Source organism: Tachyglossus aculeatus, chromosome X1, assembly GCF_015852505.1.
Source record: "Tachyglossus aculeatus isolate mTacAcu1 chromosome X1, mTacAcu1.pri, whole genome shotgun sequence".
NCBI classification, from domain to species: domain Eukaryota; kingdom Metazoa; phylum Chordata; class Mammalia; order Monotremata; family Tachyglossidae; genus Tachyglossus; species Tachyglossus aculeatus.
In genome coordinates this window covers 131611534-131683622 of record NC_052101.1, presented here as the reverse complement: position 1 = coordinate 131683622, position 72089 = coordinate 131611534, and the positions used below count along the sequence as shown (strand labels likewise).

Sequence of the window (72089 nt, the reverse complement as noted above, 5' to 3'; positions counted from 1 at the left end):
CTGACTTCTAGAAAATATGTCCCTGCCTCGTCAATGATAGTTTTAAGCCATTACATCTTCTCTTCCATCATCACTTAATTCACCGCTTGAGATGGTCTCCATTGTTTGGCTGATCCTGATTTGGATTACCGGCATCTTATTTTTTCTGATTCTCTTAACTCAGTTGATTTGTTTCTCCAATAGGACTGGATAGAAACTCTGTTATTAACGAAGCTATTTGAGGAAATAAGGACCAGTGCAGAAATCAGAGCCGATATGAACGGCAGCGAATATTTTTGAAAGCGAAACAATGTAGCCCAAACAGGGAGTCTATGATTTTTAAGATTTATGCAGTGTAAATGCAAAAACCCAATAGGTTTCGTCTCAGTGGAAAGAGCACGGGCTTTGGAGTCAGGGGTCCTGGGTTCGAATTTTAGGTTTGCCAATTGTCAGCTGTGTGACATTGGGCAAGTCACTTCTCTTCTCTGGGCCTCAGTTCCCTCATCTGTAAAATGGGGATTAAGACTGTAAGCCCCCCGTGGGACAACCTGATCTCCTTGTAACCTCCCCAGTGTTTAGAAAAGTGCTTTGCACATAGTAAGCACTTAATAAATGCCATCATTATTATTATTATATATTCACCCCACTGCCATAGCTGTTTCCAAATGGTATATGTGAAAGATCATTCATTCTTTCATTCGATCGTATTTATCGAGCACTTACTGTGTGCAGAGCACTGTACTAAGCGCTTGGAAAGTACAGTTCAGCAACAGAGACAATTCCTACCCAGCAACGGGCTCAACATATCTGAAAATATGTTTTATTTCATAAAAATGCATGAGATCCGAGAAAGCAAAGCGACAGACAGCCTTGTGAATTCAACTGTGTGCAGAGATGTTCAGGTGATGCTGTATTGACTAGGACAGGTTGACGAGACGTCCCGGCTTAGCCGGGAGAGTCGTACAGTGCTCTGCACACAGTAAGCGCTCAATAGATACGATTGTATGAATGAATGAGAGTCCAGGATTTTCACTGGCCTGGCCCAGATCATTTTTTTAAAAAAATAACATCACGTTTCCGACCTATGCTTCCATATCCAAGCTAAAACTCCCTCCGTTTGCACTAAGGTGAGGTCCCAGAGGATTCTGTGGGACCTAATTACGTGACCATCCAACTTCCCAGGCCCCTGCAGAGCAGAGACTTTCCCCAACTAAGCCCTTATTTCCCCTACTCCCTCTCCCATCTGTGTCACCCTTGCATTCGGATTTGACCCCAATGTCAGCCTCACAGCACTTATGTCCACAGCTGTAATGTCTCCATTTATTATAATGCCTGTCTCCCCCTCTAGATTGTAATAATAATTAGAGTAATGGCATTTATTAAGCGCTTACTATGTGCAAAGCACTGTTCTAAGCGCCGGGGAGGTTACAAGGTGATCAGGTTGTCCCACGGGGGGCTCTGCACACACAATAAGTGCTCAGTAAATACCATCGATTGACTGACTGATTGATTCTGGGACATGAACATTGTGCCAGTTTTGCATCATAAATAATATGAATCATAATAATTATGGCATTTATTAAGCGCTTACTATGTGCAAAGCACTGTTCTAAGCGCCGGGGAGGTTACAAGGTGATCAGGTTGTCCCATGGGGGGCTCTGCACACACAATAAGTGTTCAATAAATAACACCGATTGACTGATCGATTGACTGATTGATTCTGGGACATGAACATTGTGCCAGTTTGCATCATAAATAATATGAATCATAATAATAATGGCATTTATTAAGCGCTTACTATGTGCAAAGCACTGTTCTAAGGGCTGGGGAGGTTACAAGGTGATCAGGTTGTCCCACGGGGGGGCTCGCAGTCTTCATCCCCATTTTACAGATGAGGTAACTGAGGCACAGAGAAGCGAAGTGACTTGCCCAAAGTCACACAGCTGACAGCTGGCGGAGCCGGGATTTGAACCCATGAACTCTGACTCCAAAGCCCGGGCTCTTTCCACTGAGCCACGCTGCTTCTTGTGGGCAGGGAATGTGTCTACCAACTCTATTGTACTCTCCAAGCACTTCATACAGTGCTCTGCACACACAATAAGTGCTCAATAAATACCATCGATTGATCGATCGACTGACTGATTGATTCTGGGACATAAACATTGTGCCAGTTTGCATCATAAATAATGTGAATAATAATAATGGCATTTATTAAGCACTTACTATGTGCAAAGCACTGTTCTAAGGGCTGGGGAGGTTACAAGGTGATCAGGTTGTCCCATGGGGGGCTCACAGTCTTAATCCCCATTTTCCAGATGAGGGAACTGAGGCCCAGAGAAGTGAAGCGACTTGCCCAAAGTCACACAGCTGACAATTGGCTGTCAGGGTTTGAACCCATGACCTCTGACTCCAAAGCCCGGGCTCTTTCCACTGAGCCACGCTGCTTCTCTGCTTCTCTGCAGCTTCTTCTATGAAGAGTCTCACCATGAAGGCGATAGGTTACAATGGCAGGGTAGTTCCAATCCGATCCCCCTGCCTCTATTCCAGTGTTTAATACAGTGCTTGGGACATATCAAGCAATATCATCACTAGTACACTAGTGAACAGTTCACTTCTTCACTGGGCAAAGCATGAATCTACCTACGCCAATCATCCAAATGATTGAGACCTTAAATATCTTCATATTTCAGGAACATCATCATCCTCCCATTCCTTGCTCTTGCGTGCCAAAATCCGTCCACTGAAATATCTGGAGCAATAGCCGAACTCATGTCTGAACAAAGGAAATCAAAGGCTATTTGAAGCCCAAAATATCCTGGTGATTGTTGGACTTTTTTTTTGAATTAAGAAAAAACAAGTGTGCCCTTTCTCCTTTCTCCTCACCACCTAGGGTTTCCACCTTGCTGCCTCACCCGGCTTGTCCTCTTTGCCCGTAACTGAATTTTCAAAGCAGGGAAAGGCTACTATACATCCCCCTGACCCTTGGGACTGACCATGCAGAGCAATCGATCAGTCGATCAGTCCATGGTATTTATGGAGCGCTTACTGTGTGCGGAGCACTGGACTAAGCACATGGGTGTGTGGCCTTGGGTAAGTCGCTTCACTTCTCTGGGACTATCTATAATTCTATTTATTTATATTAATGCCTGTTTACTTGTTTTGATGTGTATATATATATATATATATCTAATTCTATTTATTTATATTGATGCTATTGATGCCTGTTTACTTGTTTTGATGTGTGTATATATATATATATATATATATATATCTAATTCTATTTATTTATATTGATGCCTGTTTACGTGAAGTCTGGCTCCCCCCTTCTAGACTGTGAGCCCATTGTGGGCAGGGACTGTCTCTCTTTGTTGCTGAATTGTACTTTCCAAGTGTTTAGTACAGTGCTCTGCACACAGTAGGTGCTCGGTAAATATGCTTGAACGAGTGAATGAATGAATGGGCCTCATTTACCTCATCTGTAAAATGGGGATTAAGACTGTGAGCCCCATGCAGGACAGGGATTTGGGTAGGGACCGTCTCTATATGTTGCCAACTTGTACTTCCCAAGCGCTTACTGCAGTGCTCTGCACACAGTAAGCGCTCAATAAATACGATTGAATGAGTGAATGAATGAATTGTGTCCAACCTGATTAGTTTGTATCCACCTCAGTGTTTAGTACAGTGCCTGGCACATAGTAAGCACTTAACAAATGCCATGATTATTATCATTATTACAACAGCATTAGGAGACACATTCCCTGCTTGTAATAACTTTACAGTCTAGAGGGGGTGACAGACATTAATATAAATAAATAAGTAGTTTATAATAGATAATTTGAAGATATGTACATAAGGGCTGTGGGATTGGGGGTGGGGAGAATATTGAGAGCAGTGTTGGGCTGTCTCTCCTGCTGACCGTTGCCATTTATAGAGCACTTGCTGTGTACTTAATAATAATAATAATAGTAATGACGATAATGATTGCGGTGTGTATCAAGTATTTACTCTGTGCCAAGCATCGTACTAAGTGCTGAGATAAATACAGGATAATCAGGGCGAACACGGTTCCTGTCTTTCTTGGGGCTCTCAGTTTCCACCTTCCCCACAGACGGTCTGCTGCTGAAAAAACCTTTGCCTGCCCACTCCGCTGCTTGGAATTTCACTTCCCAAGTTCTGCTAACTCAATTTTACCCTCCCCAGTGTTTAGGACAGTGCTCTGCACAGAGTAGGTGCTCAAGAAATATGATTGAATGAATGAATATACACTACAGACGGTTTGTTGTACACAATTTGTTTTGCAAAATACAATATAGTACAGTGCTAAGCGCTTAGTACAGTGCTCTGCACACAGTAAGCACTCAATAAATATGATTGAATGAACCAATATACACTACAGACGGATTGTTTTACACAATTTGGGTTGTGCCCTAATGTGTGCATTATGGCATAGCGGCTGTTGTTGTCCTTTAACTGGCTGCTTCTGGGGAAATGAGGGATGGACATTTGTGTTTTCTGTGATATGGAAATGAAGTTGGGCCCATGGAAATTGAGCTGCGTTGGAGCTAAATGTTTCCGCATTTCCAAATATTTAGTCCCGGGGATCTAGCTAGCACACTTAGTGCTTTCTCGTCATGCTCGGTTTGCTCTGCGTTTGTATTTACCAACCGGCTACAGCAGTAGTGGCAAAATTTGGGAAGGGCTGGAATTGTCCAGATTGATCGCAACTGAAAAACCAATGTGCGTGGTTCTTAACTGTGGAATCAAGAGGCTGCCCAAAGTGCATCTTTAGCAAACCTGGCACACTTTCCTACACCTTCAAGGAAACTGAGGCTCATATAGTCGGCGATGTCTTCACTGAATGAGATTGGTGGAGGGGGAGGTGAGGGGCGGCGGGGCGGTGGGGGAGACTGGAACGAGAAAACAGATTCATCTCCTGGCTCCCAATCAATTCCTCTCACCCCTCCGCCCCTCCGCTTGTCTTCTCTAAAGAAATAACACTTTAGCAAAGTACATCGGGAGGCTTTTATCTCTGCCAGTGTTTTAGCATCTACTGTGCACATTCTGAGATGGTAACCTCCCTTTTTGAAAGAGCTATAGCAAACCCGAGGCATCGATACCTTGTCCTCACCAGACCCCATTATGACTGAGTTTAGGGAGGGAAAGTAAGAATTTATCGACTCGGGGGTGGACTGAAAATCGGGCTCAGTGTTGGCTCTTAGATGGCGAGCCCCCCGACGGACAGGCATTCGTGTCTAATTCCCACCTGTGGATTTTCTCCCGGTTCTTACTACAGTGTTCTGCACGTAGTAAGTGCATATTAAATCAATCAATCAATCAATATTAAATACTATGACTACATGGCTTAGTGGGAAGAGCACCAGCTTGGGAGTCAGAGGTCATGGGTTCTAATCCCGGCTCCGCAACCTGTCTGCTGTGTGACCTTGGGCAAGTCATTTTATGTCTCTGTGCCTCAGTTCCCTCATCTGTACAATGGGGATTAAGACTGTGAGCCCCACGTGGGACAATCTGATTACCTTGTATCTACCCCAGTGCTCAGAACAGTGCTTGGTACATAGTAAGCGCTTAACAAATACCATTATTATTATTATTATTATTACTGCTCTGATTGGGGGGAAAAGGCTCAAAGGTGGTATGTGTCTGGTGTGGATTTTGTTCACGTAAAGCCGAGTCAAGGAAAACGCACAAACAAATGCAATGGAACAAAAACAACCCAGAAGGAGAACGGCACAGGGAAGACGGGGTTTGTTTTTCCCGAAGCACCACTCATTCCCACCGCGGGAATGATGGGAACCTCACCACCTATGTGGGCTAGGCAACCTAATTTGTCACTAGGTAGAGTCCAGTCTTGTTCCTCTTCCAATAATTTGAAGCAAAATTTAGCAGGTCAAAATCTCCATTTCTTTGATGATCCAACTTTTATCACTGACTATAAAGGTTTCATATTTGATGTCCCAAAGTTATTAGCTCCAATTAGAGGGGCAGCAAAGTACGTTCCACACTGGCTGAGCATGTCTTGACTGGAATAATAATAATAATATTAATGTTGGTATTTGTTAAACACGTAATATGTGCCAAGCACCGTTCTAAGCGCTGGGGTAGATGCAAGGTAATCAGGTTGTCGCATGTGGGGCTCCACAGTCTTCATCCCCATTATACAGATGAGGTAACTGAGGCACAGAGAAATCAAGTGACTTGCCCAAGGTGACGGAGCTGACAAGTGGCAGAGCCGGGATTAGAACCCACGACCTCTGGCTCCCAAGCCCGGGCTTTTCCCACTAAGCCACGCTGCTTTCAATCGATCTTTTAGACTGTAAGCTCGTTGCGGGAAGGGAGCATGTCTACCAACTCTCTTATGCTGTACTCTCCCAAATGCTTAATACAGTGCTCGGCACCCTGTAAGCACTCAATAAATATGCTTGGGAGACGACGAAATGATAGAGTTGGTAGACGCGATCCCTGCCCTCGAGGAGCTAACGTGGTGTGACCTATTGGAAAGAGCGTGGGATTGGGAATAAAAAGACCTGGGACTCAAATCCCAGCTCTGCCAACTGGACTAGAGTGTGACCTGAGGCAAATCACTGAACCTCAGTTTCCTCATCTTCAAGTGGCGACGATAATATCTGTTCCCCCTCCCTCTTAGGCCTCGAGCCCCAAATGGGACCGGGGTTCTGGCCCATCCGATCAATCTGTATCGATGCCAGCGCTTAGATTGTATCTACCACTGGTGGACACCTAGTGAATGCTGAATAGTGTTAAAAAATGAATCATTTACAGGAACAAATGGACTCTTTCTAGACAATGTGATGGTATCAACCACTGGCAAAGCGACACTGCAGTAGCTCAGATGAATATCAGTCCGTTTGCTGAAGGAGAAAACAGATGTTACAGTATTAGCCCATCGTGCGCTTTATCCACCAGGTGAGGCATTTTGCCAAGCTCCCCAAAGTTGCGCCCTAAAAATAGGCAGGATGACAAAGATGAGAAATAGCGGCTGCTTTCAAACAAAGTGGAAGGGAAATGAAACTCTGAAAGGGGTGAGCAATCTTACAGACACAAAGTGTGGCTTCTATCAACCAGTGGTATATGTCGAGCGCTTATTGTTCATTCACTGTGTGCACAGCACTGTGTTAAGTGCTTGGGTGTATACAATATAACGATAGACAGACGTGTTCCCTGCCCACAACTTGCTTACAGTCTAGAGGGACTGTACTGTGTGCAGAGCACTGTAGTAAGCGCTTGGGAGAGTACAATACAACAGAGTCGGTAGACACATTCTCTGCCCACAAGGAGCTTACAGTTTAGAGGGGAAGACAGGCGTTAAATTATGTATCTGGACATGGGTGCTGGGTTGTGATGAATAAAGAGTCCAAATCCAAGTGCAAGCTCAGGGGGCGGGGGGGGTGGCGATCACTTAAATATGAGCCACTGATGAAATTCCTCAAATATCGGTACACCAGGTTCAGATAGCCCAGTTTCTCATCCAAAATTATGCATTACTGACAATATAGATATATATTTTCCAGAAATTTAATGCCATGGGGGCTGTGGAAGGTGGAGGCACATTCTGTTTTACAGCCTGCCAAAGGACAGATTGGGTCTTTGGCTCTTTCGAGCTCTGTGTCAATCACTGCATCTTTGGACAGTGCGTTGCCTAGGAAATGACAGACCTCTGTGATAGCTGTCAGACTGGAATTGCTCACGGAAATATTAGGCTGCGTTTGGGCTGCACGATACGGGTTGGAACCCGACTTCAGTCGGCAGAACTCCAGATCTGTCCCCAGTGCCTGGAAGAGCCAAGTCAGTAATGTGTGATGAGTTCAATCTGACTGGCTCCATCAGTTTCCTCACGGAAAAAACAAAGAAGTCAGGGCAGTTAATAATAATAATAATAATAATAATAATAATAATGGCATTTATTAAGCGCTTACTATGTGCAAAGCACTGCTGTAAGCGCTGGGGAGATTACAAGGTGATCAGGTTGTCCCACGTGGGGCTCACAGTCTCAATCCCCATTTTACAGATGAGGTAACTGAGGCACAGAGAAGTTAAGTGACTTGCCCAAAGTCACACAGCTCACAATTGGCAGAGCGGGGGTTTGAAGCCATGACCTCTGACTCCAAAGCCCGTGCTCTTCTCCACTGAGCCAGATTGTGCTGTCTGCTAAGCACTTACTATGTACCAAGCACTGTACTAAGCACTGGGGCAGATACACGATAAGCTGGTCAGATATACTTCCCACCCAACATGGGGTTCGCAGTCTAAGTAGGAGAGTCTGACTCGTACTTCCCAAGCGCTTAGTACAGTGCTCTGCACACAGTAAGCACTCAATAAATACAATTGATTGATTGATGGATTGAGAGAGAACAGGGCTGGAATTCCCATTTTACAGATGAGGAAAGTGGTAGAGCTGGAATAGAACCCGGGTCCTCTGCTTCCAAGGCCATGCTCTATGCACTAGACCACTCTGGGTGGTGTGGGGTGATCCTGGAAGGCTTCCCGTAGGGACCGTCTCTATATGTTGCCAACTTGTACTTCCCAAGCGCTTAGTACAGTGCTCTGCACACAGTAAGCGCTCAGTAAATAGGATTGATTGATTGATTGATTGATTGATTCCCGTAGAAAGTGACTTTGCAAGGGCCATAAGGACGACTGAGTGAGGAGACCCTGAGGCTTCTGTTGAGGGAGCCTGGGCAGACGCAGGATCTGATTGGGATCACCAATGGAAGGGGGCAGTCAATCGATCAAGCGGTCGTATTTATTGAGGGCTTACTCTGTGCGGAGCACTGTACTAAGCGCTTTGGAGAGAAAGATATAACTATAAACGGACACATTCCATGCCCACAATGAGTCTAGAGGGGAAGACAGACATTAATAGAAATAAAGAAATTACGGATGTGGACATAGCTAAGGCAAGTCACTTAACTTCTCTGTGCTTCAGTTACCTCATCTGTAAAATGGGGATTAAAACTGTGAGCCCCCCGTGGGACAACCTGATCACCCTGTAACCTCCCCAGTGCTTAGAACAGTGCTTTGCACATAGTAAGCGCTTAACAAATACCATTATTATTATTAAGTTCCTTCATTCATTCAATTGTCTTTATTGAGCACTTACTGTGTGCAGAGCACTGTACTAAGCGCTTGGGAAGTACAAATTGACAACATACAGAGACGGTCCCTACCCAACAATGGGCTCACAGTCTAGAAGGGGGAGACAGACAACAAAACAAAACAAGTAGACAGGTGTCAACATAAGTGTTGTGGGACGGAGGGAGAGTTGAAAAAAGGGAGCAAATCCCAGTGCTAAACTTGCACTTTGGGTCAGTCTGAAACTTAATAATAATAATAATGGTATTTTTTTAAGTTTTTGTTATGTGCCAGGCACTGTATTAAGTACTGGGCTAGATATAAGATAATGAGGTTGGGCACAGTTCCTGTCCTACATGGGACTCACAGTCAAAATCCTTGGAAAGCAATCCCGGTGGAGTTAGAGAAAAAAGGGATTTATAGAGCCCACGTCAAAAACTGATCTGAAAACAGACAAATAACAGCACAAAAAAACCCCGTCATTTCATGGTACGTTCAACACATTGGAACTAATAATTTCAGACTGAATTGTAAGCAAGGAGGAAAGTATGCATGAAACAAAATTACATATTCAGAAATGACTTACAGATCAGATCGGGGAACTGCAAAAGTTGCTCTTTTCTTCCTTTCTTCCTAAACTGATGAAATTGATGAGCCTGGGGATACTTAAAATGAAGCATTACCTTTGGGGGACTGCAGATGCAAATTCTTCATAAAGATCTAGGCGCTAGCAAAAACTCAGGCTCGAAAAACGGGCCCAACCATGCGTTTTTTAGGACATTTATTAAGTACTTACTCTCAGGCCAGCCCCGGCGTAGGTAAAAGATAATCGGATAATCGGATAAGACCCACTCCCTGTTGCTGCACGGGACTCACAGTCTAAGGGGGAAGGAGGGATGGTGGTAGAAATCTTATCACTATTTTATAGATGAGAAAACTGAGGCCCAGAGAGGTGAAGTGACTTGCCCAGGGCCACACAGCAGGCAAGTGGCAGATCAGGGACTAGTCCCCGAGTCTCCTGCCTCCTAATCCCATGTGCTTTCCACTGAGCCACACTGCCTCCACTCTTCTCAGCCCCTAAAGCCACCTTGACCCAAAACAGTTCTGCCTTTTGTTCCGACAAACTCCGTCAGACTCAACACCCTGATTTTTGAAACCCTCCACTGATGCTGCATCAGCTGCCTCCTTTCTCTCACGCGCGTGATGCCACTTATAAATCCACAGTTAATTCCGTGCCCCTAGGAGAGATAATATTCATGCAGAGCACTGTGATAAGCACCGGGAAAGAGTCTTGTCTTATGCCGTCGAGACATCTCCGACCCAAATCGACGCCATCGTTCTGGTAACGAATCCATAGGGTTTTCTTGGTAAAAATACCAAGGTTGTGGGCTTGTCTGTTGTCTCTCTCACACCGCTGCTGCCCAGCACTGGTGAGTTTTGACTTGTAGCAGATTGTGTGCCACTCGCTAGCCCCTGGCCATGCTAGGAACGGAATGGGTAGGCCTCTGCTTGACTCTCCCTCCTGTAGTCGAGACTGGTAGAGGACTGGAAACTCTCCAGGTGCGATCCTGAGATGGGTGGAAAAGAGTACACTGGTGAAAATTAGACATGGTCCCCGGCCCTCTAAGAAGGGGCTCACCAGATTTTTCTTCTGCTCGGTCCCTCTGAGGAGAAGAAAATCAATATTTGCGGGAATATAGTGACACAGTGTTCCTGGCGGCAGGCAAATAGAACAAATGCTAAGTGGCGTTTTCCATAGCAACTTTCAGCTTGAAGAAATATCCATCTGAATCCTGGAGAGACTCGGAGGCTCACGTCCTCTCCAAATCTGCGGGAACTCTTCAGGCAGCTCCAGTTTCGATTATTCATGATAACACCTTGTTTTTTGTGGCGTCTTGTTTATTTTTCCAGAGTGCTTTCGCATCATTTCTGTCCCTCTGCCCGCACCACGTCCCGATGAGGTCGGAAGAGGTGGATATTTTTCACATCATTTTACAGAGGAGGAAACTGAGACCCAAAGAGGTGAAGTGACTTGGCCAGGGTCACTCAGCAGGCCAGATACAGAGCTGAGTCCCACGACTGCCAATCCAATCAATCAATCAATCAATCGTATTTATTGAGCGCTTACTATGTGCAGAGCACTGTACTAAGTACTTGGGAAGTACAAATTGGCAACACATAGAGACAGTCCCTACCCAACAGTGGGCTCACAGTCTAAAAGGGGGAGACAGAGAACAGAACCAAACATATCAACAAAATAAAATAAATAGGATAGAAATGTACAAGTAAAATAAATAAATAAATAAATAGAGTAATAAATATGTAAATAATAACAAATAAATAATAAATAAATAAATAAATGAAAATCCAGGGCTCTTTCCATTAGGCCGTGCTGCTTCTGGATACTCCAGGATATTTCTCCAGGCAGGAAGCTCAACTAAGCCTCTCCAGAAGGAAAACTAGCGGTATGGTCTAGTGGGAAGAGCTCTGTTCTGGGAGTTAGAGGACCTGCATACTAATCCCAGTTCAGCCACTGTTCTGTTTTGTGACCTTGGGCAAGTCACTTAGCTTCTCTGTGCCTCAGTTTCCTCATCTGTAAAATGGGGATTCAGTACATATTCTCCCTCCTATTTGGATGGTGAGCTCTTGTGGGACAGGGACTGCGTCTAACCTGATTGCTTTGTAGAAGCAGCGTGGCTCAGTGGAAAGAGCCCGGGCTTTGGAGTCAGAGTTCACGGGTTCAAATCCCGGCTTGGCCAATTGTCAGCTGTGTGACTCTGGGCAAGTCACTTCACTTCTCTGTGCTTCAGTTACCTCATCTGTAAAATGTGAGCCCCCGTGGGACAACCTGATCACCTTGTAACCTCCCTAGTGCTTAGAACAGTGCTTTGCACATAGTAAGCGCTTAATAAATGTCATCATCATTATTACCTACCTCAGCACTTAGAACAGTGCTTGACGTCTAGTAAGCACTTAACGAATACCGTTGTCATTGGTGATTACCATTAAAACAGTGACAGACCTACTCCTTTGTACTGTGTGCTCCTAAGCACTTAGTACAGTGCTCTGCACTCAATAAATGCCAACTCACTGAGAAGTAGAGTGGCCCAGTGAGAAGCATCACTTAGTGGCTAGAGCACGGACCTGGGAATCAGAAGGACCTGGGTTCCAGTCTTGGCTCTGCCACATATTTGCTATCTGACCCTGGAAAAAGTCACTTCACTTCTCTGGGCCTCAGTTACCTCATCTGTAAAATGGGGAGGAAGACTGTGAACCCCATGTGGGACAGGGACTGTGTCCAACCTGATTTATCTTGAGACTACCCAGTGCTTAGAACTGTGCCTGGCACATAGTAAACACCGAACAAATGCCATAAAAAAATACCATTAATTGATCATTTCTTAAGTTCCTTGAAATGCAGAGAAGGTGTAGAAAAAAGATTTTCCAATTTGCATTCCTAATAATGACCGTGTTCCTTACTTCAAAATAAAACCTGCTGAAATCAGCTATGGTCTCATCGACTGAGGACAGTAACTCTAAACTTTAAGCTCACCGTGGCCAGGGAACCTGTCTACCAACTTTGTTTAATTGTTCTCTCTCCAGAGTTTATTACAGTTCTTTGCACGCAGTCAGCGCTCCATAAATAAATTGATTGACCGCCTTTTAGTGCCCAACTGATGGAAAATTGAGTCAAAAATCAATTCCCGTAGTGTCTTTTGAAGATAAGGCTTTATGGGGACCGTATTGGATGAATAAAGTCAGCTCGCATTCTTTTTAAACAGCCCTTTCATATTTCATTTCTGTCTCCTGTCACCGTATTTTCTCCCTTTACCTAAGCCCTACGCTGCAGTACAACATTTTCAGGCCACTGGACACTAAATGCAGGGTGATACCTCGTGTCACATTCACTTTCACAGCTGTTGCCTGGGGAACGCGATGTGGACTTGCTCGAGAAGGCTTCGCCCAGCCCACCATCCTGACCGATCCCATTTTGCCGTGACAGTTGTGTCGGCCGATGAGGGACAGTGTTGCCTCCCCTCTTCTCCCTGGAGCAGGCTCGCGGTGGTTGGCCCAGAATTTTAGATAGGAGCTGGCGGTTTGGGGGACTCCCCCGAGATAACTCCCACAAAATTAGCCCCTTGGAGAATTTTTCTACCACGGATTATTTCTGATTGATAGCCACGGCGATAAACCCTTACAGAGAAGCAGTGTGGCCTAGGGGATAGAGCCCGGGCCTGGGAGTAAGAAGGACCTGTGTTCCGATCCTGGCTTCCCCACATGTCCGCTGAATGACCTTAGGCAAGTCACTTCACTGCTGTATGCCTCAATTACCTCACCTATAAAATGACTGTGACCCTCATATGGGACATGGACCGTGTCAAATCTAATTATCTTGTATCTATCCCAGTGCTTAGTACAATACCTACACATAGTAATCACTTAACAAGTTTCATAAAAAAGGAAAAAAAAACTCAGAAGTATCCGTCAGTCTAGGATGACTCAGGTGCCTTCCCATGGGGAGACTTGGGTTGTCTAGATGCCTTTCCAGGAATCTCTGTATAGAAGCTTCCTCGCTGGCTGGAATTATTAAATATCTGATTCTGCTATTGGTTGACTAAATAATCAATGCCTCTAGCCCAAGAGTTGCCTTGTGAAAAGGACACCTATGAAGATCATTCTTCTAGGAGTTATAGCAGAGTACTTTGCCTAGTAGTTGATGAACAGCAAATGAAGTCTTAGTGATCATAATTAGGATATTTATTAAACACCTACATACCATGTGCCAAGCTCTGGGGCAGATGCTGATTTTCACTTCCCAAGCGCTTAGTAATAATAATAATAGCATTTGTTAAGCGCTTACTACGTGCAAAGCTCTGTTCTAAGTGCTGGGGAGGATACACAGTGATCAGTTTGTCCCACGTGGGACTCACAGTCTTCATCCCCATTTTACAGATGAGGTCACTGAGGCACAGAGAAGTTACGTGACTTGCCCGAAGTCACACAGCCGATAAGTGGTGGAGCCGGGATTTGAACCCATGACCTCTGACTCCCAAGCCCGTGCTCTTTCCATTGAGCCATGCTGCTTCTCTAGCACACAGTAAGCACTCAATAAATACAATTGAATGAAAGATTGGACACAATCCCTGTCCCATGTGGGACTCACTGTCTAAGAGGAAGGGAGAACAGGGAACTTATTTCCATTTTAGAGATAATAATAATAATAATAATAATGGCATTTATTAAGTGCTTACTATGTGCAAAGCCTATGCCTCAATTACCTCATCTATAAAATGGGGATTAAGACTGTGACCCTCATGTGGGACAGGGACCGTGTCAAGTCTAATTATCTATCCCAGTGTTTATCTAAGTGCTGGGAAGGTTACAAGGTGATCAGGTTGTCCCATGGGGGGCTCACAGTCTTAATCCCCATTTTACAGATGAGGTCAATGAGGCCCAGAGAAGTGAAGTGACTTGCCCAAAGTCACACAGCTGACAGTTGGCGGAGCCGGGATTTGGACCCCTGACCTCTGACTCCAAAGCCCGGGCTCTTTCCACTGAGCCATGCTGCTTCTCTTAGTGAAACTGAGTCCCAGAGAGGTGAATTGACTTGTCCAAGGTCACCCAGCAGGCTAGTGGAGGACTAGGTTCATTTTTATATTTTTTCTCTCATGTTATTTGTTATGTGCTTGCTACGCATTGTACAAAGTGCTGGGGTAGATAGAAGGGAATCAGATTAGACCCAGTCCACGTCCCATAAGGGGCTCACAGTCGTAATCACCATTTTACAGATAGAGGGAACTGAGGCAGAGTGAAGTTAAGTGACTATCCCCAAGGTCACACAGCAGACAAGTGGCAGAGTCAAGATTAGAACCCAGGTCCTTCTGACGCCAAGGCCCGTCCTCTGTCCAGTGGATAACACCGCTTCCCATTTAGAATCTGGGTCTCCTGACTCCCAGCTTCTTGGTCTTTTCCGCCACGCCACGTTGCTCAGGGGCAGAACAGCTAAAGAGGCTTGGCAAGATTTTGGATGCTGCCTGAAGTCGATAAAAAATGAGTTTTTCAACAATGCCCCGTTCTCATTTGTACCTGCGGTTTCTTTCGGTTTCTCTGAGAAGCAGCGTGGCTCAGTGAAAGGAGCCCGGGCTTTGGAGTCAGAGGTCATGGGTTCAAATCCCGGCTCTGCCAACTGGCAGCCGTGGGACTTTTGGGCAAGAAGTCACTTCATTTCTCTGGGCCTCAGTTCCCTCATCTGTAAAATGGGGATTAAGACTGGGAGCCCCACGTGGGACAACCTGATGACCTCGTATCTCCCCCAGTGCTTAGAACGGTGTTTGGCACATCGTAAGTGCTTAACAAATGCCGCACTGCTTCTCTTGTTAGATGAGATAGATGAGATCAAGCTATGGTGAGAAGGTTAGCTTTAGAGGAATGAAGTGTGTGGGTAGATAGAATACAGGCCTGAGAGTCAGAAGGACCTGGGTTCTAATCCTGGTTCCGCCACTTGTCTGCTGGGTGACCTTGGGCAAATCAGTTAACTTCTCTGGGCCTCAGCTGTCTCATCTGTAAAATAGGGATCGAGACTGGGAGTCCTATATGGGACAGGGACTGTGTCCAACCTGATTATCTTGTATCTACGCAGTGCTTAGTACAGTGCCTGGCACATATTAAGTGCTTAACAAATACCACGATTATTATCATTGTTAAGTGAGAAGCGTGGCTCAGTGGAAAGAGCCCGGGCTTTGGAGTCAGAGGTCATGGGTTCAAATCCCGGCTCAGCCAATTGTCAGCTGGGTGACATTGGGCAAGTCACTTAACTTCTCTGTGCCTCAGTTACCTCATCTGTAAAATGGGGATCAAGACTGTGAGCCCCCTGTGGGACAACCTGATCACTTTGTAACCTCCCCAGCGCTTAGAACAGTGCTTTGCATGTAGTAAGCACTTAATAAATGCCATCGTTATTATTATTATTATTATTATTAAATGCAGAGCACTGTTCTGTGCATCTGTCATGTGCAGAGAACTGTCCTGAGCATCTGCTATCCTCAGTGTCTGCCATGTGCAGAGCACTGTACTGGACACCTACTTGGTGTGCAGCACAGTGTACCTTGCACCCAATAGAAGAAGACACGGTCGCTACCCTTAAGGAACGTACAATCAAACAGAAAAGCCAGACAGACATAAATGATTTACAAATAGAAGGAGCTGTAGGAAGACAAGAATACCTGCTGTGTCACCTTGGGCAAGTCACTTAACTTCTCTGTGCCTCAATCCCCTTATTTGTAAAAGGGGGATTCAATATCTGTTTTCCCTCCTACTTAGTTTGTGAGCCTCTCGTGTGACCTGATTATCTTCTGTCTACCCCAGTGCTTAGTACAGTGCTTGGCACACAGTAAGCGCTTAACAAATACCACAATTATTATGATAATTATTACCATTTTTTTCTGCTCCCAGGAAAGCCTCGACAGTAAGCACTTAACAAGTACCACAGTTATTATCATCATCATCATCAATCGTATTTATTGAGCGCTTACTATGTGCAGAGCACTGTACTAAGCGCTTGGGAAGTACAAATTGGCAACATATAGAGACAGTCCCTACCCAACAGTGGGCTCACAGTCTAAAAGGGGGAGACAGAGAACAAAACCAAACATACTAACAAAATAAAATAAATAGAATAGATATGTAGATAGATAGAATAGAATAGATAGAATAGAATAGATATATAGAATATAGAATAGATATAGAATATAGAATATTCTATATATAGATATATAGAATAGATATATTATGATAATTGTTACCATTTTTTTCTGCTCCCAGGAAAGCCTTGATAACTATTGTCCTCCATAGAAATACCTTTGAATGTGGACAAGAATTTCACCTGATGGAATCAGAGAAATATTCACTCTGGTTCATTCATTCATTTAATCGTATTCATTGAGCGCTTACTGTGTGCAGAGCACTGTACTAAGCGCTTGGCAACATATAAAGACGGTCCCTACCCAACAATGGGCTCACAGTCTAGAAGGGGGAGACAGACAACAAAACAAACCATGCAGACAGGTGTCAAAATCGTCAGAACAAATAGAATTAAAACTATATGCACATCATTAACAAAATAAATAGAATAGTAAATATGTACAAGTAAAATAGAGTAATAAATCTGTACAAATATATACAAGTGCTGTGGGGAGGGGAAGGAGGTAGGAGTGGGGATGGGGAGGAGGAAAGGAAAAAGGGGGTTAGGGTTACGTTATGGCTAATTACAATCCACCTTTACAGGTGGTAATCACAAAGGAAATCTCATTTTCTCTACAGCAATCCTGCTCTTCGAGATGCTTAGCATTTGGTTCTGAAACAAGGCTGAGAAGGGTTTGGGAACTTAGCCAAGTTAATGGGGTCATTTTTGTTATGAGAAAACAAGAGAATGGCTATAAATATGACTGACAACTCTGAGCTGACAGGACCAGAAAAGACTCAGTCCATCGATGGTAGTTACTGAGCGTCTACGGAATACAGAACACTTACTCTGTGCAGAGCTCTGTACTGAGCACACTGGAAGAGTACAATGGAGTTTTTACAATCTGGCAGGAGTATGATTTGAAAGCCACCTTTGTTGAATTTTTTTTCTTTCATTGAATAACAGACATACAAATTGCATATTCAGCGTTGCCTGCTGTATGACTTTGGGCAAGTCACTTAACTTCTCCATGCCTCAATTTCCTCCACTGTAAAATGGGGTTCGATACCTGTTTTCCCTCCCCCTTAGACTTTGAGCCCCGAGTGGGACTGAGACGGTCTAATCTGATGATTTTATATCCAACCCAGGACTTAGTACAGTGCTTGGCACCTAGGAAGTTCCTAACAAATAGTACTGTTATCATTATCGTTTCAGTTATTGTTATCATTATTATCCTCTGAATACACTGCATATGGTAAATGTCCCCAGCTAAACTCTCGGTTGTTTGATTCATCAGATATCAGATATGATGTCAATACAACCAGTGGAACTATAATCTGATTTAACAACGTAGATCAGACAGCCGATGAAATTAGTTTTCGGAATCGTACGGAATTCATCAAAACGAACAGCGTTCCCTGTCAACTAACACTTAACCATGAAAGATATATTTGGGGACTGAGATCACGTTGGGCTAGAAGAATGCTCCTCCATCACCTCGACGTTCCAAAATCCCTATTCTTTGGCAACTGGATAGAAATGTGCCATTGCCAAAGTAATTAGTCCAAAAAAGCCACAACAGCTGCTTTGCAGCTGAATAAGATCAGTTTTCGGGGGGTTGTTTTCAATCACCATTTCGATTCAAAAGTGAGCTTGAGCTTCCTGGAACAGCAAGTCAACGAAATGTTATTTTTCATTGTTCAAACGTGTTTATCCTGGACTTTCATTTCAGTGGCATTTATTCCTATGCCACATGAGCGCCTATCCCCTCCGCTTGTGGGAAATATCACTCCACGTACAATGGCAGGAAAGAGCCACCCACAAGGAAGTCCCGGAATGTGGTCAGCTCAGCAGCACTGGATTTCCCCTTTTAGACTGTGAGCCCACTGTTGGGTAGGGACTGTCTCTATATGTTGCCAATTTGTACTTCCCAAGCGCTTAGTACAGTGCTCTGCACATAGTAAGCGCTCAATAAATACGATTGATGATGATGATGATGAGGCAACGCTCACAGCCACACGGCTCCACTAGGCGGGACGTGGGAGGAGAATGATGATGGCAGGATACCTAAGCAGCGGCATTGGGAATTTTTTATTTCAAATGGTATTCCTTAAGCTCTTACCACATGCCAAGCACTGTATTAAGCGCCGGGGTAGATACAAGATAAGTAGGTTGGACCGAGTCCCCGTCCCACACGGGGCTCACAATCTAAGTAGGAGGGAGAATAGGTATTGGATCCCCATTTTACCTGTGACGTAACCAAGGCTCATAGAAGTGATTTGCCCAGGATCACACCCCAGAAATGTGGCAGCGCTAGGATTGGAATTCTTTGATTTCCAGGCCCGTGCTCTTTCCCCTAGACCACAAGGACCTATCTTTATGCACCTATATGCCCTCCTTCCTTGTAAAATTGAGAATGTGAGAACTGGTCCCTCTCAGGGTTGCCCCGGGAGAGTTCCCAGTCCTCTACCAGTCTCGACTACAGGAGGGAGAGTCAGGCAGAGGCTTATCCAATCTATTCCTAGCTTGGACGGTGGCTAGCGAGTGGAAGGCAATCCGCTACAAGTCAAACCTCCCCTGTGCTGGGAAGCAGCGGAACGGGAGAGAATCGAGGGTGAAGACTCAGGTTTACTGCGCGGAAGGAGGCAAGGGTAAACCGCTTCCGTATTTTTACCAAGAAAATTCCGTGGGAACGCTACCTCAGCGACTGCAGAGGGAGGTGGGGCGTTTCTGGGAGAGATGTGTCCATAGCGTCGCTATGGGTCGAAGACGACTCGACGGCATAAGACAAGGAGGAGCTGGTGGTTCTTCTGAGCTCCTAGGATTTCTGGGTCTTGAAGTCTCAGAAACACAGAATTTAGTGTGGGCTGACAAATGGGCATCGGTTGTGTCACACACCCGCTTGCATCAATATGAATTATTATCATTACTATTGCTATTACTATTATTATTATATTCACTAAGGGCTTAGTATTTGCCAAGCACGGTGCTAAGCACTGGGGTAAAGGCAAGATAATATCAGACACAGTCCGGTCCCCCAAGGGGAAAACAGTCTAAGAGAAAGAACAGGCATTTTTAACCCCATTTTACAGTTGAGGAAGCGAAGGCCCAGAAAAGTGATTTGCCCCAAGTCACACAGCAGGCAAGTCAGAGAAGCAGCGTGGTTCAGTGGAAAGAGCACAGGCTTGGGAGCCAGAGGTCGATCAATCAATCAATCAATCAATCGTATTTATTGAGCGCTTACTATGTGCAGAGCATTGTACTAAGCGCTTGGGAAGTACAAATTGGCAACATATAGAGACGGTTCCTACCCAACAGTGGGCTCACAGTCTAGAAGGGGGAGACAGAGCAAAACCAAACATATTAACAAAATAAAATAAATAATATAGATATGTACAAGTAGAATAAATAAATAGAGTAATAAATATGTACAAACATATATACAGGTCATGTGTTCTAATCCCGGCTCTGCCACATGTCTGCTGTGTGGCCTTGGGCAAGTCACTTAACTTCTCTGAGCCTCAGTTCCCTCATCTGTAAAATGGGGATGAAGACTGTGAGCCCCACATGGGACAACCTGATCACCTTGTATCCCCCCCCCCCAGTGCTTAGAACAGTGCTTGGCACATACTAAACGCTTAACAAATGACATCATGATTATTATTATTAATATTACTATTATAAGTCACCTCTCTCCCTCTCCTCTGTATCAATGTCTCCATCCCTCTCTGTCTTTGTCTCCGTCTTCGTCCCTGCCCACCCCTGTCACTCAGAGAAATACAGATAGAAGAGGCGATGAACAAATTGAATTTCAACTGGTTTTCCGTGTTTGAACACAATTCTTATTGTTCTATGTCTCTGTCCTCTCCAACTTAGTTTGGGAACCCTGTGTGGAACCCGCTTAGAACAGTGCTTGGCACATACTAAGCACTTAACAAATATTCTTATTATTATTATTACTATTATAAGTCACCTCTCTCCCTCTCCTCTGTATCAATGTCTCCGTCCCTCTCTGTCTCTGTCTCTGTCTTCATCCCCCCATCCCCGTCATTCAGAGAAATACAGATAGAAGAGGCGATGAACAAATTGAATTTCAACTGGTTTTCCTTGTTTGAACACAATTTTTATTGTTCTATGGCTCTGTCCTCTCCAATTTAGTTTGGAAACCCTGTGTGGAACAGAGATCATATCCTAACTGATTTTCTGGCATCTATCCTAGCACGGCTTACTTCTCTGTGCCTCAGCTTCCTCATCTGCAGACTGTGAGCCCATTGTTGGGTAGGGACCGTCTCTATATGTTGCCAACTTGTACTTCCCAAGCGCTTAGTACAGTGCTCTGCACACAGTAAGTGCTCAATAAAGACGATTGAATGAATGAATCTGTAAAGTGGGGATTGAAACGGTAAGCCCCAGGTGGGACAGGGACTGTGTCCAACCTAATTTGTTTGCATCCTCCCCAGCGCTTAATACAGTGCCTGGTACACAGTAAGCGCTTAACAAATACCATAATTACTATTATGATTATTGTACCACTGAATAAGTGTTAGATAAGGGGGCTAGCCAAATGCAACCATGGTCTCGGAAGGGAGGGGGAAGTGGTGGGAAGAGGATATTGAGGAAACAGTTTGAAAAATGAGAACGATTAATACGAAAAGAGGACTCCAGTACCCTGTCTAAGAGGTATGCCAGTGACACCTGAAGGTCTTCATACCTATAATAATAATAATGATGGCATTTATTAAGCGCTTACTATGTGCAAAGCACTGTTCTAAGTGCTGGGGAGGTTACAAGGTGATCAGGTTGTCCCACAGGGGGCTCACAGTCTTAATCCCCATTTTCCAGATGAGGTAACTGAGGCCCAGAGAAGCGAAGCGACTTGCCCAAAGTCACACAGCTGACAACTGGTGGAGCCGGGATTTGAAGCCATGACCTCTGACTCCAAAGCCCGGGCTCTTTTCACTGAGCCACACTGCTTCTCTGGGGGAATTTCCCCATTCCCTATGGGGAAATACCGTCGACCTTCTTTTGGGAGGACATATGAGCTAATTTGTATTGATGTCTGTTTATTGGTCCTGATGTCTGTCTCCCCCTGCCCCCTCGAGAATGTGAGGTCATTATAGGCTGGGATTGTCACTCCTTATTGTTTTATTGTACTCAATCACTTAGTACAGTGCTCTGCCCCACAGTAAGCCCTTAATAAATATGATTGGATGAATGAATGAATAATCCTCTTACTGATCAACTTATCGATCTTACTGATCAAGTAAGGATGGCAATGAGTCACTTGGTGTCACTTTACAACCTTCTAGGGGAGCCTTTTGACTCCCAGGGACCCCTCCATGATTCCAGCCTAATAATAATAATAATAATAATAATAATAATAATAATAGCATATATTAAGCACTTACTATGTGCCAAGCACTGTTCTAAGCACTGGGGAGTTTGCAAGGTGATCAGGTTGTCCCACATGGGGCTCACAGGCTCAGCATTTAACAGAGCCCTTGGCCCTCCTTACCGTCAGCTTTAGGGCACTCAGTCAGCTCTTCCCCTCCTACCCAAAGTGACTTTGGGCAAGTCATTTCCCTTCTCTGTGCCTCAGTTCCCTCATCTGTAAAATGGGGATGAAGACTGTGAGCCCCCCGTGGGACAACCTGATCACCTTGTAGTAATAATAATAATAATAATGATGGCATTTATTAAGCGCTTACTGTGTTTAAAGCACTGTTCTAAGCGCTGGGGAGTTTACAAGATGATCAGGTTGACCCACATGGGACTCACAGTCTTCATCCCCATTTTACAGATGAGGGAACTGAGGCCCAGAGAAGTGAAGTGACTTGCCCAAAGTCACACAGCTGACAAGTGGCGGAGCCGGGGTTCATGACCTCTGACTCCAAAGCCCGGGCTCTTTCCACTGAGCCACGCTGCTTCCCCAGCCCTCAGAACAGTGCTTTGCACATAGTAAGCGCTTAGTAAATGTCATCATTATTATTATTACCTCACGGATCTACAGCCCAGCCAGCACACTCCGCTCCGCTACCACCAGCCTGCTCACTGTACAATCTCATCTATCTCAGTGCAGACCCCTCACCCACGACCCCCATCCTCCCCTTCACGTCCAACAAATGATCACTCTACCCACCTTCAAAGCCTATTGAAGCCACATCTCCCCAAAGGATGTTCCCCGATGAAGTCCTCATTTCCTTGTAACCTCCCTAGCGCTTAGAACAGTGCTTTGCCCATAGTACATGCTTAATAAATGCCATCATCATTATTATTATTATTATTTCCCCTACTCCTTCTCCCTTCTGTGTCACCCTCGCACTTGGATCTGTACCTGTTAAGGACTTGATATTCACCCCACCCTCAGCCCCACAGCACTTATGTCCAGAGAAGCAGCGTGGCTCAGTGGAAAGAGCATGGGCTTGGGAGTCAGAGGTCATGGGTTCAAATCCCTGCTCTGCCACTTGTCAGCTGGGTGACCTTGGGCAAGTCACTTCACTTCTCTGGGCCTCAGTTACCTCATCTGGAAAATGGGGATGAAGACTGTGAGCCCCCCGTGGGACAACCTGATCACCTTGTAACCTCCCCAGCGCTTGGGACAGTGCTTTGCACAAGTAAGCGCTTAATAAATACTATTGTTATTATTGTTATTATCATTATGGGTTCTAATCCCGGCTCCGCCACTTATCGGCTGTGTGACTTTGGGCAAGTCACTTAACTTCTCTGTGCCTCAGTTACCTCTATCTGGAAAATGGGGATTAAGATCGTGAGCCCCATGTGGGACAACCTGATCACCTTGTATCCCCCCCAGTGCTATAGTAAGCGACTAACAAATACCATCATCATCATCATCTGTAAATTATTGTCTGTCTTCCCCTTTTGACCAAAATCCCCTCATGTGCAGGGAACGAATCTACTACTAACTCTGTTGAATTGTACTCTCTCGAGTGCTTATAAGGCTCTGAACACAGTACAGCGTTCAATAAATGCCTATTGATTAATTGATTTTTAAATTTTTCATGGCATTTGATTGATTGTAAGCTCTTAACAAATACTGCTGTTATTATGCTCCGGGCTCCAGGGAATGGCCACTCAAAAGCCAAGTGCACTAGCCCTGGCTTGCCACAATCGCTATGACCATGCCCCAGGCAGACCGAGTAAGCCCCGAGCAAGAGAAAGCAGTCTGACCTTGTGGCAAAAGTTCGGGCCCGGGATTCAGAAGGATCTGGGTTCTCATCCGAGCTCCTCCTCTTGTCTGCTGTGTGACCTTGGACAAGTCACTTGACTTCTCTGTGCCTCAGTTACCACCTCTGTAATACGGGGATTAAGACTGTGAACACGTAATACATGCTCAACCAATACCCTAAAACAAAAAACAAAAAATGCCCGAAGGTTCCTTAAGGAGAAGCAGGAAGACTCTGCTATTAAGACCAATAAGATTCCGTTTCATGGCCGCTAGAGCTCTTACCTTTTCCCTCCCCCTCCTTTTATAAATTGCTGTGTTTAATTTCAGAGAAAACCGAGCCTCTCAATAGCATCCCCTCTTGAACTCCCGCCACCTCTCCAGTCAATCAGTGACCGGAGGAATCTCCACCCTCTCCACCTCTGAAATAGCCCTGGGAACCTGTTTATGACTTCAGCTCTGGAGACGAAACCTCGGGCTTTCGCCGTCTCCTAGAGAAGATGGGCACTCTTAAAATGCTTCTCCTTAAAAGCCTCTCTGCTCCCTTGGGATTTGTCCGTCCCCCCCGCCATCCCCAGCCCCCACCATAGATGCGGATAATTCCTCCGATCTGATTTTAAAACAGAGGCCGGCTCAGTGTTGAGGGATGAGATTCCAAGCTAGAATATAATATGCTTGAATTAATTTGCATAATGCAAGCCTATCGGTTACAAAGCTGTGTTTGTTGAGGGAGCCGTCCCCGCAAACGAAGGAGTCTTTCGGGTGACCTCGCAGATGTGAAATGAAATTTGGAGTTACGGCGTGGATTTTGGCCGCGCCCGTATCACGAGAGCAGACGTCCGATTCCAAATCAGCTACCAGAAATAAAACAACCGTGTGTTGGGTTGATGGCCCAATTCTCTGGAAACACAAAGGAACAGATTTCAATTTGCTCCAGTCAGGATTTTTTTTTACTTTCTGCCTAATAACAATTCTCCACAGGAGCCCAAATTTACTTAAACACCTTTATGCGTCATTTTCTTTAACTGAGACCAAAGGCGGCCCAGAGCGAATGCTTCACGCCAGAGGAACGGGGGGTTAAAAATGGGATGGAGGGAGCTGGCAGCACCACTGCAGCTTTGCTTTTGTGCTTCCAGCCTGAACTCCACTGTCCACATTCAAGAACAGGTTCATTCCCTGCCATAGGTTTTTCTTTATCACAAAACCAAGTCCAGATTTATCATTCAGCATTTACTAGCAACACCTGAAGGCTTTGAAATGACAGCTTATTGTTTTAACTGTGTTAAGGGAAGCGCTGTTCAAGATCTGTCCGGGGGCTCTTTATTAGAAGAAATTACGGCATTAGTTTTTCGCTAATTCTAACGCCAGCCGAGATCTCATTTAGCAGCCATTAATTCGATGCCGTGTTCCTGCAAAACTTTGCTTCCATCAATCATCCTGCCATTTCGAAACCCAATCCAAAAATATATCCCCTGAGGATGGGTTTCTCTCCCCACAAGCAGAAGTTCAGAAATCCCGAGTCGGGGAGAATTTGACAAATATTTAGTCGAATATGACTTGGCTTGTTTTTCATAGGGGCGTGATGCACTCAAACTTCAGGTAGGCACACGAGCGGGATTTCTGAGGCTTTCTTTTGGCACCTGGAAGGTAAAAGAGCCAGAAACCTCCACTTGACACTGCCCCGCTTTATCCTCTTTCTCAGTTTTTGCCGGTGGTGGCATTTCTCGGGCTCCCGGTGCCCACCTCCGCTCGGAGAAAACCAGACGCCGTGATGTGAGGAGCTCTGGCGAATTTCAGGCAGCGAGCCTTCAGACGAGGGTCAAACTGACTCCCGTTTAGCTCCGTTTCACAACACCAACAGCGATTTCCTGGGCAGGCAATTAAAATGATTTCAAATCATGTTCTGAATGTGAAAGAGTTGAAAGATATATTTTCCAAGTCAATTTCTGGTGGGTCGGTCTCATGAATAATAACCGCACTAATGGCTTTGCATGATGTACCGTAGTCATTCTTTGCGTACCGAAGATGAAATTCTGGAAAACCCGGTGAATAAGTTTTCGAAGTGGCGCAACCACCTTGCTCTGCAGCAAAAAAGAGCAAGTAGACATTTCAACCTTTCTTAAAACTGAGTGCGGATTAACGTGGAGAATTCCTATAGCTTTTGAACTCATTGTTATTAAAAGAGGCTCAAAACAGTTGTATCGGGGAGGGTGGGGGGAGCAGCACTTTGGGCGTTAAAAATAATCATGTTAAGCGGCAAAATGGCAGCCAACAGAAGTAGGTGCCGAAAAAATCAACTTTAATTAAAACCTTTTGGGGAATAACTTCACAGTTTTTCAGCAAGCGAACCCAGCGTGTGGGATTACGTCAATCTGGTGTTTTTCTTTGAATAGCGTATGCTCGTTTCCTGCTGGAGGGCAAGGTGCAGGGGATCTGGGGGTGAGAAACGAAAGAATGGGCTCATGACTTTGTCTCCATAAGGACGGTACCGAAAACCTTCCCGGAATTCCTCCCTAATGAGGTCTCGATATGGAACGAACATTAAAGGTGTCAACCCGATACTCCGTCTGGGACGGCGATATATGGCAACGAAGCCAGGGTTGGGGGCATCTGGAGAATTTAAAACATACATGAGGTCACCGGAAACCATTATGCTATATTACTTTGTAAGTCTTGCCGATTTATAGCTTTGCAGTAACATATGGTGAATAGAGTAGCTGTTCTTTGGGGGGGTTTGTGTGTGTTTGGGTGTGTGTTGGGGGAAGAGCTTGCTGCTCTTTTCCCAGACGTCCCCCAAGGAAAATTCCCAGGGCAGTCGGGGAACAGTATTCCAGGGCTGTCAGGGAAAAGGACGAGAGCCCCAGATTGAACAGTCGACATGAAAGAGACTCGAGGCCTCGCACGAGTTTTATTTTTGCCCGCGCTGCTGGAGGGTGATTATTATTTATTCAATACTGAATTCAGAGTCGTCCCCCAGAACAGATCCACCCATATGATTGCTGTTCTGTCTTGAAGTGAACAATGCAATTTGCCCTAGTGTTCAACTGACCCATTTTTTCATTGAGAAATTGTGCAATTAGCCGACTGTTTTCATGGCAAGAAGGAGCCAGGAACTGACATGTCTCCTCTCTTCTTTCAGAAGCTGAATTGGGATGCTGTCCAGCCCGGAGGCCTGACTGAATGAATGCTGAGCTTCTGCGTGAAGACCATTTCTTTCGAAACTTCCAAGTAGCGGAGGGATTGGACGGCTGTCGGGGGGGTGGGCGGGGGGCGGGGGTGGGGGAGGGTCCTCTGGGTGGGAGGGGTGAACTTCAGAGACTCCTGTGCCTCTCAATTAACCAAAAATGAAGGAGAACTATTGTTTACACGCCGCTCTGGCCTGCCTGGGCCTGCTGTGTGCCAGCCAGGCTCTGGCCACCGAGAAACTGAACCGTTTCCAGCTCCCGCTCCACGCTCACCACGAAACGGGCAAAGAGGGGCAGGTCCTGCACCGCTCAAAGAGAGGCTGGGTCTGGAATCAGTTTTTCGTCATCGAAGAGTACACTGGGCCCGATCCCGTGCTCGTTGGCAGGGTAAGAGGTGGCCTGGAGCTCCAGTTGGGAGGATGGGGGACGGGGGACGAGGAGGAAGAGGAAGACAAGGGGAGCGGGGAGAGGGAGGTTGGCTTTGTCCCGCTGGGTTGCTCTGAAGAAATTTTCCCTCCTCTCAGGTGGATGGAGAGGTTGCCCCTCCTTCTTAAAGCACAGCCCCAGAAACTTTGGAAACCGTCTGGGATTAAATAATCATTCAATTCATTAATCAACCAATGATTAATGGCAATCAACCACTGCCAATCCATTGATCAATCGGGGCATTTACTGAGTGCTTACTACATGCAGTGCACTGAACGCTTGGGAAAGTACAACCCGAGAGGGTAGACGTGAGCCCTGCCCTCAAAGAGCTCACTCTCCGCAGAGCCCTGTACTGAGCGCTCAGGAGAGGACAACAGAGTTGGTAGACATGATCCCTCCCCACAAGGAGTTTACAACCTACTGTGTGCAGACCACTGCATCTAAGTATTCATGAAGGCTGTCGGTGGCCAGGTTAGTCCCGTGACAACGGTCTTTTGGCTGACCGGAGTGTCAGTCGTGCCCGAGAGAACCCCTTTGCCCGACGCTTAGCGGTTCTCGCACTCTTCAGTTCCATCTAGGGTGGAGGATGCTCGGTTCACGTTCACTCTCAAGTCCCACAGCGTTCTCCCCCTTGGTACCAGATTTTTAGCAACGTGAGCCCCTGGCCAACTGAGAGACACTCGCAGGATTCTGACACTTCTCCCCCTCTCAAACTTGACTTAAGACACCGATGTCTAATCCTCATTTAACTTCTTCGGGGTTACGGATGACACCATTCTCTGGAACGGCTCCGCAGGGAAACTGCTCTCATTTCTTGTCCGGATCAAAACACCTAAATTGACCCGGAGCTGAAAACCCTTAAAATAAATCAATCCGTCCATGGTAGTTACTGAGCCGGGTGCAAAGCACTGTACTAAACGCTCGGGAGAGTTCAATACAACATAATTAGCAGACACATCCGCTGTCAACCAGGATAAAAATAACCGCCTCAGAAATGCTGCTCGAGTTCTCAATCAAGGAATCATTAGTGTGCATCCCGCTAGACTCTAAGCTCATTATGGGCAGGGAACATGTCTGCTGTTTCTGTTGTAGTGTACTCTCCCAAGTGCTTAGAGCAGTGCTTGATAAATACCATGGATTGATTGATTGATGAGATCCTACTGTGTGCAGAGCACTGACCTAAGCACTTGGGAGAGTATATTAGAACTAGAAGATGTGATCCCTGCCTTCAAAGAGCTTGGAATCTAGCAAGGGAGACAGGCACTAAAATGAATTCCAGGGAGGGGGAAGAAGAAGAAAGGGACTTAAGGTAGTGCAGAAGTAATAAAATAGGGTATATACTTGGATGCGTAAGTGGTGCAGAGAGTCTGCTGTGTGACCTTGGGCAAATCACTTAACTTCTCTGTGCCCCAGTTCCCTCATCTGTGAAAAGGGGACTAAGACCGTGAGCCCCATATTCATTCAATCGTATTTATTGAGCGCTTACTGTGTGCATATGGGACATGGACCGTGCCCGTCGTGATTAGCTTGCACATAGTATAGCCCCTAGCACTGTAAATAAGTGCTTAACAAATGCTATTATAAAAAAATGAATCAGGGAAGGTATCGTGGAAGAGATGGGATTTCAGAAGGGGCTCAGAGACGGGCAGAGCTACAGTCTGGCAGTTCTGTGGGAGGGATTCTACGAGCAGAAGGACAGAAGAAGTGAGAAGGTGGCGGTGAGTAGGTTCGCTTGAGAGGACGAGTCACTTAGTGGTATTTATTGAGCGCTTACTATGTGCAGAGCACTGTACTAAGCGCTTGGGAGAGTACAATATAACAGGGTTGGTAGACACGTTCCCTGCCCATAACAGGCTTACAGTCTAGAGGGGGAGACAATCAATGAATCAATCAGTCGTATTTATTGAGTGCTTATTATGTGCAGGGCACTTTACTAAGTGCTTGGGAGAGTGCAATATGACAGAATTAGTGAAGATTGCAAGCCGGGATGTAGCCGGAGAAGGTTGTGGATAAGTAGAAGTAAGTAAGTAGGGCTTACTAGGTTTACATGCCGGGCTTAATTTCCAAGTAATGCCTACCTAGTCTAAAGTCGCAGGGGGAGAGCTTGGAAAGAGGTTAAAAGACAGAAACCGACAGAGAAGTGACTCCTATGAGAAATGAAAAAGGAATAATAATAATAATGGTATTTGTTAAGCACTCACCATGTGCCGAGCACTGTTCTAAACACTGAGGTAGATACTGGGTAATCAGGTTGTCCTATGTGGGGCTCACAGTCTTCATCCCCATTTTCCAAATGAGGTAACTGAGGCCCAGAGACGTGAAGCGGCTTGTCCGAGGCCACACAGCAGACATTTTCCGGAGCCGAGATTAGAACCCAAGACCTCTGACTCCCAAGCCCGTGCTCTTTTCACTGAGCCACGCATGAGATTACGTGGCCGAGAAAAGAGAGGCTTGAGGGAGCGGGGCCGTGGAAGAGTAAGAATACATTCTGAATGACTTTAGTCTGTTTTCTCTGTGAGGTGGGGTAATAATAATAATAATGGTATTTGTTAAATGTTTACTATGTGCCAAGCACTGCTCTAAGCACTGGGCAAATGGTAGAGTGGGGATTTAGGGTAGACATTGGGAAGAGCTTTCCACCAGAGAGCTGTGAGAGACTGTCTTGGTGTCATCTGCCCTGGAGATTCTTATTCAATCAACCAGTCGATGGTATCGATTTTTTTAAATGGTATTTGTTAGGTGCTTACTAGGTGCCAGGCACTGAACTAAGCATCAGGATAGATACAAGCTAATCAGGTTGGACACAGTCCGTGTCCCACAAAGGGCTCACGGCCTTAATCCTTATTTTGCAGATCAGGGAACTGAGGCCCAGAGAAGTGAAGTGACTTGCCCAAGGTCACACAGCAGACATGTGGCGGAGTCGGGATTAGAACCCAGGCCCTTTTGTCTCCCAGTCCCCCGGACTATCCACTAGGCCACACTGCTTGTCACGCTGCTTGACTGAGCGCCTTACTATGTGCAGAGTACGTCTTCAGTGCTTACTGTGTGCGGAGCACTGAGAAAGGGACACTGACTTTTCCCCCACGGAGCTCACCCTCGACATGTCTCCCAACTCTGATGCATCATATTCTCCCAAGCGCTTAGTACAGTGCTCCGCACACAGAAAGCACTGAAGACATACCACTGATCGATCGATTGATTAGTCCAACAGGGACAGTTGCTATTCTAGGATAATTTTCAGGCGACCATGCCACAAAGCAGAGAAATGGACACTTCCATGTTGGCTACGATTCTATGATCTCCGTGTTCCAGGGCTTATATTTGACCAAGGGGAATAAAACTCTTTTCGCCCGAGCAATTAAATCAGCTCAGTGGAAGGAGCGAAAATTCATATTTTAGCATAATATGTGAACAGAAAATTTCAGGCTTTAAAGAGATGGTAATTGGCACAATCCCTCTGTCTGGCTCTCTTGATAACATTTAATGATTTACAGAGCTACTTTTTGTGTGCAGCTTAACACTAAATTATATCTGATTAATGTGAATAGTATAAATCCCCTTTTGTGAGATTCTAAAAAGGATTTACATTTCACCGTTCAGCCGCTTCAGGGCTGTCGGGGAAAATGGGGGTGGAAATCAACCTAAAGTCATTTTTTCCCAAACGAATCGTTTTGAGTAGTCAAGAAAACTCATCTCTCTTTAATCTGCAGGAAGTTAGCAAACCGTAAAGCTATTGGGCCATTCTGAGTCATTTCCTGTCTGACAGTGACTGTTAAAATAACAGTTCTAGTGGAATTTCAGAAGGTTGTGTCATTTTTCAGCCAGCTAAAACTATCCTCAAGGAGCCCCCCACACCATAATGATAATAATAATAATAATATCAATAATGATAATTATGGTATTGGTTAAGTCGTTATTATGTGCCAAGCACTGTTCTGAGCACTAGCGTAGAGAAATAATCAGGTCTTACATGGGGCTCGCAGTCTAAGTAGGAGGGAGAACAGGTATTGAATCCCCATTTTTCAGATGAAGGAACTGATGGCACAGAGACGTGAAGTGACTTTCCCAAGGTCACCCAGTTAACGAGTGGCAAAGCTGGTATTAGAACCCAGGTCCTCTGACTCTGACTGTTTCCACTAGGTCACGCCGCTTTTCTGGCGGTGTGTGTTTTGGATTACCGAATCTCTTAAACATAAGAAATACGTTTCACAGCCATTTCACAGGAACAAATGGCTTGTTATGAGTAACCGGCATTGAATGGAAATAGTTTTCTTTAGCTGGAAAACGCACGGACTAACGACAGGCCGTTCTTTGTCATTTCTTCTTCCGAAAGGCATCCACTTGGGTGGAAATTGCTTTCGTTTCACTGAAACCCTGTCATTCTAATTTGATTCCTTTGAGAAAATGGAGACAATACAATTTTTTATAGGATCCAGGGTAATGCATTCCATTTCCATTGACAATTTTTGCCTGCTTCGCACTTTGTCGTCAGGGATCTCAAACCTCTCACTCTGCCCGTGGAATGGGAGGAGTCGCTCGACCCGCGCCGAGCAGAGGGTCAGATTTCATCATTGCTCCCTATTCAAGCGCTAGGATTTGCGAGCTTAGTGTTATCCACTGAAGCTCCCTGGGCTCTGCCTGGGCTCAAGCTCTTAGTACAGTGCTCTGCACACAGTAAGCGCTCAATAAATACGATTGACGATGATGACCCACACATTCACTCCGCATTTCAGCCAGAACTTAACAGTAGAACTAGGGAACTTTCTTCTGGCAACGTCCATCTGTCCAGAAGAAACGGTGTGGGACACTGATTTCAATAGCAGCAGGCAGATGTGTTCAATCGATCGATCAGTGGTGTTTACTGAGCAGTTACCGCCTGCAGAAACGCTGTGCTAAGCGCTTGGGTTAGTATAGCATAACAGAGTTGGTAGACACGTTCTCTGCCCCCAGGGAGCTTACGGTCTAGATGGAGAGGCGAACATGAGGACAAATAATGGCCCCGTACGTGCGTGCTGGGGGGCTGAGAGTAGGGGCGGCAGTTTAGAGGTGATGCAGAAGGGAGAGGGATTAGGGGAAAAGAGGGCTTTGTCGGGAAAACCTCGTGGAGGAAATGTGCTCTTAATAAAGATTTGAAGGTGGGAAGAGTGATCGTCTTGCGGACGTGAAGGGGGAGGGAATTCTAGGTCAGAGGCAGGACGGGGGCGAGGGATCGGCGGTGAGATGTTGCCAACTTGTACTTCCCACGCGCTTAGTACAGTGCTCTGCACACAGTAAGCGCTCAATAAATACGACTGAATGAATGAATGAATGAGAAAGACGAGATCGAGGTATAGTGGATATTTCTGTTGTCCGCTCACATCACCACCTCCGGGCTGCTTCATTCTCTGGTTCAGAGCGTCCTCTCTGATTTTTGAATAAGTCCATCTTCCCCCCCCCACCCCTCAGCCCAAGCTAGCGGGTGGAGAGAAGATGCTCACACACCGATTTACTGTAACCGGGCTGTCAGCGTCTACAGGTTACCAAGAACTTGTCCCACCAACCCGAGTCTAGGAGTGGGCTGGGAAGCAAAGCTCCCATGACCGTTGGTTTTTTTTTTTCTCTTCCTAGCTCCACTCTGATATCGATTCTGGGGATGGAAACATTAAATACATTCTCTCAGGGGAAGGAGCGGGGACCATTTTTGTCATTGACGACAAATCAGGAAACATCCACGCAACGAAGACACTGGACAGAGAAGAGAGGGCCCAGTACACGCTGATGGCCCAAGCCGTAGACAGAGACACCAACCGACCCCTGGAGCCTCCTTCTGAGTTCATCGTTAAGGTGCAGGATATAAATGACAACCCTCCTGAGTTCCTTCATGAAAACTACCACGCTAACGTGCCGGAGAGATCCAACGTGGGTACGTACTTGGCAAAGATGCTTCCTCGACGTTGGTTTCAGCACCGTTGAACGTTCCCCACCTGGACGGGCCTTTTTCCCAGAGAGCGGAGATGGCGGTGGCTATACCGAGGGCGCTTACCGTCGCACCGTCAGTCACCCAGTATAATGGTTTGATTTGTTCCCTTGTCCCAGAATGTGTTGAAATTTCCCCATGTCCGTCTCTGAGAAAAGATCGACTGCTGAGAGAAGCAGCATGGCGGAGCAGATCATCATCAATCGTATTTATTGAGCGCTTATCTGCTATCTGTGAGCAGATAGAGCACAGGCCTGGGTGTCAGAGGATCGTGGGGTCTTATGTCGCCTCCTCCACTTCGGCTGCGTGGCCTTGGGCAAGTCACTTCACTCCTCTGTGCCTCAGTTACCTCATCTGTAAAATGGCGATTGAGACTGCGAGCCCCAGGTGGGACTGGGACTATGTCCAACCTGATTTGTTTGATTCCACCCCAGTACAGTGCCTGGCACATAGTGAGCGCTTAACAAATACCATGGCTATTATTATTATCAACATATCACGGTCAGGAGTCTAATGTCCCTGGTCAGGATTTGTTGGCTAAGTGTGCTGTCCCAGGGGCGAGGGGGAATTAGAAAAGGGAGATAATAGTAATAACTGTTGTCTTCAATAACTGTGGTATTTGTTGAGCGCTTACTTTGAGCCAAGCACTGTACTAAGAGCTGGGGTAGACACAGAGAAGCAGCGTGGCTAGAGAAGCAGTGTGGCTCAGTGGAAAGAGCCCAGGCTTTGGAGTCAGAGGTCATGGGTTCAAATCCCAGCTCTGCCAATCGTCAGCTGTGTGACTTTGGGCAAGTCACTTCACTTCTCCCTGCCTCAGTTACCTCATCTGTAAAATGGGGATGAAGACTGTGAGCCCCCTGTGGGACAACCTGATCACCTTGTAACCTCCCCAGCGCTTAGAACAGTGCTTGGCACATAGTAAGCGCTTAATAAATGCCATCATTACTATTATTATTATTATTACAAGGTAATCAGGTCCCACATGGGGCTCACAGTCTAAGCAGGAGGGAGAAAATATATTGAATCTCCATTTTGCCGATGAAGGAACTGAGGCAGAGACGTGATGTGACTTGCCTAGGGGCACACAGCAGACAAGTGGCAGACCAGGGATTCGAACCCAGGTCCTCCAACTCCCAGGCCCACGTTCTCTCTTACGTGTTTGGGTTGAGCACTATCTTAACGGCTGGGACGGTCCCGGTTCCGCTTGGGGCTGATGGGTCCTTCTTTTGAGGGGATCCCTGTCCCCAGTTGGGCAGGGTGATGGAAACTTTGCCATCGGTTTTGGTAAAGTGGAAGTTCCTTCCTGCCGGTTCCTCCTACCCTGAGAAAATAAAGCAGGCGGGGAGCCAGGAGGACCTGGGTTCTAATCCCAGCTCTGCCCCTTGTCCGCTGTGTGACCTTGGGCAAGTCACCTAGCTTCTCTGGGCCCCAGTTACCTCGTCTGGAAAATGGAGATTGAGACTGTGAGTCCTATGCGAGATCGGGACGGTGTCCAATCTGATTAACTTGTATCTACTCCAGTGCTTAATACGGTGCCTGACACATAGTAAGCGTTTAACAAATACCATTAAAAAAATTCCCAAGAAGGGTTCCAACACCAAAATATTCATTAATTCACTCAATCGTATTTATTGAGTGTGTACTGTGTGCACTAAGCTCTTGGGCGACTACCGTATGACAATAACCAGACACATTCCCTACCCACAATCTCCCCCTCTCAAACTGAGAAATCACCATTCATTCATTCATTCAATCGTATTTATTGAGCGCTTACTGTATGCAGAGCACTGTATTAAGCGCTTGGGAAGTACGAGTCGGCAACCTATAGAGCTGGTCCCTACCCAACAACGGGCTCACAGTCAAGAAGCAGCAGAGAAGCAGCGTGGCTCAGTGGAAAGAGCCCGGGCTTTGGAGTCAGAGGTCATGGGTTCAAATCCCGGCTCTGCCAATTGTCAGCTGTGTAACTTTGGGCAAGTCACTTCACTTCTCTGTGCCTCAGTTCCCTCATCTGTACAATGGGGATGAAGACTGTGAGCCCCCTGTGGGACAACCTGATCTCCTTGTAACCTCCCCAGTGCTTAGAACAGTGCTTTGCACATAGTAAGCGCTTAATAGATGCCATTATTATTATTATTATAAGAAGGGGGAGACAGACAACAAAAGCAGAGAAGCTGTGTGGCTCAGTGGAAAGAGCACGGGCTTTGGAGTCAGAGGTTCAAATCCCGGGTCCACCACTTGTCAGCTGTGTGACCTTGGGCAAGTCACTTCACTTCTCTGGGCCTCAGTTCCCTCATCTGGAAAATGGGGATGAAGACTGTGAGCCCCCCCGGGGGACAACCTGATCACCTTGTAACCTCCCCAGCGCTTCGAACAGTGCTTGGCACTTAGTAAGCACTTAATAAATGCCGTCATTATTATCATTTTCATTATGTGCATCACAATTCCCAAACCGTTGTGTCCCTGAAGTAGAAACGTGAGCGGCTGACTCAACATCTGGCCCAGGGAAGAGAGGTAGAATGGCTCCAAGCGGGAGCCAGCGTGGGCTGGTCTAGATGGCGGCTACTGTGGGAGCACGTCGCCTTGCTTAAAAGCGATTTCTCAGCTCATCCCCCGGGAGCAAGGCTAGGGAGGCATCTTGTCGGGGAGGGCATGAGCGATGGACACCAGAAGCCCTGGGAAAAGTTCACACCGTCCCGCTCCTCCCCGGAACAGCTTTCTCTCCCGGCAAAATTCAGTCAATCCATCGACAGCAATACCACTGTAAATGGCAGACCGCATCCTGTCCTTTCGTCGAAAAGTATTTCGTCATTTATTTTCATTTATTCATTCGTTTAAAAGAATTTGGGTTAATCATTTGATTTATTACGTGCTCTGTGAAGGTGGCAGTCACTGAATATTGTCACAAGAACACTAGTAATCGGAATTTAACCAACCAAAGTGGAACACAAATGTAACACAGCCCTCTATTATGGTATTTCCTGCCTGCATTAGGGAAAACGTATTTCTTGCCCTCTCAGCTGGCCCCAAAAGAAAACCCATTGTCATGATTTGGTTTCAATTACGAAATGAAAACGGACCCGGGAAACGAATTTCGGAAGCTCTAAAGTCCTTTGTCGTTTGGATGATGGATTCTTTTGAACTTTGAAAACGACGTGATTGAAATGTCTCTTTGTCTTGCAGGAACCTCAGTGATTCAGGTGACAGCGTCAGATGCTGATGACCCCACTTATGGAAACAGCGCTAAGCTGGTATACAGCATTCTTGAAGGCCAGCCGTATTTCTCCGTGGAAGCCCAAACAGGTAAAATAGCAGCCGTAGTGCTCACTGTGGTATGTACTGAGCACCCACGGGCTGCGAGGCGCTGTACTAAGCGCTTGGGAAAGAAGCAAAGGAAGCTTCATGAGAAGCAGCGTGGCCGTGCGGAGAGAACCCGGGCTTGAGAGTCAGAAGGACCTGTGTTCTAATCCCGGCTCTGCCACTTGTCTGCAGTGTGACCTTGGTCAAGTCACTTCACTTCTCCAGGCCTCCGGTCTGTCATCTGTAAAATGGGGACTGAGGCTGTGTCAAGCCCTACGTACGGCAGGGACTGTGTCAGAGAAGCAGCGTGGCTCAGTGGAAAGAGCCCGGGCTTTGGAGTCCGAGGTCGTGGGTTCAAATCCCAGCTCCGCCAATTGTCAGCTGTGTGACTTTGGGCAAGTCACTTCACTTCTCTGGGCCGCAGTTACCTCATCTGCAAAATGGGGATTAAGACTGTGAGCCCCCCATGGGACAACCTGAGCACCTTGTAAACTCCCCAGTGCTTAGAACAGTGCTTTGCACATAGCAAGCACTTAATAAATGTCATCATTATTATTATTATTATTATTAATGGGCTAGATTACCTTGTATCTACCCCAGCGCATACTACAATGCCTGGCACATAGTAAGCGCTTAATACCATTAAAAAAACAAACCAAAAAAACCATTTCTGGCCCTAAAGAGATTTCCACTTTGCAGATTCCACCAGAAGCCTAGCTCTGACCACAGTAATCATGCAGTGGCTTTGCACAGAAGGCGCATCACTTAGAACAGTGCTTTGCACATAGTAAGCGCTTAACAAATGCCATCATTGTTATCATTATTATCACATCTCAAGCCACATCTTGCCCTTTAGTAGCCACGTCCACATCAGCACACAGACTTCTGTGCCTACGAAAAGCAACTCTTCGCGATAAAATCCCTGCCTTCTTCTTGCAGCCAGTCATATACTTGGAGCAAATCGCTTCATGCACCTTCACGGGTGTGTCAAACTGAAATATTCTCTTGAGAAAAATGTCCGCGTGTCCCACCAGAATGTCCCTGGATACTTGCGTGGCAGGAGTAATCGACACAAAGCGCTCCCCAAGATGTGAATGAAAAAAAAAAAAGGTGGGCAAGTTCCCCACCTGGTTTAAACAAAGGTGGTTTTCCCTGCCTTTAGGTATCATCAGAACTGCGCTTCCGAACATGGACAGAGAAGCCAAGGAAGAGTATCACGTCATTATTCAAGCCAAGGACATGGGAGGACATATGGGAGGACTCTCAGGCACAACCAAAGTGACAATTACCCTTACCGATGTCAACGATAACCCACCAAAGTTCCCACAGAGTAAGTGGACATTTCGTTTTTTTCCGTCTCTCTGGTGCCGCGGGTTGGTTCGACCAGTTTGACGCCGGTTAGAGTACTTCCTGCAGGGTGGACTTTCAGAAACACAACTGTCAAAGAGAGGGGGGAGACCCAGCTGGAAGAACGAGAGAACACCTTTCAAAAGACTCCCTCCACCACAGCAAGGCATCGAGCTGTTACGTGGCGAAAAACGCCAGATCTTTAAGGATGTCCGTGACATCTCTGCCTCCACATAGTCATGACAACGTGACGTTTGGCTCCCGAAGCTGCATAAGCCTAGTCTCCAAATGCTTGGCTTCTATGGGTCAGATGACAATCCAGGTAAAAAGGCCAACCCTCCACCAGGCCCATGCCCCAGATTGATGTCTGATTAAGAGTAGCACAGTTCCAAGTGCGATGCACTATACTGGTTGGAGTAATTGTATTTATTGAGCGCCCACTGAGTGAAATGCACTGTGCTAAGTGCTTGGGAGAGTATCACAAAAATAAAAAGTAATATTTGTTAAACTTTTACTATGTATCGAGCACTGTTCTAAGTGCTGGGATAGATACAAACGCTTAGAACAGTGCTTTGCACACAGTAAGCACTTAATAGATGCCATTATTATTATTAGTAGTAGTAGTAGTAGTAGTAGTAGTAGTAGTAGTAGTAGTAGTAGAGAAGCAGCGTGGTTCAGTGGAAAGAGCATGGGCTTTGGAGTCAGAGGTCACGGGTTCAAATCCCAGCCCCACCACTTGTCAGCTGTGTGACTTTGGGCAAGTCACTTCATTTCTCTGGGCCTCGGTGACCTCATCTGTAAAATGGGTATTAAACTGTGAGCCCCCAGTGGGACAACCTGATCACCTTGTAACCTCCCCAGTGCTTAGAACAGTGCTTTGCACATAGTAAGCGCTTAATAAATGCTATCATTATTATTATTATTATTATACGAGGTAGTCAGGTTGTCCCACGTGGGGCTCACAGTCTTAATCCCCATTTTACAGATGAGATAACTGAGGCCCAGAGAAGTCAAGTGACTTCCCCAAAGTCACACAGCTGATCAGTGGCGGAGCCGGGATTAGAACCCATGACCTCGGACTCCCAAGCCCGGGCTCCTTCCACTGAACCGCGCTGCTTCTCTACACCACACACACCTGGCACTCCAGGAGTTTTCACTCTAGCGCGGGAAGCAGAAGGACACTGATGATTTACCAGTAGGGGATCAGACTAGATAGTAATAATAATAATGGTATTTGTTAAGTGTTTACTATCAATCAGTCGTATTTATTGAGCGCTTACTGTGTGCAGAGCACTGTACTAAGCGCTTGGGAAGTACAAGTCAAGTACTACGTGTCAAAGACTGTTCTAAGCACTGAGGCAGATACAGGATAATCGAGTCAGACCTAATCCCTGTCCCACACAGGGCTCACGGTCTAAGTAGGAGGGAAAACAGGTATTGAATCCCCATTTTTGCATTTGAGGGAAGTTAAGAGAAGTTAAGTGACTTTGGGCATTTGATATTCGCGTCACCTTCAACCCCACAGCACAAATATACATATCTATAAGTCAGATATCTTAAACGATGTATATCAATGTATATCTCCCCCACTAAACTGTGAGATCGCTGCTTGCAGGGACCGTTTCTACCAACTCTGTTGTATGTTGCAAAGCGCTCAATAAATACCAATGACAATGACGGTGACTTGTCCAAGGTCATCCAGCAGACTGGATTAAACCCAGCTCCTCTAATTCCCAGGCCCAGGTTCTTTCTACCAGGCCTTGCTGCTCTTCCAAGCACTGAATAGCTAAAGACATGGAGATGTGCACAAGTGCTGAGGATAGCAACATATGAATCCATAAACATCAGCAGCAAATGTCGGGTTGATAACGACTGAGTGGGAAATTGTATGAGATTTTGTTTTCTGAGTCCACCCACTAAGGGTCCTTGTCCTAGCAGAACAGTGCTTTGCACATAGTAAGTGTTTAAGAAATGCCATCATTATTATTATTAGTGTCAATGATGGTGCATGCCAAAACCTGCTCAGGTGATTTGTATTCGAAAAGGACTTCAAATTGGCCACCGTGCATTCCAACTCAGATGTGAAGCACTTTCCTCCCTAGGGAATCAATCAATCAATCAATCAATCAATCAATCAATCGTATTTATTGAGCGCTTACTGTGTGCAGAGCCCTGTACTAAGTGCTTGGGAAGTACAAGTTGGCAACATATAGAGACAGTCCCTACCCCACAGTGGGCTCACAGTCTGAAAGGAAATCACATCTAATCCTGGCTCTGCCACTTTATATATGTATATATGTTTGTACATATTTTTTTACTCTATTTATTTATTTATTTTATTTGTACATATCTATTCTATTTATTTTATTTTGTTAGTATGTTTGGTTTTGTTCTCTGTCTCCCCCTTTTAGACTGTGAGCCCACTGTTGGGTAGGGACTGTCTCTATATGTTGCCAATTTGTACTTCCCAAGCGCTTAGTACAGTGCTCTGCACATAGTAAGCGCTCAATAAATACGATTGATGATGATGATGATGATGATGACTTTGGGCAAGTCACTTCACTTCTCTGGGCCTCAGTGACCTCATCTGTAAAATGGGGATTGAGACTGTGAGCCCCAGGTGGGACAGGGACTGTGTCCAACCCGATTTGCTTGTCTTCACCCCAGTGCTTAGTAGAGTGCCTGGCACATAGTAAGCGCTTAACAAATACCATAACTATTACTGTTAGTTATTATTATTATTTGACAATGAAGAGACACTCAATATATCGATCTATCAATGGTATTTATTGAGCGCTTACTGGGTGCAGAGCACTGTACTAAGCCCTTAGGAAAGAACAACCTAATAGAGTTGTTGGTTTCAAAGCTCTCCATCACCTTGCCCCTTCTTACCTCACCTCCCTTCTCTCCTTCTCCATCCCAGCCCGCACCCTCCGCTCCTCTGGTGCTAAACGTCTCACTGTGCCCTTGTTCTCTCCTGTCCCGCTGTCGACCCCTGGCCCACATCTTACCTCTGGCCTGGAACGTCCTCCCTCCTCAAATCCTCCAAACAATCACTCTTCCCCTCTTCCAAGCCCTACTGAAGGCTCACCTCCTCCAAGGAGCCTTCCCAGATTAAGCCCCACTTTTCTTCAGCTCCCCCTCGCTTCTGCATCACCTCGACTAGCTTCTCTTGCTCTTTCTCCCCGCCCCAATATATTTATATATATATATATATTTATATTGATGCCTCCTTGTTTCGATGTGTATTTTTCTGTAATTCCATTTATTTCATTTATTTATTTATTACTTATTTTGATGTCTGTTTCCCCCCTTCCAGACGGTAAGCCCGGTGTGGACAGGGATTGTCTCTCATTATTGCTGAATTGTACTTTCCAAGCACTTAGTACAGTGCTCTGCACACAGTAAGCACTCAATAAATATGATTGAATGAACTGAATGAATAGATGCAATCCCAAAAGGGGTTTACCGTCTACGGGGAAGACAGACATTAAAACGAATTAGAGATTGGGAAATAGTAGAGTATAAAGATAGTTACATAGGTGCTGTGGGGCTGGAGGACAAATCAAAGTTCATTCAACTTCTTTAAATTAGGACAGGTTTTTTTTTAATGAAGATTTACAGATTGATTTTAAACTCTTGCTGTGGGGCTGGAGGACAAATCAAAGCTCATTCAACTTAGTTAAATTAAGACAGGATTTTTTTTAATGAAGATTTAAAAATTGATTTGAAACCCTTGTCCAGGACGTATTTTGTCATATCTTTTTTTTTTTTTTTTTTGCTTGAAGTTGCTTTCTCATTCAGGGAGCTCTTGTGATTCCAAAGAAACCGATCAATCGATCAATCACATTTCTTTATTAAGTGCTCACTGTGCGCAGAGCACGAAATTAATAAGTATGTGTGAGAGTTCAGTATAACAGAGTTGGTGGAGAGGTTCTCTGCCCACAACGAGCTTGCAGTCTAGAGGGGGAGACAGGCAATGAAATAAAGTACGGATATGTACGTAACGGCTGTGGGCCTGAGGATGGGATGAATAATGGAAACAAATCCAAGTGCCGGGGTGACACAGAAAGGAGAGGGAGTAGGGGAAATGAAGGCTTTTGTGTCCATAGAACAGAAGCTGATTGTGTGTGTTGTCATTATTTAACATTTGTAACCTTGTAAGGAATTATGCAGGAGCATTGTCATTACTGACCATTTAACGTTAAGCAATTGTTATTTGCATAACTGATTCTAGGGGCGAATCATAAAAGTGACTAGCAAGCAATTAACAAGGACAAACATATCCTAAGCAATTAATTCTGTCATAAATTGTGTCTCCGTGAGTTCATGGAAAATTAGGCAAGAATGTCTAATTATCTAGAAATTCAAGGACTGTGCAAGATATACAAAGGGAAACAAAAGTGATAAAATGCATTCTTGGTCTCAGGTTCCAATTGAAGAATTGTATTTTTTTTGTTGTTGTTAGCTTTAATGAGCATGCTCCTGTTTTTAAATGGTATTTGTTAAGTGCTTGCTGTATACCAAGCAGTGAGATAGATAGAAGATACAATCACTTTGGACAGAGTCCATGTCCCATGTGGGGCTCATAGTCTTAATCCCCATTTCACAGATGAGGAAACTGAGGCACCAGGAAGTGATGTGACTTGCCCAAGTTCACATAGCAGACAAAGTGGTAGAGCCGGAATTAGAACCCAGGTCCTGTGACTCCCAAGCCGGAGTTTTTTCCACTAGGCCGTGCTGCTAGAGAAGCAGTGTGGCTCAATGGAAAGAGAACGGGCTTTGGAGTCAGAGGTAATGGGTTCGAATGCCGGCTCCGCTACATGTCTACTGTGTGACCTTGGGCAAGTCACTTAACTTCTCAGAGCCTCAGTTACCTCCACTGTAAAATGGGGATGATGACTGTGAGCCCCGCGCGGGACAACCTGATTACCTTGTATCCCCCCAGTGCTTAGAACAGTGCTTTGCACATAGTAAGCGCTTAACAAATGCCATTATTATCATTATTAGTATTATTATTCTCAATGAGTAGACTCAGAAATACAGTCTGGGTGTTTTCTGCACGTTTTCAAACAATCGGTCAATTCACCAAGGGTATTTACTGAGAGCGGAGCCCTGTACTACAGAGAAGCAGCATGGCTTGGCTGCAACAGCAAGGGCTTTGGAGTCAGAGGATGTGGGTCCTAATCTTGGCTCTGCCATTTGTCAGCTGTGTGACCCTGGACAAGTCACTTCACTTCTCTGAGCCTCAGTTACCACATCTGTAAAATGGGGATCGAGACCTTGAGCCCCAGGTGGGACAACCTGATGGTACTCCAGCACTTAGAGCAGTGGTCAGCACGTAGTAAATGCTTAACAAATACCGTAATTATGATTATTATGAGCTTGGAAGAGTACTAGCAGAAGCAAGACCAACATCCCCTCGCCTCACGACCTACCAGAGGCAACGGACACAAAACAATCTACAAATAGTGGGAGCAGGAGGATGAACAACATAGTAGGATGAAACGGCCAAGTCAATAATCGATTGTACAAGCTGGATAAAGAAGTAATGCTATGAACTGTTAATTGTTAATAAATAGTTTCTGTCTCGATTAATCAATCAATCGTATTGATTGATCGATCAATCCCATAGTCGAGACTGCGCCCCACTGGAAACTGGAGTACTGGAAACTCTCCAGGCGTGACCCTGAGAGGGTCTAGAGGGGGAGACGGCCATTAATATAGGTAGGTTAAATTAGGGATAGGGATATTAGGGCTCTGGGGCAGAGGGAACGGTGAATAAAGAATGCGAATCCTAGTTCAAGGGTGAAGGGAGTGGGAGAAGAGGAAATGAGAGCTCAGTCGGGGAAGCCCTTTTGGAGGAGATGCATTTTTAATAAGGCTTTGAAGGTGGGGGTAGTTATCATCTGTAGAATATAATAATAATAATGATGGCATTTATTAAGCGCTTGCTATGTGCAAAGCACTGTTCTAAGCGCTGGGGAGGTTACAAGGTGTTCAGGTTGCCCCACGGGGGGCTCACAGTCTTCATCCCCATTTTACAGATGAGGGAACTGAGGCCCAGAGAAGTCAAGTGACTTGCCCAAAGCCACACAGCTGACAATTGGCGGAGCCGGGATCTGAACCCGTGACCTCTGACTCCAAAGCCCGGGCTCTTTCCACTGAGCCACGCTGCTTCTCACAATACGAGGAGGGAGGGAGCTCCAGGCCAGAGGCAGGACGTGGGCGAGGGGTTGGTGGCAAGATAGAGGAGGTTGAGGTACCGTGAGGAGGTTGGCATCAGAGGACCAAACTGCAAATGCTCTCGTGCTACCTCGCCGCCTCTTCATCTTCATCACCACCTCTTTCTCCATCACTTCCTCTGAATGTTTAAGCTCTGATAGAATTTTACCGCGTCCTGTGACCTCTAAAAGCTTTGATCTCTTCTCCTTTCAGGTGTCTACCAGATGTCAGTGTCGGAAGCATCTGTTCCAGGGGAGGAAGTGGGAAGACTAAAGGCCAAAGACCCAGACATTGGAGAAAATGGCTTAATAACGTACAACATCATTGACGGAGACGGCGTAGACATGTTTGAAATCACAACCGATTACGAGACTCAGGAAGGGGTGGTGAAACTTAAAAAGGTGATTCCTTCCCCCCTATCGGCTTTTTCCAGGATCTCTGGCCCCGAAAGGAGAGTTTAATTTCCGAAAACTGCGGCGCGCAGGCTACTGAACTAGGCACTCGGTGGAGTGCGTAGAACAAGAGACACAACCCCTGTCCTCAAGGAGCTTACAATCTACAGGGGAGAGAGACCTAAATTACTTAGGAATAGTGGGAAAAGGAGAAGCAGGGTGGGCTAGTGGAAAGAGCCTGGGGCTGGGGGTCACAGAACCTGAGTTCTAATTCCGGCTCTACCCCATTTCTGCTGTCTCCCAAGGGCTTAGTACAGTGTTTTGCGCAGAGTCATCCAGTCAGTCGTATCTATTGAGCGCTAACTGTGTGCAGAGCACTGTACTAAGCCCTTGGGAGAGTGTAGTACGACAGAGTTGGCAGACACGGTCCTGGCCCACAGAGAGCTTATATGGGATATACGGAGGCCCAGCTTCCTCCATGCTCTGCTCCTGGAGGAGTTGGAGAGTCGGTTATGATCATGAGGCAGCGTGGCCTTGTGGAAAGAGTGGGAATCGAGAGACCCAGGGTTGTTAATAATAGTAATAATGGCATTTTGTTAAGCGCTTACTATGTACGAAGCACTGTTCTAAGCGTTGGGGAGGTTATAAGGTGATCAGGTTGTCCCACCACGGGGGGGCTCACAGTCTTAATCCCCATTCTACAGATGAGGTAACTGAGGCACAGAGAAGTCAAGTGACTTGCCCAAAGTCACACAGCTGACAATTGGAGGAGCCGGGATTTGAACCCATGACCTCTGACTCCAAAGCCCGGGTTCTTTCCACTGAGCCACTCTGCTTCTCCAACTCCAGTTCCAACTCCACCATCGGACAGCTTGGGTGACCTTGGGCCAGTCACTTAACCTCCCTGGGCCCCAGTTTTGAAGCTGGCTAAAGTAACTCAAGGTACTACTACCATTTGACCAAGCCATTTCTGTTGTACCTCTGTATATCCCAGATTCATTCATTCATTCCTTCAGTCGTATTTATTGAGCGCTTACTGTGTGCAGAGCACTTGGGAAGTACAAGTTGACAACATAAGCTCCTTGTGGGCCAGGACCATTTCTACCAACTCTGTTGTACTGTGCTCTCCCAAGGGCTTAGCACAGTGCTCTGCACCCAGTAAGCGCTCAATAAATCCCACTGATTGACTGACTGAGAAATCACCCCCTTGCAGCCTGCGAAGCAGATTGGCCAGTAAACTGGCACTGAGCGACAGCATATCTATCGTCTGCTCACTCGAGCCACGGGACTAGTAAGAGTGAAGACAGGACTGCCGCAGAAGACAGGATTGAGTAAGCGCTCAAAAAGTACGATTGAAGGAATGAATGCCACACTGGAAAACCAATAAAGGGGTGAGGACAGGGCGGGGATTTAGCAGGAGGAACTTAGCGGAGAGAGGTGGAGGATAAGGGAGGCAAACGATCCAGTCGTTGATTTTTTTTCCCTATCTTCGCCAACCAGATTTAGGTGAAAGGCAAACCGGAAGGCGGGCGGCAAAGACAGAGAGAAGGAATTTCGATACAAAGGAGCAAGGGAATTGAGGGAACAAGAAAAGGGGAGGGGGAGATGCTGGCAAGTGAAACCCCCAGATATTTAAGAAATGAGCATGCCGGGTCTCTAAGATCTTGAAACATTTCAATTGCTCCCTGGAAATCACACATTGCAAACAAGCTAGACGCATATGCTACGTCTTCACAGTCTCTCCCATGTTTATTCAAGGCTAAGGGAAAAGCTTCTGTTTAAGTGAGGAACCGTCCAAAAGTTGTTTATTTTGGACAAGAAAATGCTGTTGAACTCGTTCAGAATCTCTAAATTCAAACTCTAAAGGGGGCAGTAGAGGAAAAAAAAAAGATGCCTTTATCAATTTGTTGAGTTAGACAAGTGAAGAGCGGAGGGAAGCTCCAATTCCATAGGTCAGGCTCAGCAGTGACCTGACTCACTCCCACTAGCCAGCAATCAATCAATCAATCAATCGATGGTATCTATTTAGCACTTACTGCGTGCAGAGCATCGTACTGATCGCTTCAAAAAGTACAATTAAATAGATTTGATAGACGTGAGGAGCTTACAGTCTACTGGGGGAGACGGACTTTAAGATAAATTCCAGAGAGGGAAATGGGCAGAGTATGGGCGTATGTTCATAAGGGCTGAGGGTGAGGTGAGTATCAGGTGCTCAGTGTTACCTAGTGGATGGAGCAAGGGCTTGGGAGTCAGAAGGACCTGGGTTCTAATCCTGGCACCGCCGCCTGTCTGCTGTGTGACCCTGGGCAGGTTACTTCACTTCTCTGTGCCTCAGTTACCTCATCTGTAAAGTGGATGTTAAGACTGTGAGCCCCATGTGGGATGGCGACTCTGTCCATCCAATTTGCTTGTATCTGCCTCAATGCATAGTACAATGCCTGGTACATAGTAAGCGTTTAACAAATACAACAGTCATGATTGTTAGCATCACTGTGGGTCTCTGGATTCAAGGAAGCTTTATCAAGCCAATTCCAGGAGCTTGGGGATGCACTTCATGACTTAGAATGGTGTTCCAAGAGCTGTGGCTAACAATCCCTACACAAATTTTTCCAATGGAACACACACACAGAAGAGCAACAGTGTTTGCTGTCATCTATTAACCCCCTCTAATGGCTTTACCTGATCTGACTGTAGACATGACTTCTCAAGTTTAATGCCTTGCGATCGTAATAAACATTACGGAGCCAATTAATATTAGGTCATTTCTGCAACCGCCGAGAAATCGCCGACCAGCTGGCTTATGACAAATAGCTGCACCTTGACTGTGCTGAGAAGGTTTTCACTGCTCCGTTGTGAAGAACCAGTTGAGAGGCATTCAGAGAGGAGAGCGTTTCTCTTTTTCCCCTCCTCTGAATGACTCTCTGGGGACAATAACTGTCAGGTGGAAACACCTGAATAATTTAAATGTTGCTGAGTCTCTTCTTAATATTTCAGTTCTTAAATGATGATGATGATGGCATTTGTTAAGTACTTACTATGTGCAAAGCACTGCTCTAAGCGCTGGGGAGTTTACAAGGTGATCAGGTTGTCCCACGGGGGGCTCGCAGTCATCATCCCCATTTGACAGATGAGGTCACTGAGGCACAGAGAAGTGAAGTGACTTGCCCAAAGTCAATCCAGGATCAATCTTATTAGTGACTGACGACTGATTTAACGGGAGACCGCTTAGACGTTTTCTGTTTCTTCCCTCCGTGGACAGAAAGATTCCTTCCACTGATCCATATCGTAGTGTAGAGCGAGGGCTTTTGACCACTTTGGGAACTGAACCGGTGGTCTTGAGGTTTCAGCTGAAATCCCTCCTCCACCCCCCGCCATCCCTGGCCTCCTTCCATTTTCCCAAGTTTCCCTGCCCAATCAGTCTTCCTCCTCCTGCCCCTCTCCTCTCTCACCCACACGGAAATGCTGGTCGAGTGGAGACGGGCCCCAGCAGAGGAAAACAAGTCCCATCTGTCTCCCTTCTCGCCCACTCCCGAGTTCCCTCATGATTCGTCCAAATGGCTGTATCCCCTTTCAGTGCAATAGGTAAGAAATGGTAAAAGATCATAAGGTCTTACAGTTCGTCTCACGTTACTGCTCAGAAAGACTGAAAAATGAGCTTTTCAATTTTCCTTCAACCATCATATTTCTATACCATGCCCGCTTAGCGAGGAAGCCAGAAGATCACTGAAAAAACTTGGGCTTTGGTGCTAATAAAAACAGTTATCATGGAATTCATTTCAAAATCACATTGTGATACCATACAGCCAGCCCCTATGTAGCAATCAATGGTATTTACTGAGTGCTTGCTGTGTGCAGAACACTATACTTGGGAGACTATAATACTACAGAGTTGGTAGACACATTTCCCGCCCACAAGGAGTTTACAGTCAAGAGAGGATACGTGTACAAGCGCTTTGGGACTGAGGATGGGGTGAATACCAAGAGCGCAAAGACTAGAGATCCAGATGCACAGACTACCTTGATAAACACACCTGCTTGGCAAACAATCAGAGGTATTTATTGAGTCTTTAATGTGTGCACTCAATTGTGCAGTACTGTGTATTGGGCTCTCCCAAACACAAAGCGCTTGGGAGAGCACAATACAACAGAGTAGGTGCGTTCCCTGCCCACGACGAGTTTATCGTCTAATAATAGCAATGATTGTGGCATCTGTTAAGTACTTACTATGTGCCAAGCACTGTACTAAGCGTTGGGGTAATCAGATTGGACAGTCCCTATCCCACATGGGGTTCACGGTCTAAAGGGGGAAGCAAAAAGATCCCCAGCTTAATAAACTTATCCTTTGGCGCTAATACGGAGCATCATTGTTGAGGTACCATATAGATGCTTAGAACAGTGTTTTGCACATAGTAAGCGCTTAACAAATACCATCATTATTATATAGACTTTAAAGAACAGTTTTCTTGCGATAGAACTGTGGAATCGCAGATTATCACAACATTCTTTCTCTCCTATTTGATAATAATAATGGTGGCATTTATTAAAGCATTTACTATGTGCCCGGCACTGTTTTAAGTGCTGGGGTAGATACAAGGAAATCAGGTTGGTCACAGTCCCTGTTCCATGTGGGTTCACTGTCTTAATCCCCATTTTACAGATGAGGTAACTGAGGCCCAGAGAAGGGAAGTAACTTGCCCAAGGTCCCACAGCAGACAAGTGGCAAAACTGAGATAAGAACCCAGGTCCTTCTGACCCCTAGGCCCAAGCTCTATCCACTAGGCGATGCAGTTTCTCCTATTTAGGAGAGGCATCTTGGAGTTTTGGGGGTGTTTTTTTGGTTTTTAGAGAAGCAGCGTGGCTCAGTGGAAAGAGCCCGGGCTTTGGAGTCAAAGGTCATGGGTTCAAATCCAAGCTCCGCCATTTGTCAGCTGTGTGAACTTGGGCAAGTCACTTAACTTCTCTGGGCCTCAGTTACCTCATCTGGAAAATGGGGGTTAAGACTGTGAACCCCCCCGTGGGACAACCTGATCACCTTGTAACCTCCCCAGTGCTTTGCCATCATTATCATTATTTCACTGGGCCTCACTTTCCTCATCTCTAAAGTGGGAATTAAATACCAGTTCTCCCTCCTATTTGGAATGTGAGCCCCAAACGGGACAGGGACTGTGACCTGATTATCTTTTTTCTACCCCGTTGCTTAGCACATAGTACATGCTCAAAAAATAAAAAAAAAAAACACAACAATCATTATTGCGACTCTGTGGAGAGGAATTTAGACTTCCGTTGGCATCACGGAATTGATGACCAGTCTTCTCCCTGTCACCCAGCCTGTAGATTTTGAAGCCAAAAAAGCTTACAGTCTGAAGGTGGAGGCAGCCAACGTGCACATTGACCCCAAGTTCATAAGCAACGGGCCGTTCAAGGACACGGTAACTGTGAAGATTGCAGTGGAAGATGCCGACGAACCGCCCGTGTTTCTAGCGCCCAGCTACGTTCACGAGGTCCAGGAGAACGCGCCTGCTGGGACTGTGGTGGGAAGAGTTCATGCCAAAGACCCCGATGCTGCCAACAGTCCAATAAGGTACTGGCTCCTCATTAGCCCGCGGGGCTAATGCCCAGAATCGTGTTCCCGTAAGTGACGGGGAGGAATAGCTGACCGTGAGGTAGTGGCTCCGAGCGGACCACAAGCCGAACGTAACAAACCCTGACCCCTTGAGAGAACGAACAAGATCCTGAAACGCGCAAACAGAGGTAGAGCGTGTGGGTCGTACAGCACCGAGGCTTTACGGCCGTGGTTAACTTGGCTCACGGGCAGCGTTTCGCTTGGATTTGTGTCGTGGGCCCATTCGAAACGAATGACTTCTGTTGGTGCGTCTTTGGTTGGTCCAACAAGTTCCAGGGCTGACCCGTGGGACCGGGAGCTGCTAGCAGCTCTGTGCCACTCTCCATCCATCCATCAATCAAGCAGTGGTATTTATCGAGCGCTTACTGTGTGCCAGGCACTGTACTTAGCGCTTGGGAGAGTCCCATCCAGAGTCCGTAGGCAGGTTCCCTGCCCGCGATGCGCTTAGAGTCTTGCTTACTCTCGTCATTCTATAGCCTGACTGGACTCTAGGGACTTTTCCTGCGGCTTCTCCCGAGATTTTTCCCGGGGTGGCAGTAAGGCGGGGGCGCGGGAAGCAGAACTGGGGGCTCCAGAAAGGCCAAAACCAGATGGTCGGTCAAGTGAAAGTCCCCGTCGAAGGGTCCAGGGAAAGGGCTCTCGGCGGGCAAAGTAGCATTTGACTTGTCTGATCAGGGTAGATAAGCATGAGCAGAAGGTAAGTTTGCCTCACCCTTCGGCTGGTTAGAGGTTTTCTCATACTTGACCCCTGCAAAGCGACTTTAAACACAATATGGAGCAAATGCTGGGGTGCCTAATGGGGTGCTTACTGTGCACACGGTAAGCGCTCAATAAATATGATCGAATGAATGGTCTAACTGGTTAACTGCATCATCTTCAGATACTCAATCGATCGTCATACTGACCTCGACCGATTTTTTAACATTAATCCGGAAGATGGTCTTATTAAAACCACAAAACCCTTGGATAGGGAAGAGACCGCCTGGCTGAACATCTCCGTCTTTGCCACTGAAATTCGTAAGTGTCCGCTGAGGGGTTCCTATCTCCTTCGCGCTTAGAGACGGCGGGGCGTTAAAATGAAAAAAAAATAAAATTCCCCAAGAAAATATGAGATTGTTAGGCCCAGTGAGGTAGGGTGGCCTAGTGGTAAGGAGATGGGTCTGGGAATCGAAGGAGCTTGGCTCTGCCACTTGCTTGCTGTGTGTTCCTGGGCAAGTCACTTAACTACTCTGTGCCCCAGTTTCCTCATCTGTCAAATGGGGATTCAGTACCTGTTCTCTGTCCCCCTTAGACTGTGAGGCCCATGTGGGACAGGGGTTGTGTCCACCCTGATAATCTTGTATCTACCCCGGCACTTAGTACAGTGCTAGGCACATAGTAAGTGCTTAACAAAAACCACTATAACAATTATCATTATTATTATTATCATTAATCAACTTAAGCTGGTTAGCTTGGGGAATGCGTTGGGAGATGCTGGTTCTGGCTGAATGAGGGCCCAACACGCCTCGAGCACCGCGGTTCATCGGCCGGAACAACTGAAATCTCGGACTGCTGGAATCGAACACAGGTTTAGTCGAACATGAATCTTTTTCATCAGTCTGGCAAAGACAGAGAGAGCCAATTTCAGATATTTGGCATTTTCTTTGCCGGAGAAGGACAGCTTCTCCCCGCAGCTTGAAAGCGGCAGTGTTCTCGGAAGAGAGAATCAGCTGGTTTGGGTTTTAAAACGCAGTTTCGAAAGCTGTTGTCCTCCCCTCCCCTCCCCCCAGGCATCCGCTCAGGTAATTCCAAGGGTTTTAGGTGGAAGCCCAACTTGATGAGGCAAATTTACTCAGTTGCTAGATTTCTGAATGGGGCGGGAGGTAGGGGGAGGAAGCCAAGGGACGGGGGAGGAAGAGGGAAGGAATTAACCCGAGAGGGAGCTGCGTTCGGCTCAGTAACGGACCCGGAACAAACCGCACCGTGTCATTTTCCTTGATTTTTTTTTTTCTCCGTAGACAACCGCCACCAGGAAGCCAAAGTTCCCGTTGCAATCAGGGTCATTGACGTCAATGACAATGCTCCCAACTTTGCAACGACTTACGAAGCGTTTATTTGTGAAAGTGATCAGACCAAACCATTGTCCAACCAGGTATTTTCCCTTTCCATTCAAATGGCGTGGACGAGGAAGAGTCGTGGCGAGAATTTAGATTTTCCTGTTGATTTTCTCTGGTTTTAGAATTGGAGCCTGACTTTTGTGAGACGCTTTTAACTCATAACCCGTGTTTCTCGTAATAAAACTTTTCGGGGGCAAGCCTCAAAGTATAAGGCTAGAATACAATAAGGGATATTCCATCGTAAGCATGATTTGTTTACAGGTCACCTTTCTTTTGCAGCCGTTTATTACAATTAGTGCTGATGACAAGGATGACACTGCCAATGGACCAAGATTTATCTTCAGCTTACCCCCTGAAATTATTCATAATCCAAATTTTACACTCAGAGACAACAGAGGTTTGTACCAAGGTTCATGCATATTACTGTTCAATGAAGTAGAAGTTGCAAACTAATGAATACTATATATAGCTCTCGCTGTCCTTCGTTTTCGAAGATGACGCCGCTGACGGTGAGGTCCTCTCTTCCGCATTTTGTGCATGTGAAGATAGTTCCTTGCTGCACTGATGCGTCGGCCCCAGACGGGGCCCGTCTCTGTTCTCGAGACCGTCTCTTGGTATCGCGATCGATCGCGAAGCCTCCACTCCAGGAGGGCAACCCCTCCCCCCGACCGCCGTCCGCCAGGCCGGTCTGTCCGCGGTGGTGGTCTCCCAGGAGTACCCCCCCCTGAGTCACCCTGTTTGAGACTGCGCTTCGCTGTGTCGTTTATTCTGCCCTCCCTTGCTTGCGTGTGCCCCCCTTTCAGTTCACCATTTAGCAGCTGCTGCCATCCATTCTCCTCCCGTGTCCAGCCCAGCGAAGCTGTGTTGCTGTGGGCATTGCCTCAGTGCCGGTGGAGCTGACCGCGTCCCAGGACCTCGCTGTGGGTAATCTTGAACTGCCGTTTGCGGTTGAGTCCGGTTCGTAGGTGACGCTCAGGACGCTTCTCAAGAAGTCGGGTGTCTCTTCTGTAGTAGACGGACAGACGGAAAGTGGGACACCACCACAGCCCCGTGGTGGTGCTTGATGCCCTGTTGTCGGCAAACTCTGTCTGTCAACCGCCCAAAAGCCATGCCGGTCTTTTTTAAGTTCTGTTTCCCCCATATCTCTCTTTCTCCACGCATCGATGGACAGGGTACCGCCTAGCTCGCAGAACTCGGTGACAGCATTAAATTCCGTGTTGCCAATGAAGATCTTTGGTTGCGCGTCACGCGTCCCGGGTGTCGGCCGGTACAAGACCTCAGTTTTCTTCAGGCTTATTGTCAGCCCCTAGAGCTGTGTCACCTCTCCACAATGACTCCCGCGCGTATGTGCCTCAAGAGCACAGTCGTCGGCACCCGGCAGTTCCCGGGCGACTGTGGCAAACACTTTCCGTGCTGCTCAGGCCGTCGAGTTGGAAGCGTTTCCCAGTGAATCGGAAGCACAATCCGACCCTGGCTTCCCGATTCCTCGCTGCCTCCTCAGGTGTGATGGCAGGGAATAGGTTAAGTAGGACTGGACCTCCCGCCTGCTCATTCCAGAAGTGGTGGGGGCGAGGATCAGGCAGGGCACCTTCAACCTCGCTTCGCCCGGCCTCTCCATCGTGGCGTAGGCCTGAGGGTCTTGGTGACCGTCTCCACGCAGTGGAACCCAATTGCCAGAGAAAACAGTATAGGGGCCTCAGTTGTCGCTCCCTGCATTTTTCCTGCATCTTTCGTGCTGCCAAGATCATATCTGCTGTGCTGCGCTTTGGTCCGGAGCCACGTGGTGATTCGGGTAGCACGCATGGTTGACTGGGTTCTCCAGTACCCTGGCCGAAAACATTCTGGGTAGACTCTTGCCGGCAAACAGCAAGTGGCGAGGCTGCCCGGTAGTTTCCACCTTCGGGCTCGCCCGTTTCTTCTTGAAGATGGTGACGCTGATGGCGCCTTTGAAGTTCTGTGCCACCTCCTCACCGTTCTGTACGCTGAGGAAGGAGTCACGCAGACGTCTGAGCCTCAGGGCCCCCTCCTTCCTGGTAGAGTTCTGCCATCAGAGCCGAAGGCTTCACCAAACGCTGTAGTGCTGGGTAACCCTATTCTCACGAATCCGCAGCAGTGGATTTTTCACTTCAAAATGAAAACGATTGTCGAGGTAGGGGGATGTGGACTAATTCGCTACGTATCAAAATCCATCCAAATTAGTCGTATTTGCATATTCATGAAGAATTGAACAATCTGAAAGGGGCTTGTAGGCAAACAAGTTCTCTTTTTAACAAGCTTCATAAGCCCTCTAAAGAAATGGCTTTTCGGAGTAGGGCTGTTGAATGAAACATTTCACCAAAAGTATTAGTTCCCCTTGTGATAAAATAATTATAACATGTGAGCTGATCTGAACTGCCAGGGTCTGGACTCCAATCAACCATTTTAAGTCCTTTTCAAATCACCTTATCTCAAGAAGGGGAAAGGTTTCGCTCCTCTCACAAGAGAGTCAGGGGTCAAATCGTGCAAGGTGTCACAGGATCTCAGGTCTCTGTGGCAGAGTACAGGAGAATGAGGCGGAAACGGGTCCTTTTGTCATGATGATTATGATGATTATGACTAGGGTGACGCTGTGAGCATCCTGTCTGGGCACCCAAGGGTGCACTATGGATGTTCTCTGGAGGGGAGAGCAAGCCCTTCCATTTCCTCAACCCCCATTCCCTCACCTCCCTCTGCCCACCCCTCGCTTCCCCTCCTTTTTCAGCAAATGAGGCAGGATATTGGAAAATCACTTAGCACCCAACTGGATGGTAGTGAAGCCCTGAACACCCCACCGAATGGCAGCGGCACCAGGCTCCCCACCCCAAGACCCCAGCAAAGAGAGTCCTGGGCCCTCCACAGGAAGGGGGTGTCGAGCATTAGGGCAAGGCTAACGTCTCCAGGGAAGGGTCGACGGAGAGAGACACGCATCGCTCCGGCCTCTCCCAAATCCGTGGATTTATGACGAGCCATCCTCCCCTCACACATCATTATCGTTTCACGTTCGCTGGACTGTTCTCTGTTGGGGTGGCTGTTTAGTTAGCAAATATGCCAAGTGGCTCTCTCCTACACACTTCTAGGATGTAGTTAAAATTTTCAAGGGAGCGTATTGAGATTTGCCAGTCAACCGGCTTTCCCACCCTACGTCCTTCCTTGCCCTCATAAATAGCGTAATCCGTCGTCTGTATTCCCTCTTGCAGGGAATTGCTAGTTTTTACGAAAAATGACTTTATTAACTGTGGCAAGCGGTTAATGAAAACTCCAATGTTTAGGGCTATTACAGAACTTTAAAGTGAATACAGTCCTATAATTATCATTTAATAGAGTTTCTTTCTACCAGCTTCCAAAAGTAATTGCGTATTGCAGTAATCCTAAAGAAGTAATCACATTCTACATCCTATTAATATCCTACTGCTTTACCAAGCTTCTCAGCTGAGGCTATTTTCCATAGGAATCATGAGACAATGGCGTATCTCACGCAGCATCCAGTTACTCTCTTATTGAATGTTCACCTCCAGTCTACCATGTAACCAAACAGCACTGTGTTTGCCTAAACTCCTGTATGCAATTGGTATCTCTAAAAATGGAAGATCAGCTCATTCTCCTGTAAAGAAAACTTTTACTCTTGATCTTGCTGATATAGCATAGCAAAGATGATGCTTTTGCTGGGTAATGGCAGATTTTGGCTAGTCTCTTCAGCACTGTTGCCCTGATTCCTTGGAAATGTTATGTGTATGTAGTGTGTCTTCCGGGGAAAATTATGCTTCAAAAGGAGCCCTCGAGGGAATACACAGACTAGTCATTATTGTTCTGTAAACACCACTTTACAAATTCATTACAAATCTGTCACCAGGGACATGTGGAAGGGTTTAATTTGCTACTTTGCTTTGAGTGTCCATTCATTCCATTTATCCCATATATTGAGCAGCAGAGGGGGTGGAACCAGACTCAAACTGTCCCCATCTTAATTCCTTCAGGCTTTAGTTCATTCCTTTTGGTATTTGTTCAGCTCTTACTCTGAGCCAAGCACCTGTTAAGCACCAGGCTAGATGCAAATATAAGACAGGCTCCCGGGGTTTTGGTTTTTTTTCTTTTTTGATGGCATTTTTTAAGCGCTTACTATGTGCAAAGCGCTGTTCTAAGCGCTGGGGAAGTTACAAGGTGATCAGGTTGTCCCACGGGGGGCTCACAGTCTTCATCCCCATTTTACTGATGAGGTAACCGAGGTCCAGAGAAGTTAAGTGACGTGCCCGAAGTCACACAGCTGACAGTTGGTGGAGCCGGGATTTGAACCCACGACCTCCGACTCCAGAGCCCGGGCTCTTTCCACTGAGCCACGCTGCTTCTCTATCCCTGAAGAGACTGGAGAAGCCACTGGGTTTCATGTAGACTTTAATCAATTCTACTTTTTAAAGAACTTGTGACATGGAGAACTGGGAGGTGGGAAAACGTGGCTAGAAAATAAAAACTATTTTCAGGGGAGGCAGATCACCCAAAGCACTAAATCAGTCCTAATCTTTATAATCTCGCCTTGGCTCTTTCATCCCCCTCGGGAAGCTTATTCCTCCTTCCCAATGAGCCAGTTCAGGGCTGTGCATTGGTCAGTTCTAGCCCTGTGTGACTTTGGAATCCCTTAACCTCTTCATCCTTATAAAGGGAATAATGGACTATTAGGACTCCTGTGGAGAATGGCCAAGGAGATTGGACAGTGGGGTCTGATAATGCAGCCCAACCTTTTGTGATGACCGGAGCCTAAGAGACCGTGGATAATGGAAATCCACAGATAATCCAAAATCTTCCTTCAGTCTCCCACTCCTCCTCTGTCCCACCCCGAATCCTTATCCTGAGATTGGTCGGAATTTCATCTTCTTTCATGTCCCTTGGCCATCTTGAGCGGGTGATGGTCATCATCATCATCATAGTCGTCGTCGTCGTCGTCATCATCATCATCGATGGTATTTAATGAGATCATGCTGAGTGTGAAGCACTCCGCTAAGCTCTTGGGAGAGTACAGCAGCAACGAGACACAAGTTCCCTGCCCTCTAGGAGTTTACATTCTGATGGGGTGAACTCATAGCAATGGAAGGAAAAAAGGCCAGCCAGAAAGAGGGAAGCCAATCAGCTCCCCCTAAGACTTCTCCATATAAACGGCTGGGACGTGCTAAAGGGCAATCATTGATGACGGAGTCATCGGTGGACCTGATTTCCCCCGTCCTTAATGACTCTTAGGAGGGTAAGTCTTCTCAGGAAACCCTGTGCTTCAGTTAGTCAAGGGATGTAGCCAGTCTGACTCCAGCCGGTCACCATAACGAATGCAAAATGAGCCTTCGGTGGACTGGCTTGGGAGTTGGACAGGAAAGGTGAGTGGCAGGATGATGATTAGAAGACTGTCGAGATGTCGTGGTTATCTCCTGCTTACTGAATGGCGTATTTGACTTTTGCCAGGGATAGTGATTGAGAAGGTCCCACAGTGGACGTTACCCTCATCCCACTGGGTTGCATAGCTACAGAAAGGTAAAGTTCCAGGATGCGTTAAGGAAATATCACTGATTGATTGAGTTCAGTAAAATAAATCCACCTTGCTAAGGGCTGCACTTGTGTCCAAAGTTGCGTGTATCAGTTGGTGAATTGAAAAGGGATTCAGTATCGAAAGGCTGCGTCTGCAATGCTTTTCCAGTCAGAAGGAACCTCAGAGTTGATGGACATGTTTAAACCATTCGGCAAACGTTTTTTGCTCTAAACAAAGAGCATAGTTTTATGGGCAGTATCAGATAGCATCCAAAGATGTGTCTGTTCTTTCCCTTTTATAATTTAAAAACAGCTAAACAGATTTTTAGAAGGTTTTTTTTTGTTTTGTTTTGTCTTAATTATTCCAATATGGAAGAGATTCTCTTGGCAGACCAAAATGGCAGATGTCTTTTAATGCCCTGCCATTTGAGTATATGTAAATGATTATGTTCCCTTTTTTGGCCTGCTATTCATTTCACCATTTGTCCTTGGTGGAACACAAAGAATCTTCGGAATGAAGAAAAGACAAACGAGACCCTTAGAATCAGATTAGACATGTCATTTCTTCCAATTTTCCGTCAGGACACTGACAGAAGTTGTGGGGATTTTGAAGACGCTGCAGGGATCCTGAATATGTGGCTTGCTGGAATTCTCTGTGTCTTTATTTTCTCCACTTTGCTGGGTTCCCCTCCATCTGGGATTGTCCTGTTACCTTGACTCAATCTGGGGGAGTCGATCCATCGGTGGTATTTACTAAGGGCCTCCTGGGTGAAAAGCGTTCTACTAAGCAAAGACACACATTTCCTGGCCTCACAGAGTCTGCACTCTAATGGGAGAGACAGACATGCAGTTACCGTTACGCGTCATTTTCTGTAGCGCTGGGCCACAGTGACAGATTTTTGTTCTTCCTTAGGAACAGAGGAGCCAGTTTTAGTGAAGTAGAATGATGTTTGATGTCGATTTGGTTGCTTGTTGAGATCCCCTTAGCTCTTGAGTTCCTGAAGAAAACCGTGTAAAACAGTCATTCATCCTGTCTGAATGATTCGGCTTCAAGTAGTGGTGAGGGTGGCGGCCCTCACTGAGGGGGCTGGAGGTCGAAGAAAATGGGAGGGAATCGGTGGAACCGGCCCAGTTTCCACCTGGAAACCAGAAACTGATGGCAGACGGAGATAGAAGGCAAAGGGACCAGGGGGAGATGTGGGAATGCAGAGTGTTAGCTCCGATTGACTTTGAGAGGAGAGATCTTCTGCTACTGTGGTCGTGCTCTCCGGATGGACCCCGAAGGTGGCTTGAAAAGGCAATTCTTGTCCAGCTCCGTCCCATTCCGGCCAAATGGAGATGCCCCTTGGGGAATGTGTGAGAAACACAAGGCTCATTGCAGTAGAACTGTAAATCTAACTCCAGGATGGAAAACTCCTGTTTCATCTGGGCAATGGGACCCTTCTTCCTTTTCCCCTGGATACTGTTTGCTAGAGGAAGTTGACATCTACAAACAGAGAAGTGAGGAAAAAGGTCTTCTTTGGCATCTGATACGTGGCAGGCTAACTGCTTCTCTTACAGTGGAATTTGAGTTATTCTCCATTTTCTCTCTTAAAGGTTCACATTGTGTATAGATACATGTATACTTATGAATACATATATATATATATATATATATTTTTTTTTTTTTCCCAAAATGTTCTATTTTGGTACCATCAAAAGCTGGTAGCTTAAAATAGAGGTGTTGCAGCCCTGGAAACCACATCCTTGCTGAAATTAAACTTCCTTTAGTGGTTTGTCAGAAACTTTCTGTGGTTTTTGACTCCAAACAGTTGAGAGGACAAAGAGAGTGGAAATCAAGGCCTAGCCTTAAGGCACCTGATTCTACTTCCAAGTAGTTGATGCAGTTGTTTGGGTTATTGTGGTGGCTGTGGTGGTTGGATGTGGATGCTATTATGCTTTCTTCTCTAGTGGCGTTTGGGTTAGGGGAATCTAGCAGGACCAGGGGGAGATGCAAAGCCTCATCTGCCCATCTGATATTTTGGATCCCTGAAAGGGAAGAGTTGGGTATCTTATCTGCTATCATCTGGGAGCAAGAGGTGGCATAAAACATTTATACCCCTTCATTTTCTACCCAGGCAGCTATTGTGAATGCAAATAAACTTTCCGATTTCACTAGAGGCCCCTGCCTAATCGCCCGGGAAGATTTTATGCCTGACGCAGTGAATTTGGGGATTTGAAGAGCTTTTATGTGCTAATTTCCGTATGGATGAAGAGACTAGATTGTCATTTCTAATTTTAAAATGGCACTCCCACTAATGTCTGAGATCAGTATTTGGGGGTTATTGAATCCAAGGTTAGTTACATTTCACTCTGTGACTCGGGTGGCATCTAACCAGTAGCCATCACGATAAATAAGGAGAACTAAATCAATAAATAGGTAGATAAATAAAACGGAATCAAAATAGTTGGTGTTTTGCGACCTCACGGCTAGAGGGAAACGACAGACTATAATTTATACCTCTCTGGGGGAGATGTAAGCTCCTTGTGGGCACGGAACATGTCGACCGCCTCTGTTGTATTGTACCCTCCCAAGCGCTTAGTACAGTGCTCTGCACACAATAAGCGCCGAATAAATACCACTGATTGATCGATAATGGAAATAGCAATGTGATGTCCCAACCTGGCTGCAATTACGATTTACCGATTAGACCGAGGGGTCTGTCCAGATAGAGAGGGCAAGTCAACACTGAGCGAAACACAATGTTCTAATCACGACCGGCTAGTAAACTAGAGAGCCCTGGCCCGCCTGGCTTCTAAATGGTAAAGAATAAGATGTATTGTTTCCTTCCTCATATGAATATTCATAGCCAGCTTCTCACGAAAAAGGTTGCCATCCAGTTACTGTCACAATGCAAAACTGAAGCCCTGTTCATATTTCAGCAGCTTCTGAATTTTTTACTACTGACTAATGGGAGCAGTTGTGCAATACGTTGGAAGTCCGATATATTTATGTGCCTCCCGAGCTGGTAGCGGTCAAAACACTAAAGGAAGCAACCCTCAGTAGCAAAATGATGAACGTATGGAACTGATGCCGAATCTTCCCTAGAACACAATTAGTCCATTTATTGAAGTGCTGAACTTCAAAAGCACCACGAGAACAAAATGGGAGGAGAGAAAGCTGCAGCTGCCTCCAGAATGGACAGAAAAATCTTTCGGTTTTCCTTAGCGGTCCTTTTGTCCGGGATCCGCTGGTAGGCATGCCTTCCCTCCCCACCCCCGCCCCTCCCACCTCCTCTCCCCCGGTCTCTCAGAGCTTCAGTGTAAATAGCGAGTTGTAGCTCGGTGTCCTCCTTCTAACACACCACCCAATCAACTGGTCCCGTTTCCCTCCTCCGCCCCGATGGGGTCCGTCCTGGGGTGTGGAATTAAGAGAACACACACTCAGAGAGGCTGCTGATCTGAAACCGCCCATCGCTTAATGCAGGGAAGGAAGATGAAAACCCACGGGACCGCCTCGAGATCCAGAGCCGATCTGGGGGATCCCATGACTCAACGCCTCCCGTTTCCTTAGAGTAGCTAGATGGGGATCAGGGAGAGTTAAACCCACCTGATGTGGACAGAAAATGAATGTGACAGTGTTAAGACTTGCTTCCATTGGAACTGCTAAACGCTTAACGGTCGTCTTATTTGTTCAAATAGATAACACTGCCAGTGTTTACGTTCGACGTGGAGGCTTTAGTCGCCAGAAGCAGGATCTCTACCTTCTTCCCATTGTGATAAACGACGGCGGGGTGCCCCCGATGAGCAGTACCAACACGCTGACCATCAAAGTCTGTGGCTGTGATCACAACGGCTCGCTCCTCTCCTGCAACGCAGAAGCCTACGTCCTCAACGCCGGCCTGAGCACTGGAGCTCTGATCGCCATTCTGGCCTGCATCGTGATCTTGCTCGGTAAGGGATGGAAGTGGTTGGGGTGGAGGGGGTTGGCTGAGCGCCCGCCGGTGCCATGCCGTGCGTTAGCCAGAAAGAGTATGTGTCGAATGTTCACGGTGCGCAACGTGTTTCTCTGAGCCTGGAGCAAGAAGTGCACTGCGGAGATACAGGCTTGGCTCCTGGTCCCCAGGAATAAGGGGGCAGAGGGTACTGGCGACAGAGGCATAAGGAGATTCATTCAATCCTATTTATTGGGTGCTTACTGTGTGCAGAGCACTGTACTAAGCACTTGGGAAGTCCAAGTTGGCAACATATAGAGACGGTCCCTACCCAACAGCGGGCTCACAGTCTAGAAGGGAGAGAAGGAGATGAAACCAAACCACGAGAGGCCAGGACGACAGGAAACCCAAAAGGAGCGGCGGGTACCACTGATTGTACAAACGTGCACACGTGAGGACCAAGGGTATAAAAAGCTATTTGAGCTAATTGCTCGTGTCCCACGATTGGCTCTCGCTGGGGTGTAAGAATAGGAAGACAAACCCTAGGTCCTCCCCGCGAGTTTGAACTTAAACATCTTTGCCCTCCCCACCACCTCTGGCCGGGGCACAGATCCTTTCTGGGCATACCCGAGAAGCCGCTCTCCCTCCGCCCTCGGGGCTAATCACTCATGTCTGCATTATCCTTCTCTTTCTCGGGCTCAGTGGAGTACAGGGAAGGGGAGAGGAGAGCTAATGGACGATAGTGGAGAAATCTCCAGTAAGTGGGAAAATCAATAGAGGACAATTGGCTGTAATTGGTTATCCACTCCCCTCAGAATATTCAGACCTAATGGAATCCCTTACTCCGACACATCCAAGGGACTGGGGATCTTGGCAAAAGCCTCTCCTGTCCCTTCCCCTTTCCAATCTGTGGAAATGAATCCAACGGGACACCCTTCTCTCCATCACAGATACGATTTGAAACAAGATGTGTCGGTCAATCCGTTGAATGGAACTGAGTAGAGAAAGGAGGCCCAGGGCTTCAGAGCGCTGTCAGTTGTTTAGGATAGAGCCCTACGGTGTCTGGATATCGCTTCCTAGTGTGTAGTTGCCAAGCAGGTGGCCCGAAATGGGCAGAGCGCGGAAGGCCAGATATTTTCAATGGCAGAGGAAGAATCCCCGAAATTATCGGACTAGAAGGATCATTGAATCCTAGTATGATGCCAGAAATAATGACCCCGGGGATGGTGGGACCACCCTCCCAGGGGGATCTTGAAAAATGGGACAGGTAATTCGTCTGGGACGTTTCCCTAGCCCAGTCCAGAGTCCCTTCTAGGTGCACTCAGTCGGTGGTATCTATTGAGTGCTTACCACGTGTAGAGCACTGTACTAAGCACTTGGGAGATTAGGAGTCGGTAGACACGATCCCCGCCCCATCCCTCCAAGTAGGCCCAGAGAAGGTAAAGCGAACGGCCCGAGGTCACACGGCCGGCCAGAGGCAGAACTGAGACTCGGATCCGGATCTGCCCCGGCTCCAACTCTGGGTTGCAGAACGCACATTCGGCGTGCAGCGTTGGCGGTACTCTCGTTCACTTCATTCGTTCAATCGTATTTATTGAGCGCTACTGCGTGCAGAGCAGCACACTAAGCGCTCGGGAGAGTACAACACTCCGCCCCTAGACTCTCTGAAGTCAGAGACGTACGACGGACACGGGCCAGGCTCACCTCTCCTGTTGATTTCCTCCCCCGGCCCCGCGTGCAGTCATTGTGGTGCTGTTTGTAACCCTGAGAAGACAGAAGAAGGAACCGCTGATCGTCTTCGAAGAAGAAGACGTGCGGGAGAACATCATTACCTACGACGACGAAGGCGGAGGAGAGGAAGACACCGAGGCCTTCGACATCGCCACCCTGCAGAACCCCGATGGCATCAACGGGTTCATTCCTCGCAAGGACATTAAACCCGAATATCAGTACATGCCCCGGCCCGGGCTCCGTCCAGCGCCCAACAGCGTTGATGTCGACGACTTCATCAACTCGAGGATACAGGAGGCCGACAACGACCCCACCGCTCCGCCTTACGACTCCATCCAGATCTACGGCTACGAAGGACGAGGCTCGGTGGCCGGCTCCCTCAGCTCCCTAGAATCCGCGACCACAGATTCGGATTTGGACTACGATTACCTACAGAACTGGGGACCGCGCTTTAAGAAACTTGCGGACTTGTATGGTTCCAAAGACACTTTTGATGACGATTCTTAACAATAAAAAGTTGAATTTGGCCTTAAGAACTGTGTCCGGCGTCCTGAAGAATCCAGAAGAAACATTCAAAGCAGGTATTTTTTTAAAACCGAGAAAAGGCTCATTTAAACCCTTTAAGTTTGACCAAGAGGATAAAGTGAATCAAAACCAGGACATCCAAGTGGTAAATACTGTGAAGTACCTTGACCGACGAAAGGCAGTGTCGAAGTGGGCTATCGGCTTCACTGGAGGAAAAAAAAAACAAAAAACTACCACTCTGGAGGAACAAAATATTTAAGCGAAGCAAGAACACTCTCATCGTGAACTTACGAGGAAGGAAGACCTTCTATGTATTATGAACATCAAAATCGTTTATGTCAATGAAGCTTCCACGAAATGAGAAAGGATAACAGTTCGGAGCTGTAATTTCGCCTTAAACTCTGGACACTCTCTATGTAGTGCATTTTTAAACTTGAAATATATCCTATTCAGCCAGCTTAAACCCATATGATGTATGTACAGTACAATGTACAACTATAATGTCTCTTGAGCATCAAAACTTGTTACTGCTGACTCTTGTAAATCTTTTTGCTTATACTTTCATCTTAAACTAATATGTGCCAGATATAACTCTGTCTTGTTGCAGTGAGAGGATCTCTATTTCTATGTCATTTTTAATGTATCTATTTGTACAATTTTAAAGTTCTTATTTTAGTATACATACAAATATCAGTATTCTGACATGTAAGAAATGTTACAGCATCACACTTATATTTTATGAACATTGTACTGTTGCTTTAATATGTGCTTCAATATAAGAAGCAAAATTTGAAATAAAAAGGATTCTTTTTTAATTCTTGTTTGGATTCTTAAGCATTTAAGAAAACCGGAGTATTTCTTAGGCCCCATTTCTAGTTCTGGCTAATTTACAATGGTGACTTTTACTAGCCCTATTTATTATATGTTTGTAGTTTGTCTGTTGCCTTGTTGAGTGTTTATTTAAAATCCGATACATTTTACAGATGTTTTTAGATAATATTCTGTATCGTCTCGTGAGCATTTTGTATCCGCTCGATATAAGACTTGTGGTGGCTGCCAGGGCCTCTTTGATATGAAACTCCCGTGCTCTGGATCTAAGTCCGTTTATTATTTGAAACTTTTGGTTATGTAATATGCATTTATCTTAATAGCTTAGCGATTCTACGTAGAAGATAATGTCCAGCTACAGGGAGTAGCAGTCAACGCCCAATGTTGTAATCACTGCGTGTTGTAAACTCCAGGATCAGCTTGTGGGAAGGGGAGACTTCCCAGCGGAATCCCGTCCAATTTTAGCCGTCAAGCCCTGGCCCCTCCGTCCTCCCCGAGGGCATCTTATCTGAGAGAAATCATTACGGACTGGGGTTGGATGGGGGAGAGGAGGAAGTTGGGGGTCGGGGAAAGGGAGGAGAGTTTTCATTTACCTGCAGGAGAATCACCTGGTCTTTGAATACCACGGCACTGTCGTTCGTAATAAGAGAAGTCGAGATTGCTTTCAGAACTGCTCTGTGTAGTGTTGGTTTCTTCCTCAAATTAAAGTGATCTCTGCCCATCGGGAGGGTCCGTCACGAGGAGCAAGGAAGCTCAATATTAGCAGAGCTGGGGGCAGGCCCGCTGTCTTCTCAAACAGAAGGTCGCTTCCCGGGAAAGGTGAAATTTACGGGGCTAGATACTGAAATTAGCCATCCTGTCGGGGACGGAGGCAATCCAGAGGAAAAACTCACTTTCACCGCTCTAAAAATTGTCATCAGAGTTTGCTTCCTCCTTCTTCTGGGTAGCGAGCCAGGCCCGGGCTGATTTTGATTCCTTCATTTCAGACAAGGGCCCCTCATCGGAAATATGTCCGCAGATCAGTTAGGGGTTGATTCTTATATTTTTATAATCCAAAGACTATTTTGCTAGATTTGCACATTTCTCCCATTCAATTTGACAGAAAGGAAACCCACCTGAGAGCACATAAGCAGGAAGGATTAATTGAAACAGGTTCCCCCATCACCAAGGATGAGAATATTTTCCTTGCCCCATTGGGTGTGTATTAGGATTGGAATTAGCTCCTGCATTTTTCACCATTTTATGTTGAAATCCGGACGGGACACTGTTGCTTCCTTTTTTGAAGAGTTAAGATGGCTTGTTTTTTTTAGTCTTTGCTGTTTGTAGAACCCTCCTAGAAGCTTCAAAATAAAATTTCTTTCCCTACTGCTTTTGTCCTTTTTCATTTGACAAACGCTGATGTGAGCGGGATTTCGATTAGTCCTGAAACGACCGTGGCTCTTGGCTTTTCCATTCTCATTCCACATTCCTGGATTAAACTGACTGCTCATTAATAATAATAATGGCATTTATTAAGTGCTTACTATGTTCCAGGCACTATACTAAGCGCTGGGCTGGAGAAAAAGAAATCGGGTTGGACACAGTCCCTATCCCACATGGGGTTCACAGTTTTAATCCCCATTTTACAGATGAGGGAACTGAGGCACAGAGAAGTGAAGTGACTTGCCCAAGGCCACACAGCAGACAAGTGGTGGAGCCAGGATTAGAACCCATGACCTTCTGAATCCCAGGCCCGTGCTCTATCCACTATGCCACGCTACTTCTGGACTGTGAGCCCACTGTTGGGTAGAGACTGTCTCTATATGTTGCCAACTTGTACTTCCCAAGTGCTTAGTACAGTGCTCTGCACACAGTAAGCGCTCAATGAATACGATAGATTGATTGATTCTCATAAATGCCACAGACCCCCAAACAGAATAATAATAATGATAATGACATTTATTAAGCGCTTACAATGTGCAAAGCACTTTTCTAAGCACTGGGGAGGATACAAAATGATCAAGTTGTCCCGTGGGGGGCTCACAGTCTTCATCCCCATTTTACAGCTGAGGGAACTGAGGCACAGAGAAGTCAAGTAACCTGCCCAAAGTCACACAGCTGACAAGGGGTGGGATTTGAACCCATGACCTCTGACTCGAAAGCCCGGGTTCTTTCCACTGAGCCACGCTGCTTCTGAGCAAAGATAGCTCTGAAACCAGCAGACTTCTGAAGAGGCCTCAAAACAGACAAATGCTAAGATAGCTTTTGAACAGGCTCCCGGAGGCCACGCGGAAGATTCGACCGGAAACCAGAACATGATAACAAGAATAATGATTCTGGTATGAGTTAAGTGCTTACTCTGTGCTAAGCACTGGGGTGGCTACAAGATAATCGAGTCCGGCACAGTCCCTGTCCCACATGGGGCTCACAAGTGGGAGAATGAGTATTGAATCTCCGTTTCACACTTGAGGAAACTGAGGCACAGAGAAGTTCCGCGACTTGTCCAGAGGTCACACAGCAGGCGGGTGAAGGAGCTGGGATTAGAACCCAGGTCTTCCGAATCCCAGGCCTGGGACTCTTTGCATCTCCCTGGTGCTGCGACTTTAGCTTTCCTCTAATATGAGGTAACCAATGTTCCCGAAAAATCAGGACTCCTAAAGCAGCTCATTGGAACCAGCCGCACTCAAAAAATATACAAATGTCCACACGTGCCGAGGTTAGGAATTCAATCCCTAAGGCGGCTTTCAGCTTGACACAACCAGGGTGTTGGGATTAATTGGGAAGCGCTTCCTGGAGCAGAATAATATTTAACTTGATAGTACTTGCCAGTCAGTAAAGACGGCATTTGGACGCTGGACTTGTCTACGAGACCAACTTCAGTTGGCTATCGACTGGCTATCAGTTTCCATTTGAAATTTGACGGACATTGCCTGTGTGCAAACGGATGGATTTTCACTCTGAAATTTTTTTGCCGGCTAAAGCGGGTTTTGGGGAGAAGTCGCTCATTCGACTTAGAGTAAAAGAGAAAAAAAATTAAACTGACCCCTTCTACCGGGAAAGAGTTTCCTCTTCTCATACAGCTTTATTCGTATGCACCTGAGGTCGGAGTGTGACTGATATTCTTCAAATGCCAGGACTTTGTGAAATGAGCAAACTCCTGAGTAATTTATCTTCACTTTTCCTTGCAAAGTGCATGTATTTCTCAGCACCAGTTGTAAAAATATGTGTGGTATTTGCTAAGGGCATACTATGTAACTTGCACTTCCCAAGCGCTTAGTACAGTGCTCTGCACACAGTAAGCGCTCAATAAATACGATTGAATGAATGAATGTGACAAGCACTGTTCTAAGCACTGGGGTAGATACAAAATAACCAAGTGAGACACAATCCCTGTCCCCTCTTTTTGTCGATCTCAACTTTCCTTTTCCCAATTCCCATCACCCAAGGTCAATGGGTCATTTTGAGGACTTCATTTTTTTTTCCCCCATGAGACACTGGTACTTTGCCTAGTGACGCCAATAAAGTCTATAATAATAATTATAGTAATAATGATGGTACTTGTTAAACATTTACTATGTGCCAGGCACTGTACTAAGCACTTGGGTGGATATAAGCAGCATGGCTCGGTGGAAAGAGCCCGGGCTTTGGAGTCAGAGGTCAGGGGTTCAAATCCCAGCCCAGCCAATTGTCAGCTGTGTGACTTTGGGCAAGTCACTCCACTTCTCTGGGCCTCAGTTCCCTCATCTGTAAAATGGGGGTGAAGACTGTGAGCCCCCCGTGGGACAACCTGATCACCTTGTTACCTCCCCAGCGCTTAGAACAGTGCTTTGCACATAGTAAGTGCTTAATAAATGCCATTATTATTATTATTATATAAGCAAATCTAGTCGGACACAGTCCCTGTCCCACACAGGGCTCACAGTTTCAATCCCCATTTCCCAGATGAGGAAACTGGGGCACAGAGAAGTGAAGTCACACAGCCGGGATTAGAACCCATGACCACTACGTCGTGCTGCTTCACTCTAGTTGTAGTCAAAATAGCACTATTAGTCGTGCTATTTAATGAGTGCCTTTCATAATGCTAGACACTGTACTAAGTGCTTCCTATCTACAAAGGTTTTACACTCGAACAGGGGAGACAGACAAGGAAAGATTTTTAAACGGAATCAGAAAAAAGACAATTGAATGCTCAATTATATTCACTGAGCACTGCACTGCGTGCAGAGCACTGTACCAAGCGCTTGGGAGGATCAAGCGCTTAGTACAGCGCTCTGCACACAGTAAGCGCTCAATAAATACGATTGAATGAATGAAGGAATGAATCCAATAAAAGTTAGTGGGCACATTCCTGCCCACAAGAAGCTTACAGCTAGAGGGGGAGACGGACAGTAATCATCATCATCATCAATCGTATTTATTGAGCGCTTACTGTGTGCAGAGCACTGTAATATAAATAATAGTAATATAAATATTGTATATATAAATATATAATATAAATATTATAATATATTATATAAATATAATAACAGTAATATAAATGAATAAATTACGGCTCTATACGTAAGTGCTGTGGGGCTGAAAGTGGGGTGAATAAAGGATACAAATCTAAGTGCCTGGATGCATGCATGCATACACACGGACGCACACATACGATGAGACTGGGCATAAATGGATGAACATATTAGAAGCGGCTGAAAGGTTGATAAAATCTGGAGCGTTGTAGATGAGTTGGGAAAAGCTTGTTGGAGGAAGCACGATTTTTGCTGCAAGCCGCCTTTCCGGGTAAAGAGTACTCCACCGACAGTAATCAATTCCCCAATCCTGACATTCTGGCTTTGGGAAGTCATCACTAATCTCCTGCAATCACACGTGGTAGAGTCCAATTTGCATGAAAAATTTATACCAACCTTTAGGTCCTCTGACAGCATCGAGCATGCCTTTAGTACCCACTAAATAATGACTTACCAAGAAGAGCTGATTCTACATTTTCACCGCATTGTATATTTCAGTGTCCGTTCAGTGCTGCTTTCTATCAGGAAAGATTGGGGCGGGGGGGAGGGGGTGGGGAATGAGGAGGAAAAACTGGAAATCTCAACCTCAGTGGCGTCATTCTAAATATAATAATAGTAATAATAATTAGAGACATTTCAAGAGTGTTCTGTATACAAAGCACTGTGTAACTGGGAACTGTAACTGGGAGATCAGTGGAAAGAGCCCGGGATTGGGAGCCGGAGGTCACGTGTCTGCTGTGTGACCTTGGGCAAGTCACTTAACTTCTCTGAGCCTCAGTTACCTCATCTGTAAAATGGGGATGAAGACTGTAAACCCCACGTGGGACAACCTGATCACCTTGTCGTCGTCCCCCCCCGCCCCGCCCCGGCGCTTAGAACAGTGCTATGCACATAGTAAGCGCTTAATAAATGCCATCATTATTATTATTATTATTAATTGCTGAGCTGGATGCAGTCAATCGGATCAGACCCGATCCCTATCCCTTCCACAATCTAAGAAGTCAGGAGAACAGTGATATTCTCCCCATTTTAAAGATGAGGAAACAGACCCAAAGAGGCTCGGTGACTTACCCAAGGTCACACAGCAGACAAGTGGCAGAGCTGAGGTCAAGAATCTGGGTCTCCTGACTCCCACACTGGAGCTCTTTCCTTTAGGCCAAAGGCTCTTGTGTCCAATAATAAGTGTGGGAGGGTCTAATAATAATAATAATGGTGGCATTTATTAAGCGCTTACTATGTGCAAAGCACAGTTCTAAGCACTGGGGAGGTTACAAGGTGATGAGGTTGTCCCCCATGGGGCTCACAGTCTTCATCCCCATTTTACAGATGAGGTCACTGAGGCACAGAGAAGTGAAGTGACGTGCCCAAAGTCACACAGCTGACAATTGGCCGAGTGGGGATTTGAACCCATGACCTCTGACTCCAAAGCCGGGCTTTTTCCACTGAGCCAGGCTGCTTCTCAATCCAAGGGCCCTGTCACAACGCTGCCCCTGCAATATTTTTTTTTAATCAAATCTGCTAGCAGAATTTAGACTGAATCCCATGCGGGAACAGGGACTCTGTCTGACCTGATTATCTCGCATCTACCCCAGCATTTAGTACATTGCTCGGCACATAATAAGTGCTTAAAACGTACCATGATGATAATAAAATAAGAGCAGCAACTGGAAAGCGAATGCTCTATTCTTCTACCCCAACTTAGACTTTCGATATATTGTTCTGGCAGTGGTTCATTCGATCATATTTACTGAGCACTTACTGTGTGCAGAGCACTGTACTAAGCACTTGGAAAGTGCAATTCAGCAATAAAGAGAGACAGCCCCTGCCCACAGTCTAGAAGGGGGGGAAACGGACATCAGAACAAGTAAACAGGCATCAGTAGTATCAATATAAATAGAATTACAGATCTATACACATCAAACCGACATTAATGTAAATAAACAGAAATAGATATGTACATATGTTACACGAGTGCTGTGGGGCGGATAAAACAAAGGGAGCAAGTTGGGGTAGAAGAATAGAATAGAACCCACAGTCCCTGCCCTAGAAGAGTTTATAATCTAAAGAGGGAGGGAAACGGATACACATTACTCATAAATATTGGGAGGAGGAGGAAAAACATCCTCATCGTCAATGATATTTATTGAGCACCTCTAAACTGTAAGCTTCTCCTCTAGACTGTAAGCTCACTGTGGGCGGGGAATGTGTCGGTCGGTTGCTACAGTGCTTTGCACACACTGAGTGCTCGATACAATTAAATGAATGAATGAGCACCTGAGGGTAGCGTACTTTACTAAGCACTTGGAAGAGTACAAGAGAGGCAAGACACATTTTTCTGGCCCTCATGGAGTTTACAATCTTTGGTAAATATAAACGGTAAACCACAATCTGCATTTGCTCAATCTAGTTAATCCTATCTGCCCCTCTGGGGGGAACATCGGACCCATTTGGTTTCATCTCTAGACTGTATGCTCGATGTGGGCAAGGAATATGTCTCTTATTTTGTTGTGGTGTACTCTCCCACGTGCTTAGTACAGTGCCCTGAACATAGTGAGTGCTCAATAAACACAACTGATTGCGAAT

The 72089-nt window shown here is 46.2% G+C and overlaps 1 protein-coding gene and 1 non-coding gene across 3 annotated transcripts; one reads left to right on the top strand and one right to left on the bottom strand.

Moving 5' to 3' along the window:
* Window positions 1-10524: 10524 nt before the first annotated feature.
* Window positions 10525-10662, bottom strand: LOC119920166. The gene has a single exon (XR_005447930.1). It is a non-coding gene; the product is annotated as a small nucleolar RNA SNORA7 (small nucleolar RNA).
* A 16621-nt stretch (window positions 10663-27283) lies between these two features.
* Window positions 27284-66382, top strand: CDH11 (cadherin 11). 2 transcript variants are annotated; one of them, XM_038771899.1, is made up of 11 exons: window positions 27284-27520; window positions 33167-33461; window positions 36696-36815; window positions 37975-38142; window positions 44598-44785; window positions 50104-50357; window positions 51280-51416; window positions 52397-52530; window positions 52775-52892; window positions 61700-61951; window positions 63674-66382. In XM_038771899.1, exons 1-11 carry the CDS (start codon window positions 27293-27295, stop codon window positions 64168-64170), a joined length of 2391 nt encoding a protein of 796 aa, XP_038627827.1. In that variant the 5' UTR covers window positions 27284-27292; the 3' UTR covers window positions 64171-66382. The 2 variants fall into 2 exon arrangements, with proteins under 2 accessions (XP_038627827.1, XP_038627828.1); XM_038771900.1 differs by lacking the exons at window positions 52775-52892; window positions 63674-66382 and having other exon boundaries at window positions 61700-61861.
* The last annotated feature ends 5707 nt before the right edge of the window (window positions 66383-72089 follow it).

Bases quoted from the DNA above. Each gene is read 5' to 3' on its own strand.
- CDH11 (XM_038771899.1), top strand. From the start codon at position 27,293: ATGAAGGAGAACTATTGTTTACACGCCGCTCTGGCCTGCCTGGGCCTG. The intron at 52,531-52,774 runs GTATTTTCCCTT...TTTCTTTTGCAG, and splicing joins CCAAACCATTGTCCAACCAG to CCGTTTATTACAATTAGTGC. The intron at 52,893-61,699 runs GTTTGTACCAAG...TTGTTCAAATAG, and splicing joins TACACTCAGAGACAACAGAG to ATAACACTGCCAGTGTTTAC.